We start from the raw sequence: 68,633 nt of genomic DNA, 5'->3' as shown, positions 1-68,633 counted from the left end.
CACAGACTGGGTTACAACTGCCCTTTCAATTCCCTTAGCCCACAGCCTGGTGCTTTCCCACCCTACGAGTGTGTGTGTGTGTGTGTGTGTGTGTGTGCACGAGTACACTCACACGGGCAGGAAAGAGAGAAGGAAGTGAAACCTCCCCTGCACAGGTTGTCCTGGACACCTGAGGGGACTGTCGACAGCTGCTGAGGTTAGGGATGGGGAGCTGCAAGACCAAGGGCTTCGAGCCCCACCTCTGTATGCTACAGACACGTTATTGGAGCCTCTGAAGCCTCAGTCACCTAATCTCTAGAATGGGCATAAGTACAAGGAAAGCAGTCAGCCCACAGAGGCTCCAGCATGGTTTGACATTATTATTCTGGCCTTGGGGGCTGGGGCCGGTGAGCAGGGCTATGAGAGAGGAAGTCCAAGGTCGAACGGGGCCCTCCGTAAAATGATGACAACTAATATCACTTAGTGTGTTCCAGCCACAGTGCTCATTCCTTCTGCCCTAACGAATGTCCGTTACTCTTGTCCTCATTGTACAGATGCGGAAAAGTCAAGCTGCCTGGAGGAGGAACCTGTTTGTCCAGCTGTGGGCCTAATTCCCATGCCCATGGCTCCTGCCACGCCCTGGCAGCTGCATGCTGGACCTGGGTAGGGCAGGGTCTGGATGATAGGAGGAGGGGGAACCTAAGGCCTTAGGAGGGAAAGAAGCACAGCCCATGAGACCAAGGCACCAGGGTCCTGCTCACGGGCAGAATTCGAAGTTCAAATAAAAGGTTGGGTTTTCTGAGTCATGGATTTAGGAGAAAAATGAGGGTTCAATTGTAGCTCCTTCTGCTGAGCATTAATTATGATCCAGGCACAGAACTAGAAGCCTCCACAGATTGACCTGTGAGGCAAATTCTGGTACTGTCCCATTTTACAGATTAGAAAAGTGAGGCTAAAGACCAGAGACTAGACAGACATGCGGGTGCCCTAGCTCCCAGGCTGGCGTCCCTTCCATGTCAGGGTTGTGGTTAGAGAGGGAGAGGGGCCTGTGGCCTGGCCGCAGCTGGGGATCTTCCCAGTGGGTCCCTGGCTTCTCCCCCAGGGGGCAGTCCCAATGACTTGGGCTGAATGCTGAGGCCGTGGCATCAGCCAGGGCGGGCTTCCCGGCCAGGCCCTCTCTCGAGGTAGGTACTGTGTGACCCTTCAAAAGACACTTTACCGCTCTGCGTCTGTTTCCTCGTCTGTGGAATAGGTTACTTCCTGGGGTTGTTGGATGGAAGGAGCAAATGTCGGCCCAGGCCAATGCACTGTGGCTTCAGCAAACCCTGGCAGTTGGTGCCTAGGGATGGTATGGTTCAGGCCAGCATCGGGCACATAGTGTGCGACCCCGGAGTCCCGGCCACCTCGAGGCTGTGTTGTGTGCTGGAGTCGCCTTGTCAGTGCTGGGGGCCCTGGTGCTGGCCCTGGCGCCAGGGCAATTGCAACATCTCTGGGAGAATGAATGGGGCTCAGTGTGGGGCTCTGCTGAGCTCAGAGCCGCCTTTGTGCCGCCTCGAGTGGCCGTTGGGAGTGCGGCTGGGGACCTGCCGGCGGGTGGCTGTCCCACAGGCCCTCCTCAGCGTGTGCTGGAGGCCAGCCACACTCTGCTCCGCAACCCTGAACACACAATGCTTTCCTTTCCTCCGGCCTTTGCTTGGGCTGGACCACACCTGGAATGCAGCTTCTGTTGAGTCGCTCAGATCTAGACTGAGCCACAGTGCCCCCAGGAACCCTGCTCCGATTCCTGTCCCCTCCTGCCTTGCCTGCTTCACCAGTTTATGACTCAGATGCCTGCAGTTGGGCTAGGTCAAAGGCATCTGACTCAGGCAAACCTGAGTTCAGACCCCACGTGCATGATCTTGGGCAAGTCCCATCATCTCTTCGAGCATCCTTTTTCCCACCATTAAAATGGGACAAATATAACGTCCCTCACATGATCCCATGGTCATGATATAAAACATTTATACTGAGAGTATCATCCATATTATATTTATTTGTCTTTATTTGCATGTTTCAAACAGACCTCGTGCTCCCCGAGAGGAACTGGCCTTACACATCCATATCGGCTCCATCCCTGCGGTACTGTGGGTCAGTGGATTCCTGTCCCCGGCTTGCCCCAGTTGCGCAGTATTGGGGGCAGTGTAGGATGCTGGTAAATGACCCCGGCCTTTGAAAGGAGACTGGCCTTGAATCCCAGCTCCGTAGCTTCCTGGCTGTGTGGCCTTGGGCAGGCCGCTTCACCACTCTGAGTCTCAATTTCCACTTCTATAACTTGGGCTCAAAAATAGCAACCTCCTAAGAGTGACCTCCTGTAAAGTTCCAGGGGGGTGACACACATCAACACAGGGCCAGGGACAGAGCCAGTAACCTGGCTGGTGGGGGCAGAATGTTCATGGTGGTACAAGGCTGTGGGTCTCACACAGCCGTTCTCTGTCCTGTACCCCCCTATCCAGGGACCCTTCTCTCCCAAGACATACCAGCAGCCAAGATCAGTCTACTCCATGAGCCTGTCTTCCCCTTCCCTCCATACACCCTCCAGCCTGTCCTTGGTTGAGGGAGGCAAACAGAGGGTCCAGGTCAGGGTCAAATAGCTGGCCAGTAGCTCCCTTTCTTTTTTTTATTGGTTTTAGTGAGAGAGGAAGGGAAAGGGGAAGGGAAAGAGAAAACATCGACTGGCCTCCTCCTACATGACCCCCGAAGGGGATCGGGCCCACGACCTGGCCACGTGCCCTGACTGGGAATTGAACCGGCGACCTCTTGGTGCATGGGTTGATGCTCAACCACTGAGCCACACCGTCCGGGACGTAGCTCCCTTTTCTATTCTGTGCCTCAGTTTTCCTGACTGTAAAACAGCAGCAGGACCAGAGCTTCTCTTGAGCCTGGTCAATCAGCAACATTTACTGAGTACTGGCCACAGGTCTGGCCTGGCTGGCTTAGCTGACCCATAGAAGCAGTAACAGTTCCCTCAAACCAGCAAATAGAAGTCAAAGTTAATGAAAAGTCATTTCTAGCTAAAACCTCATTTCTCCTCACTTCCACCTGGGTGATCTGGAGTCCCAGCCTTGGGCAGCCTGGGCAGCCTTCCGAAGGGCTTCTGACCCTGCCTGCCTACCCTCCTTCCACAGGGAAGGCTGGGGCACAAGGCCCCAAAGGGAAGTGACTGGTAATGTTGGGGTTCAGGCCAGGGATGGTGGGGTGGAGGTGATGACACAACCGGAACTTCTGCTAAGGCTTCTGCCCACAGGATGTGACTTAGGGAGGGTTTGTGGGGAGCAGGCAGGGGCCCCGGCCTGAGTCTGCTAGTGAAAGCCACCCAGCCCATGGCAGACCACTATGCTCCCATGCCCTCCCCCACCGCCCATTGGCACCCATGGCACCTATCAGCGGTGCTGTGCCATGACTGTGCCCTAGGTCCACCCTGAGCCCATACGGGCATGGTCCTGACATGGATAAGTGCTTGGGGTTTGTGCCAGATGAAACCATTTCAAATATCAGTGTGGCCACTGGCCAACTGTTTGATCCTGGCCAGGTGATGTCACCTCTGAGTTTCAATGTCCTTACATGTACAGTGGAGATGGTAAAAGTGCCCACTTCCTGTGGCTGGGTGAGAATTGAGATCATTCCCATAAAGAGCTAAGTGTACAGCTTGGACCATTTTATGTTCCCTCAATGAATTGTAATTACTACAATTATTATTTTCTCCCTTCTTGCCCTCACCACCTCCACTTTAGCAATGGCCTCTTTACTAATAGTGTATCCACGAAGCTGATCCCAGCTCACTCCGCCCCTCCACTGCCTAAAACCCTTGCTGGCTCCACAATGCCCGCAGGAGAGGGCCCCTTGCTCCTCACCCAACCCTCAAGGCCTCCCTGGAAGGGCCCTCCCCCAGAACAGCGTCTCTTGGAAACCTGGATCACCAGACCCTTCCCTGCTCCTCCTGCGAGGCCGCTTCAAGGTCAAATGTGTGGGTAAGAGCTCGAGGGTTGCCTGCAGGTAGAGGGTTCTGGGGTGCAGTCAAGGAGCACAGCCCTAAAGGCAGGAAGGCCCGGGAAGTTAGGAAACACAGGAGATTCGCAAGGCCACAGCCGAGAAGGGGAGCTGGAAAGGGCCTCAAATGTCACAATGATTTTTCCTGAAGACAGTGAGGGGAAATACATGCAAATGTACTTCAGAATGATTTGGTGGATGCTGGGAGGGGGACCGATGAAGAGGCCAAACTGGGGAGGCCGGGTCTCAGAATCCATGGACAGAGTACTGGAGGGAAGGGGCAGATCCAAAGGGTGCAGAGGAGGTAGCAGACAGATTTGCTGGGGGCTGGTTGTTAAGTAGAGCTGGAGGAAGAATCGGGGAGCCCCTGGAGCAGGATGGTATCAGAAAGGTGCTGGGGAAAGTCTGGGGCATAGGGTCAGAGAGGAAGACACTGGGTGAATGAAGGGTGGGCTTGGTGCCTAGCATAAGGACAGTAGGCCTCAAACAGAACCACTGTTATACTCCTGGCCAAACTGTAAATAGCCTGAGTCAGGATCTTCAGACAGACCAGATTCGAGTCTCAGTTTTGTCACTATGTGGTCTTGGTTAAGCAAATGACCTCACCTCTCTGAGCCTCAGCGTTCTCTTCTGTAAAATGGGTTAGTGATCCTGACTATGAGGCTGTTAATTCAGGATTCGCAGGAACGCCTAGCACTTCCTGAGCACACAGGGCTGCTGAGTGAATGCTATTTTTGTGATTACTGACCCAGGGCTGGACCAGCTCCGACCCAGCTCGGTGAGGACGCAGGTCCAGTGGGTTTCATCTCTGCCTCCCGGAGAACAGGGGGGTCCAAGGCTGGAAGACCCGGGCGTTGCTCGCTCGCCGCTTCCAGTGTCGCCGCGCCCCCTGGCGGTCATCGGTTGCCATGTCAACGGCGGGTGGCGGAGGCCCAGGGAGTCGGCGGCGGGGCCGTTCTCTCCTCCCAGGACCCGAGGCCGCTCCCTGGCTGCCTCCCGCCTTCACCAGTTAAGGGGGGGGGGGGCACTCCGAGCCGGGGAGGAAGGGGTTCCCCGCGGCAGCTGGCATGTGGCGGTAAACTGAGGCACACGGCAAGGAGCCCCGCAGCCAGGTGTCGAGTGCGGGCCCCACCTCCGAAGGCGGAGGAGGGGCCGCGGGCGGTGACGCGCTGAGGGCCGCCGGCGGACAGCGGGCGGGCGGCGGCGGCAGGTGCGGCCGCGAAGGGCGGGAGGGAGGAGGGAGGGGGCGGGTGAAGGGGGAGGGGAGGGAGAGGCCCGGGCACCTCCCCCTTTATAACGCGCCCCCTCCCGGGCTCTCGGGCCGCCTCCTCGTCGGCTCTTCCCGTCTCGCCCCCTCGCCCGGCCGCCCCGGGCCCGGGCCCGGTCAGGGAGCCCCCAGGCCGCGGCTTGGGGGCCGCCCCCCCGCCCGCCGCCCAGCGCAGCCCGGCGGAGGCGGCGCCGTCGGAGGAGGAGGAGCAGGGCACTGCGGCTGGCCCGGGATCGGGCGCCAGAGCGGCAGCGGATTCGGCAGCAGCGGCGGCCCGGGCCAATGCAGCGGGACGCACCACCCCGAGCCCCAGCCCCGGCGCCCCGGCTTCCCGCACCCCCGATCGGGGTCGCCGCCAGCAGTGGCGGCGGCGGAGGTGGGGGTAGCGGTGGCGGCGGAGGCGCTTCTGCAGCTCCGGTTCCTCCTGGCCTCCCGGGAACTACAAGTCCCAGGGGGCCTGGCGGCGGGCGACGAACGGAAGAGGCGGGGTCGGCGCCGCGAGGCCGGAAGTGGCCGTGGAGGCGGAAGTGGCGCGGCCGCGGAGGGGCCTGGAGCACGGCGACGGGACCCGGAGCGGGAGCGGCGGCGGCGGCTGGGGGCGGTGGTGGCGCTTTGGAGGTGGCCATGGCAAAGCAGTACGATTCAGTGGAGTGCCCCTTTTGTGATGAGGTGACCAAATATGAGAAGCTCGCTAAGATCGGCCAAGGCACCTTTGGGTAAGGCTGGGCCCGAGGGACCCGGTGACTTGGGCCTGCACCCTTCAGGACCGACGTCGGGACGCACGGGGCTGGGCCGGTGGTGGTCAGGGGGCCACCTAGCCCTAGACTTGTTCCCTGATCTCGCTAGGCCGCGCTGCATCCCGCCCGGGTCTGACGGAGCTGGTTGGCGGGGTGGAGCCTGAGGCCCGTGATGGGGGATGGGGAGGGGTTGCAGAGAGGAGCTTGTGAGGGAGCAGGATCTCTCCGAGAGACGCCTGGGTGGGAAGAAGAGCCTGAGGGGAGAAAGTAGGGATTCGAAGAGGGACCGCAAATAGCGCGTGGTGGGGTAGCCGAGTGCCCCAAGTACCAGGCCCAGCCCCGCCCTGGAGTCCCCTTTTTCCTGTCCTCCTCTTCTGGTGGGGGAGGGGGAGGCCCTGCAAAAATGGCCTGATGAGCTTTGAGTCCTCCTCTCCACCTGCAGGGAGGTGTTTAAAGCAAAGCATCGCTTGACTGGCCAGAAGGTGGCTTTGAAGAAGGTACTGATGGAGAACGAGAAGGAGGGGGTGAGTATGGTCAGGTAGCAGGCAGCCAACTCCCCTGGGCACTTGGGTTTCCACCCTGCTGCTTCTAGGATTCTCATGTTGAGATTTAATTTATGTATAGTAGTTTGGGAATTTCCAAGGCACCAGGGATTTGACTTCTAAATTAAATCTTCTAGTTCAACTGTTTTCAAGTATTTGATATTTCATTCTTAGGCAAATATGTTTAGGGCCAGGAGGGGGAGCTCATGCTTGCACTGAGTGCAAAGCGGTTTGTGAAGTTAGGAAGCCTTTAAATTTGTTTTCCTTAGTGTTTAATTTTGGTCAGTATTAAAGAAAAATACATACAATGGCTTTAAAAGAGTCTGGTGTCCTGGTCAGTTTGACTCAGCAGTTAGAGCGTCGGCCCGCGGGCCAAAGAGTCGTGGGTTCAATTCTGGCCAAGGGCACAGTACCTTGGTTGCGGTTTGTCCTCAGGTTAGTCCTCAGCCCAGCTTGGTTGTAGGGGAAGCAACCAGTCCATGTGTCTCTCTCATATCATGTCTCTCCCTCCCTCCCTCCCTGAAGATAAACAGAAAATATCCTCAGGTGAGGATTTAATAAGTAAGTAAATAAATAAAAGAGTATATGGTACTCAACTGAAAAGGAGTAGGCTCTCTCCCCACCCTATCTTAGTTCTAATCCAGTTTTCACTGGCCTACTTCTTAGCAAGGAAGTTTCTTAATAGCTATTTTTGTTATCACCCCACAAATGAAACAGGCAAAGAGCTAAAATTTTAAAGTTGAAGAAGCAATAGAGCATTTAGTATCTAATAGTGAAGTGGTTAAGTATCGCTATTTCGATTCATTGTTTCAAAACAACTCATTGAGGGGTGCGTACTGTTTTACACTTCTTTTTCAGATACTGCATCTGATAGCTGATTTCAGAGCCGGTGATTTTACTCTGTCTCCCAACCTGTGCACCTTAGTATAGACCCTGTGGCCAGTTCTTTGGTCTGTAGTGCGCTCACTCATTTTTGACCCCCTCTGTCTTTCTCCCACACAGTTCCCCATCACAGCCTTGCGGGAAATCAAGATTCTCCAGCTTCTAAAACATGAGAATGTGGTCAACTTGATTGAAATCTGTCGAACCAAAGGTAAGTCGTTTGTCTCTTGTTCCCATTTTTAGATGAAGTAAATGAGGCTTATAATTTAAGGCTTTGTTGGCAAAGTTAGAACTGGACACACTTAAATCACCTCTTCTTAACCCAGACGTACCTACTGTGACTGCTTTCTTGGTCCTTTCGTCGTAGCTGGTGCTTCCCCAGGGCCTGCCACAGCACCCGGCCCAGAGGAGGCACTCACGAAATACTTTACCAGTGAAGGGACACACAGACGGATGCCGGGTGCCCATGGGTTGGAGGGGTGTATGGACAACTGAGTTGTATATGGGATTTTCTTACTTTTTTCTTTTTGCTCCCCTCCCCCCATTCTCCCTGCCTCAGCTTCCCCTTATAACCGCTGCAAAGGCAGTATATACCTGGTGTTTGACTTCTGCGAGCATGACCTTGCTGGACTGCTGAGCAACGTGTTAGTCAAGTTCACACTGTCTGAGATCAAGAGGGTCATGCAGATGTTGCTGAATGGCCTCTACTACATCCACAGGAACAAGGTGAGGGGCGAGAGACCAGGGCTTGGTCTGACTGTTTCTCCCACTGCTGGGTGGGTGTGGCTGAAAAACCCGTGAGCCTGACTGAGCCCTCACTCTTGCCCTTCCTGCAGATTCTACACAGGGACATGAAGGCAGCCAACGTGCTCATCACCCGAGACGGGGTCCTGAAACTGGCAGACTTTGGGCTGGCCCGGGCCTTCAGTCTGGCCAAGAACAGCCAGCCTAATCGCTATACCAACCGTGTGGTGACACTCTGGTACCGGCCACCGGAGCTATTGCTCGGTGAGGACCCCCGACTGGGCAGAGGGGGCAGGGGCTAGGCACTTAACCTGGCCTCAGCCCCCGCTGCCAGGGCTTCTTGAGCCGCCCGCCCCAGGGCATCGCGTCTCAGGAGGCCCTCGGGCTCAAGGGGCCCTCCTGCTGCACTCTTCTTCCCAGGGGAGCGGGACTACGGCCCCCCCATTGACCTGTGGGGTGCTGGGTGCATCATGGCGGAGATGTGGACCCGCAGCCCTATCATGCAGGGCAACACGGAACAGCATCAGCTTGCCCTCATCAGCCAGCTCTGTGGCTCCATCACCCCTGAGGTGCGTGGCCAGGCTGCCTGGGCTCCTGGTCCCTGCAGGATGCAGAGATCCAGAAGTCTCCCTGGCAGGGGAGGAGTGGGGAGTGGAACAGAAGGAAAACTCCTCTCTGGAGAGGTGGCTGGTGGAGGGACAGGGCCTGCTCTTAGAGCCACACAGGCTGTCTCTGCTCCATGACCAGTTCTGTGGCCTTGGACGAGGCATTTGAACTTCTCACCTCAGAGTTGAGTTTCTCTTCTGTGAAACAACTGCCTGTATGCGTTGTGGCACATGTTTTCCAAGTGAGTTCTGTGAAAGGGCCTGGCACCTAGGGTGCCAAGTACATGGTCGCTGCTGCTTTCACCTAGGAGGGGTTGAGTTCATCCTCCACGGGTGGTCTGGAAGCATCTGAACGGAGAATTTTTAGTCCCTTCAGGTGCTTGACCAATGAACAAGCCACTCATCTGCTGAACTAACTCCATCCTCTCCATGCCCTGCCCCCAGGTGTGGCCAAATGTGGACAAGTACGAGCTGTTTGAGAAGCTGGACCTAGTCAAGGGCCAGAAGCGGAAGGTGAAGGACAGGCTGAAGGCCTATGTGCGTGACCCCTACGCCCTGGACCTCATCGACAAGTTGCTGGTGCTGGACCCCTCGCAGCGCATTGACAGTGACGACGCCCTCAACCATGACTTCTTCTGGTCTGACCCCATGCCCTCGGACCTCAAGGGCATGCTCTCCACCCACCTGACATCCATGTTCGAGTACCTGGCGCCGCCACGCCGGAAGGGCAGCCAGATCACCCAGCCTTCCACCAACCAGAGCCGCAATCCCACCACCACCAACCAGACGGAGTTTGAGCGTGTCTTCTGAGGGCCGGTCACCGCTGCGTTTCATTAGGGCTCTTGTTTTGTTTTTGTCCTGCTGCGTGACTCGCACTGTGGAGAAGATGGGGCATTGGAGCTTTCCTCTCGTGCATCTTTGATTTAATCCCCACCCGGACGCTGGGAAAGCCAGCCGAACGGACTGGATTAGAGCTTTGGCTCGAAGTCCAGGAGGGCACCGAGGCTGCCTCACCTGCTTCCCTGGGTCTCATTTACCTTAGGACAGGAGAGGGGTAGGAGGAGAGGTACACCCCACCAGTGACTTTCTAGGCTCCCAGCATGATGGGAGGAGGGGACTGGTCCCTCACCCATCCCCAGTTTTTCTCGGGATGAGAAACTGGGGTGGGGGGACAGCCAGCCTCCAGAATGGACTGCTCTTGGCCTGAGCCTCGGAAGCACGGGCTGGTGAAACTTGGTTTCTTCGGTAGGAGATTTTGGATCATGTTGTTTTTTATTCGGTTGTTCAGAGACATTCCTGGACACGGTTTGGCCAGTTACAATTAAAGTTGACTGTGGCTTTTTTTTTCCCCTCAGTAAGTGCCTGTCTGCTTTGTTCTGTGTTCAGACCCCCAGCTCCTTACCCTGCAGCCAACAGGGTGAGTCTCACTGTTGAGATTTTATTCGTCAGTTTGGCTCATCTTTGAGCGGGTTCAGGTCCCCTGATGTGATTATACAGGACTTTTGTCTTCCCCCCACCCTCCAGCACCTTCCCGAACCCTTGCCATCTTGCTCCCCAAAGGGCAGGTACCACAAAGCCCCCTGGCTTCTCTGTCAGGAAGAGCATGAGAAGGGGGTTCCCTGCTGGGGGAAACAGAGGGTCTGCTCTGAGCTGCGTCTGCAGTGATGGCCTAGCTGGGCACAGTCCACTGTGGCCAAAAAACCGCCGTGTTCAAACCTGACTCGTGAGCACAGGCGGCTGCAGAGGCTCTTGTCAGTGGCGCAACAGTCAGCTCTGTAGCCTGCAAAGTTCTTCAGCCTTGGGGGGTGCGAGGGAAAGGAGCGGAGGATCTGCAGGGGCTCGAGGAGGGGCAGGAGTTAGTGTGAAGGTTGGATCTCGGGGGCCCAGAGCTGGGACCCTTGGAGGAGCAGCGCGTCCTGAGTCTAAAGTTAGAGACAGGTGTTTGAAGTGTATTCTACACTCCGGCACAGGTGGAGGCCTCTTGAAGGGGCCCAGGAAGAAAGGTTGACAAAACCTTTGACCAAAACTGTCCTTGTGAAAATTGACCAGATCACAGCTTCACACCAGTGAAAGTAAAAAGGTTCTTGATTAGTGTCTTTGTTTCTTGGGGCCACCATGACCAATTACCACCAACTCGGTGGCTTATGAGTGCATCCATTTGGTTGGATCTGAAGGCTGTAAGTCCAGAATTAGGTGTGGGAAGAGTGCTCCCTGCCTCCTGGCTTCCACTGGCTTCCAGCAGTCCTTGTTCCTTGGCTTGTAGGCGTATCAATTTCCTGTCTTCGCCTGGTGTTCTTACTCTGTGTGCTGTCTCTTACGTGGACACTAGTCACTGGATTTAGAATTCACCATTGATCCAGTATGATCTCATCTTAACCAGTTATATCAACAAATAGCCTTTCAAGTAAGGTCACGTTCTGAGTTCCAGGTAGACATGAATTTTGGGAGGATGCTACTAGTAATCAGCTCCAGGAACAGCGGGGTGTCCGGCAATAAGGTCGCCAGTTTTTAAATGACATAACTTGTGGGAGAGCTCACAGGGCCAGTTTAATGTTCAAGGTACGATTTTCTCTCTGAAGGATAAGAAGTTTCAGGAAAAGGTTCATCTCCTTGGACCCGGTGATTCCACTTACAGAAACTTCTTACGAGCAGTTGTCCAGTCTCATCGAGGCCTCACTGGAGGAGGGGAGAAGTGGCCCACTCGGCCACTCCAGTGTTTGCCATCATCCAGGAACTGAGGGCAACAGATGAAGTGAGAAGTGAAGAGGGAGAGGGTTCTGGAAGCTAAGGGACTGTTTCGGGAGGAGGGAGTGATCACTTACACAAATTCTGCTGATGGATCCAAGAGCTAGTGCAGGCTGCCCATTGGGTGTACCCACGTCGTTAGTGGTGACCTTGGCAAGAGCCGTTGGGCGGGGCGCTCTCTCTGAAAGCCTGCTGGGAGCTGCAGGTCCCTGGAGAACAGGAGGGAGCAGGACGGTAAGTAGGAGCTTCTCCCATGAAGGAGGCTCAGGGATCAAGCTACTCTTGTATAGTCCACGATGGGAGCCATGACATGGAATGGCCCAGTAGTGAAGGCAGGAGTTGATTCTTGTCACCTAGAAGAGACATGTGGCCAAGTGTACAGTGGCCACAACACAGCTGTAACCTCAAAAGCCTCACCCCCAACCTGTTCCTGCTACTTCCGCCCAGTGCGTCCACGCTGTTCAGGGCCGCCCTGCATGTGGGAAAGCAAGCCTCCATTTGCTTAAATAAGTGAGAGCAGCCCTGGCCCATTTCGCTCCATGGTTAGAGCATTGGTCTGAGGACCAAAGGGTCACAGGTTTGATTCCCGGTCAAGGATACATACCTGGATTATAGGTTCAATCCCTGGCCCCAGTTGGGGTCATGCTGGAGGCAACCCATCAATATATATATCTCACATTGATGTTTCTCCCTTTCACTCGATCTGAAAATTAATGGAACATTATCCTCGGGTGAGGATTGACAAAAATGTTAGAGCATGCTTGAACTTCAGTGTGAGTCCAAATCCCCACTCGGTCTGAGGGGGCACCTCTAACAAGCTAACACCAATGAGTCTCCCTCCCTCCCTCCTTTCCATTCTATCTAAAAAAAATCAGTGGAAAAAGTGTCCTTGGGTGAGGATTAACCAAAGAAAAGAAAAACGGAAAGAATCATTAAAACTACCCATAGTTGCCCTGGCCGGTTTGGCTCAGCGGTTAGAGTGTCGACCTGTGGTCTAGAGAGACCCGGGTTCGGTTCCCGCTAAAGGCACGTACCTCGGTTGCAGTTTGTCCCCGGCCCTGGTCGGTCGTGCGGGTGGCAGCCACTCGATGTGTCCCTTTCACATCGATGTTTCTCTCTCTCTCTCTGTTCCTCTCTCTCCCTCCCACTCTACCTGAACAAAAAATGGAAAAATGTCCTCGGGTGAGGATAAAAAAAAACAAAACAAAACAAAAAAAAAAACTACCCATAGTTATTTGGAGTGGTTCTGTCCTTTATGCTTCTCTGTGTTTTCTCTTATTTCCAGAATTTATATTTGTATTCATGCAATTAAACCATATTTTAAAGCAACCAAAGCAGCTCAGCTGGTGTGGCTCAGTGGTTGAGCGTTGACCCATGCACCAAGAGGTCACCAGTTCGATTCCCCGTCAGGGCACATGCCCAGGTTGTGGGCCCGATCCCCAGTGGGGGGCATGCAGGAGGTGACCAGTTGATGTTCTCTCACATCGATGTTTTTATCTCTCTCCCTCTCTGTTCCCTTTCTCTAAAAAAATCAATAAAGAAAAAAAGCAACCAAAGCAGGCCCTAAACCCTGGAGCATCTGGCTCCAGGCTCCCCCATACCCCACTTCCCCACAGAACACCTCAGAGGGGAGGTCAGGACTAGAGGCTGGTGTGGGTCTGCTCCAGCCTCCAGCCCTGGTGTCATCCAGGCAGGTGTCATCCCAGTCTGGGGGGAGGGGTCCCAGAACAAAAGCTCCCAGAGGGCAGGGCCTGTGGGGGCATCACCTGAGGCACAGTAGTGTCTGGCACTTGTGAATCTCAAATATGACAGTCGGCCAGCAAAAGGTGTGTAAACAGGTGTGTTAACCAGAAAGGTCTCAACTAGCTTGTTTGGGTAGGTCCTTGGGCCCTGCAGCCCCGGAAATGGGTCTGTGTCCTGGGTCTTTTTTTTTTTTTATCCTTACCCGAGGACATTTTTCCATTTTTTGTACAGACAGAGTGGGAGGGAGAGAGAGGAAGAGAGAGAGAGGGAAACATCGATGTGAAAGGGAACACATCGAGTGCCTGCGACCCGCACGACCAACCAGGGGCCGGGTACAACTGCAACCGAGGTACATGCCCTTAGCGGGAACCGAACCCGGGTCTCTCCGGACTGCAGGCGGACACTAACCGCTGAGCCAAACCGGCCAGGGCTGTCCTGGGTCTTTTTGACCAAAAGATTTGGTGAAACAGCCGTTCGTCCCAGCAGGCTCAGACCTCTTATAGGCCAAGGGCACCCGTGAATTCTGCTCCTCCTACTCAGGGATCCCAGCCGGGCAGGGCAGGGCCAGGGCAAATGGGCACTAATGGTAAGGGGAGATGGACTGTGGTAAGAGGCCTGAAAAAGCCAGCCCCTAGGGCTCCAGCCTCCCATGTACCTCTCCCCACAGGGTTTCCACCTGCCTGCTCACCTTTAACCTCCAGCCAGTTGTTGTTTAACTCATGGAAATTCTGCGCCCTGGAAATCCCCAGGGAGGACAAGAGGTCCCTGGGCAGATCCCAGGATGAGACCAGGAACCTATCAGGGAAGACCTTCCTCCCTGCACACTGCGGAGGCCCTGGGCTTCTGGGTGGGGAGAAGGTGGGTCTTGGGTAACCTCTCAACTCCTGGTCTCCTCTCTGGCCCAGCTGAAGCCTGGGCAAAGTGAGTTTGGCTTGGCAGAGGTGGCCTGTGACCACTTTGTGCCCATCTGGTTGGGGAGAGCATGAAGGCCAGGGATGAAAGGTGCCAGGTCCCTGGTTACCTCCTGGCCATTGGCAGAGAAGCTGTGGTGGGAAGCAACCATGGAGCAGCCTTTCTCAGCTGAATCTGCCTCCTTCCAGGTAGGAGAGCCTGACCTTGGGCAGGTGGCCTGTCTCTCAGCCTCACTCCTTTCCCATGCACAGGTGGGTGTCAATATCCCGCAGGGGTCCCAGACCATCCGCAGTGATAGCCACCCCACACTTTGCGGAACCCCAAAGGAAAACCCTTGTCACTGATAAGCATGTTCCAAAGGCCTGGGGTGGTCAAGGCCTCTGAAAGCTTCGCAGCTCCGCTTTGACCTCTGGAGGCTCCACAGGAGCCCCCACCCTCGTGCTTGTGGGAGGCTCTGGAGGAGGATCTACAGCAGAACCCTTAGCAGGTGGGGCTGGTGGCAGAGGCTACCTGCAGGGTCCTCCTGTGCGCCAGGCCCGGTTCTGTGATCTGTAGCCTGGATTTCATGTGATTGGACTCTCAGGACTACACTGTGAGGAGGGAGGACTGTTAGTCTCACTTTAATAACAATCATACTGGCCACATTGATCAAGTGCTCACTACCTACTGGGCTCTGAGCCCATTTCTGCATTTTGCAGATCTGAAAGCAATATCGTCTGCATTTTATAGATCTGGTAAGTGCAGTTACGAGCTGTTAAGGACTGGGCTCGTTAAAGATTTCTAACCTTGGCACAGGAGTGGAGCCCTGGCGCTGTGCTCTGGGCCAGCACCCCCTCACTCAGCCTCAGCCAGTCCTCTGAGGTGGGTGCCGACTGACATCCGGCTTTATAGATGAAGCTGCAGGGCCGGGTGAGAGGAGGCTCCCCACGGCTGGCCGTGGAACCTTCCAGCCCGGTGCAGGTGGAGAGTGGCTGTAGCTGGGGATGGGAACCCTGGGCTTGGCTACAGGAGATGAGTGTGGAGATCTAGGTTCATGTCCTTCCTGCACGCCAGGCTGGGCCATGCCTCCCCAGTCCCTCCGGATAGAACCTTCCGCCCAGCAGCAGAGGAGGGGCAGCCCCTGATGTTAGGGTTTGTTTGTTTGTTTTTTAATCCTCATCCGAGGACATTTTTCCATTTTTTTGTTCAGGTAGAGTGGGAGGGAGAGAGAGGAAGAGAGAGAGAGGGAAACATCGATGCGAAAGGGACACATCGAGTGGCTGCCACCCGCACGACCAACCAGGGCCGGGGACAAACTGCAACCGAGGTACATGCCCTTAGCGGGAACCGAACCCGGGTCTCTCTGGACCGCAGGCGGACGCTCTAACCGCTGAGCCAAACCGGCCAGGGCTGATGTTAGGGTTTGGAAAGAGTGGCTCCTTCAAGGTCGCCCAGGCCCCCTGACTTTAGAGGCCAGGAGAAAGAACTGAGGGCAGCCCCGGGTCTGGGGAGTGTCAGCATTTCACAGGTCTCCTCACCAGCAGCAGGGCCTCCCTTTGAAGTAAGAACAAGCTTAAGGCAGAGCTCTGTTGACCAGATGACCAGGTCACCTCACGGGACACTGGGCAAGTGGGCAGGGTCCAGGGGTGGCCTGGGGGTGGAGTCTGGTGCCCTGTGAATAATTAATTCACTTCCCCAGTTAGGCCTTTGTTGCCACCCCTAAAAAAATGGGTCCTGGAACAGAACCTTCTTCTCAGGGTGGGTGAGGATCCAATGAGGCAGATGCATGTAAAGGTCTCCGCACAGTGTTGGTGTCTAGAAAGAACTCACATTAACTATTATTCAAGAAAATTTAAGTTACAAATGAAGAAAATTAGCCAGGGATTCCCCAGCTTGATCAGTGGGGTTAAATCAGCAGTCATGGGAATCCAGCAGAGCTGGGACTGAGCTGCACCCTTGCTAGCTGGCCCCCTTCGCAGGTGACACCTGTTTTCTCACCTGTAAAATGGGCTCAGCACAGCACCCGGCAAGGAGGAGGCTGCAGAAATCTTACCCCCCAGGGCCCGGCTGGTGTGGCTCAGAGGTGTGACCCATGCACCAAGAGGTCACCAGTTCAATTCCTGGTCAGTGCACATGCCCAGGTCGTGGGCCTGATTCCCAGTGGGGGGCATGCAGGAGGCGGCCAATTGATGTTCTCTCTCATCGATGTTTCTATCTGCCTCTCCCTTCTTCTCTCTCTAAAATCAATAAAGAATAAAAAATTAAGAAGAAATCTTACCCCCAGGGAGCAGGTGCCAGGGACAGTGGTGGACACAGAGGGTGAGATAACAACTGAAAAGCAATTCTGCGCATTTCCCTCTGCAAAGCAGTGAGAGCTGCTCTCAGTTCGAGCAGACAGGCTTTGAGCAGCTCAGAGGGGAGGCGGTCCTGAGCCAGCCGTCTGCGGCCCTGCTACCGGCGCCCTCCGAGGGCCGCTCTTGGCCAAGAGTGGGGACCCCAGGTACTTCTGGGGAGCCACGCCCGGTTCCAGGTCAGTTCTGCTCCTTGCTGGGCCTCAGTGTTCTGAACGGCTGATCAAGGAAATTGGTCAAGAAGAGCTGAGGTGCTGCCACCCAGCACGGTAGGAATCGTTCATTCTTTCCCCTAATTATGCGTGTTCTCGGGGAAATTTTACAAAATACACATAAGCAAAAGGAAGACAGAAGTTGCCTCTAGCCTGGCCACCTGGAGCTAATCACAGGTACCATTTAGGGAATAACTTCCAGACTGTTTCTAAATTATAATTATTTTAACAAGAATGAGATACCACTGCCCAAACTGTCTCACCCACAGGTTTGTTCTCTTAACAGTCTTCTTATATCACAATTCATAACACTCTTTTTAAAAAGTATTCATTCTGGACTTGCGGTCCAGAGGGCGGGTAGGTAAATGCGGTATCTGCCCTCCCACAACCACATCAAAGTTACAACTAAACTACAGAACCACCGTCATTCAGAACCTCCTGAAATCGAGCCGAATGGAAGCCCTACAGCTACGGAATTACAGCAGCAGCCACACTGGGACCGGTAGGAGGGCGGAGGCGGACAGGCTGGTCCCACACCCAAGTGTGGCGAATAAAATCAGGAGGACACCGCGGCTGGGAAGGTCCTCCCTGAGGACTGAGGGGTCCCCGTCCCACACCAGGTGCCCCGCTCAGGGTTGCAGTGCCAGGAAGAGAATCCCCATAACTTCTGGCTGGAAAACCAGCGGGAACTGAGGCTCAGGGAGGCTGAAGCGGCTGGAGCCCCAGGCAGCTCCTCTTAAAGGGCCCGCGCACGGACTTACCGGACTCTCTCCCTCTAAGCTTGGAGGGGAGGCAGCTCCAGGGGCGCCAGAGACATACAGGGAAGAACTGAGCTGTTTGGCACTGGAGCGAGGGCTGGAGAGGGGGCTTTCTATGGGACAAACGTGCTGTCAGAGGCCTTTGTTCCTCTGGTGAGCCCTTCCCTGGGGCGGCAGCCAGCCGCCATATCTGGGCCTCCAGCAGCCTGGCTCACACTGGTTGCCCCGCCCTGCTGACTCCCTGAGGCCCCGCCCCACCCAACTTTCAGGCCCACCCAAGCTGTGCCAGTTGCTTTACCATAGGATTGGCCTGTCTTGGATCCTGCTTCAGGTTTTCCTAAACTCTTTCAAACAAGCAGCATCTGGTCCCAGATAGCCCCATACCTCTCGTTAAGTAATACACAGAAACAAACACAGGGAGGCATCCAAAATGAGGAGACAAAGAAACAGGTCCCAAAGGGAAGAACAGAACAAAACCCCAGGGAAAGAACTAAGCGAAATGGAGATAAGCAACCTAACAGGTGCTGAGTTCAAAATACTGCTTATAAGGATGCTCAATGAACTTAGTGAGAACCTCAGTGAACTTAGTGAGGGCCTCAAGAGCATGAAAAAAGACCAGTCAGAAATGATGAATGCACAGTCAGAAATGAAGGAGGCACTAACTGAAATAAATAATAATTTACACAGATTCAATAGTAGAGTAGGTAAAGCCAAGAAGCAAACCATAGATTGGAATATAAGGTAGCAAAAAATACCCAATCAGAACAGCAAAAAGAAAAAAGAATCCAAAAAAATGAGGATAGTGTAAGGAGCCTCTGGGGCAACTTCAAGTGTGCCAACATTCGCATCTTGGGGATGCCAGGAGAAGAGAAAGAACAAGAAATTGAAAAACTATTTGAAACAATAATGGCAGAAAACTTCCCTAACTTGGTGAAGAAAACAGACATACAAGTCCAGGAAGCACAGAGAGTCCCAAACAAGGTGAACCCCAAGAGGCCCACACCAAGACACATCATCATCAAAATGCAAAAGGTTCAAGACAGAGAGAGAGAAACTTAAAAGCAGCAAGAGAAGAGCAGTTAGTTACCTACAAGGGAGTTCCCTTAAGACTGTCAGCTGATTTCTCAAAAGAAACTTGGCAGGCCAGAAGGGAGTGGCAAGAAATATTCAGAGTGATGAAAAGCAAGAACCTACAACCAAGATTACTCTATCCTGCAAAGCTGTCATTTAGAATTGATAGCCATATAAATAGTTTCCCAGACAAGAAAAAGCTAAAGGAGTTCATCACCACCAAACCATTATTATATGAAATGTTGAAGGGTCTTCTTGATGAAAAAGATTAAAAAATATAAACAAACAAAATGGTAATGAATACATATCTATCGACAATTGAATCTACAAACAAAATGAACAGGCAGAACAGAAGCACTCTCATAGATACAGAGAACATTTTGTTGGTTGCCAGATGGGAGGGGGTTGGGGGAATGGGTGAAAAAGGTGAAAGGATTAAGAAGTACAATTGGTTGTTAGACTGACAAACCTCAAAGGGAAGGGGAGTGGGGGCTTGGAAGAGATAAACCAAAGAATTTAAATGTATATATGCATAACCAGTGGACACAGACAACAGTGTGGGGAAAGGCAGGAGGGGGGCGGGAGTGGGAAGGAGGAGGTCAATAGGGGAAATATGAGGAACATCTGTAATACATTCAACAATAAAGATAACTTTAGCCCTGGCCGGTTTGGCTCAGCGGTTAGAGTGTCAGCCTGCGGTCCAGAGAGACCTGGGTTCGGTTCCTGCTAGGAGCGCGTACCTCGGTTGCAGTTTGTTCCTGGCCCTGGTTGGTCGTGCGGGTGGCAGCCACTCGATGTGTCCCTTTCACGTTGATGTTTCTCTCTCTCCCCTTCCCACTCTATATGAAAAAAAAATGGAAAAATGTCCTCAGGTGAGGATTAAAAAAATAAATAAATAAAGATAACTTAAAAAATATAAATTAAATAAAAATAAAAGCAGGGCAAAGTTTTTGTTGTTGTTGCTATCCCAAGGATAACCTTTCCATTGATTTTTAGAGAGAGCAAAGGGGAAGGAGAGGGAAACACAGAAACATTGGTGAGAAAGACACATCAATTGCCTGCCTCCAGGACATCAAACCTGCAACCCAGGCACATGCCCTTGACCAGGAATCAAACCCTCGACCCTTTGATGCTCGGGCTGATGCTCTATCCACTGAGCCACACCAACCAGGGTGAAAGTAAGGAAAAGTTTTAATAAGGAAAAAAAGATTAATTTATTCTATTCCCTCCCCCTTAAAATTTTGCCTATAAATTTCCCAGCATCACTGGCTATGAAAATTGTCCTTGGAGACCATGGAGTAAACACATCCAGGGAACAGGGGACCTGCCTAAGGCCACTGAGTGGCTTTGCCAAGGCCTCGGTCACCAAATATAATTTCCTGCACAACTGGGATGACACCAGATAGGATCCCTGGGATTTTCTGTGCCGTTTCTTGCCTTCTGTGCCTGTACATCTATTTTTGTTTTTGACTGGAGCTGAGGTCTGCAGCTCAACTCTCCAGAGCTATAAATCCTCCCCACTCTAGAGGTGGCCTGTCACAGGTCAGCAGGGAGGTTGGCATGGGACAGCTTTGCTCCGGGCAAAGGAAAAGAAATTAGTTAAGATTCAGAAACATAGGTAAGTGGGTTTTCCACTTTCCACCAGAGGAGGGAGTCTTCCTCCTGGGATGTCATTTTCCTTGGGATGGCATTCTTGGAGGAATAGTCCAGAGTCCCAATGCCCCCTGTTACATATGAATCAATAGAGGCCACCAATAGTCGATTCAGAAAAGGAAAACTTGCCGTATAGAGGACAGAACTAAGGAGTAATCTCTGTGATGCCCAACATGCTTTTACACTTGACAAGAAGGTGATAAACAGACACTGGAAAAATGGGTCAAGGATGAGTGAGGCAGTTTATTGAAGTCAATGCATGTGAAGATGCTCAAGTTCACTGCAGCCAAGGAAATGCAGAGTGACACCCAGCGGTCTGGGGGACATTCTGGGAAAGGGGTGCCTTACTGGTGGGATGCAAAGGCTACAGTGTTGGGGGAAAGGACTGTAAGCACCCTGCACCCACCCCTCCCACTCCCTGAAACCTCACTGCAGGAATGAAAGCCCCTGGTGTACACACTATCCATAGCAGCAAGACACTGCAGGTTATGTAAATGCCCTTCAGCAGGCAGGAGGGGGCGGCATTATGGTACTGCCACTGCCACTGAGTTAGCAGCCCCACCCTGGGGGTGGGGGAGAGGGAGGCAAGGACTCCCGGTGTCAGAGTTTAAATCTTGATTTTGTGACTTGGGCATATGCCTTTATTCCTTAGTGCCTTAGTTTCCTCGCCTATGAAACAAGGAAGATAATACTAGCACCTGTTTCATGGGATTGTGGTGATTAAATAAACAACCACATAGAAAGTATTTGGAGCAATGCCTGGCCAGAGAAGTGCTACTTAACTGTTCGCTAAGTTAATGTCTTAGAGGGATCCCTCTAAGCTTGTTGTTGAGGATGAAAGTTAAGACCCAGAAAATATCATCTGCTTTGACAAGGCCCTACAGACATCTAGGTATGCCTGTGATTTCATGAGCACAGTGAACTGGGACACATAATTGTTTGTCAACGATTTCCAAAGGAGGAAGGTCGTGGGGTAAGCAAAAGAAAAACAGTTAAAGCTTCTTTATGATCATATTAATGCAGTTACTAAATTATATATATGTATGTGTATAAAGTTTCAATGATTAAAAAAAGAAAGAAACCAAGAGAGGAAAGGACCTCTATCTCCCACGGGCCCAGCAGTGATGTGAAGAGCCAAAGTCCAGCTAGCCAAAATCGTTTGTTTATTTCAAAACCAATCTCTGATACTATCTACCCCAATGCCTGCAGGAAAGAGGGAGAGGGGTGACTTGGGCACTGAAATTCCATCAGTTCTTTTTGAAGGATTGCCTTTCCTCTGTGGGAACTTCCTAGATGCGTGTTTGCAGGTCCCCTGTCCTCTTTCTAGACCTTAGCTGTAAAAGGGGAATCTCCATACTACTTTTTCCATGCTAGCAGTTGGGGCCAAGAAGGTAACAAGAAAAAGTTCTGAAAAACTCCTTTAAAAAAAAAATTTAAGATCTATTCGGCTTCATCGAATGATTCATAAACCAGGTAGCATCCCAGCTAGTAAATAAAAAGGTGCTCCGCCCTAGCCAGTTTGGCTCAGCGATTGAGCATCGGCCTGCAGAACAGAGTCCTGGTTCGGTTCCCGCTAGGGGCAGGTATGTACCACTAAAAAAAAAAAAAAAAAAAAAAAAAAAAGGCCCTCCTCCACACAGCAAATCTTCAAGTGCAAATCTAATCTTGTCATCCCTTTTAAAACCATTTTATTCTCATCCAGATTTCTTACCAGGCTACACGGACCTGCTGGATCCTAGCATGCTGGCACTATGGGGCAACCAGCTTCAACCAGGTGGCGGTGCAGTTCTTGGTGGCTTAGTTCTCTCTCCAGTCCTTTGCCTTTCACACGTCGTTCCTTCCACTTGCCTGGAAACCTCTCTCCCAGCCCTACACCTCGCTGACGCCTCCATATCCCCAGTCCTCCCTCCGAGTGTTGCTTTCTTCCAGGAAGACTTCCCAGGCTGCCCAGGGCCGGATAGGGACCCCAGGAGCGTCGGTGCCTGGTTTTTGGTCTCTTGGCCCGCACTCGGGCTTTCAGATTCGCGAGGGCAGAGATCGCACCCTCGCAGCCTACGGTCTCTGCGTTGAGTTGGGACATTTGCATCTGGGGTTCAGTGACATCCGTAAGGTCATTTCATCGGGCTCTCGGAGCTGGTTCTGGCTCGAAGCAGAGGCTGAGGGCTGCTGACTACGAAGGGCTATTTTGGGGGGTGTGGCCTTGGGAGGAAGAGGACAAAAGGGAGTGCCGGCTCATCGAAGGCAGAGGCCGCCCAGGGAGCTTGCCCCTCATAAATATGGGTGAAGTCCTCCGCCTCGGAGACGGCCCCTCACAAGGATGGCATCGCGGATTCTTATTGGTGACGGTGACGCCTTGGGCGGCGCTGATTGGCGGAGGGCGTGCCGGGGCGGGGCGAAGTGCACCGGGGCGGGGCGTCCCCGGCTCCGGCCCAGCGTGAGGTCGCCCGCCCCGGGACCATGTCGCGGGCGCGCGGCCGCCTGCGCGCGGCGCTCTTCCTGGCCGCGTTTTCTCCGCGTGGTGTTAAGAGCAGGGTCCCGGGAAGGCGAGGATTGAGCGCGAGGCCCGCGCCGCAGGAGCCCGGCATGGAGTATCAGGTATCCTGCAGACGGGCCGGCGGTCCTTACGAGGACACGTGGGCCAGGCCTGAGCCACACAGCATCCGGGGCCACCGGCTGAGGAGGGTACCGAGAAACCAGAGACTGGGGAGCTCGGGGGCGGGGACATCCTGGATTTCGGGGGTGGGGACAGGGACCAGGAAGTTGGCCTGGGCCGCCGGATCTGGAAATTCCGAGGCTGAAGTGTCCCACGTTAGAGTTGGAAGGGGTGCCCGGTGATAGGACCAGTGGCTCAGCTGGGCTTCTGGTGCTCCAGAGTCTCTGGAGTCAGGAATTAGGGGCCAGGGGGTGGGGCAAGAATCTGGAAAATGCCGGGGGCCAGTTACAACCAGAGACCAGAAACTGATGCCAGCCAACCAACCACTGAGGTCCTGAGGGGAAATAAACAGCACCCCCACTCTTACCCCCAATGTGGACCCTCCTGAGGCTGATCTATCTGCCTTCCTGGCTGGGTGACCCTGGGCACACCCTTTCTCCCTCCCAGCCTCCTTCTCTTCCCTGTCTGGTGGCTTCCAACGGCTCTTTTGTGTGGGGGGGTCACAAGAATGCCAATTTATTATTTTTTGGACACATGAACACAAAATATCCCTGCAGGCCCCCAAAAAGTTTGCAAAATTTAAACCATCACCTTATCTCAACATGGGGATACCACCCTTCCCTTAATAGTTTGGAAAGTACCTCGTATTCAGGCAGCTCTACTCTTGGTCAAAATATGGGATCCCACCCTGGCCAGTTTGGCTCAGCGGTTAGAGCGTCGGCCCGCGGACCAGAGAGTCCGAGGTTCGGTTTCTGCTAAGGGGACGTACCTCAGTTGCAGTTGTCCACACTCCAGTTGGGGTCATGTGGGTGGCAACCACTCGATGTGTCTCTCTCACATCGATGTTTCTCTCCCTCTCTCTCTCTCTCTCTTCCTCCTTCTCTCCCTCCTGCTCTATCTGAAGATAAATGCAAAAATGTCCTCAGGTGAGGATAAAATATATAAAATATATATATATAATATATATAATGCCAATTATGAGGGTTAGGCATGGAACACTTTAGGAATTCTTTGTGCTAATTCCTGCAGTTCTAAGACCCCAGCCTTCTGTGGTTCTAGCCCCACCCCAGTAGGGGCCCATAGAGTGGTGAACCCCATTGGAGCGAATGAGGGCAAAGGCCCCAGGTGTGCAGCATGGGGAGCCTGAACCGAAGGCAATGCTATTCACATTAGTCATGCTGCCTGCTTAGTCTGGCCCTCCCTGGGTGGGGTTGAGCTGCCCCAGGCTCCCATTTCTGCCAGAGCTGGAATGATGCCACTTCTCTCACCAGTGTCTAAGCTGGCCAACAGGGCTGGCATGGCAGGCTGGTGCCCTGGCCTGGCCATAGGTGTGCTGGGTGCCTATCCCTATGGACCCTAGTAAACCTTAACCTGCTTTCTGGGGACTGTGGTTGCCAGGAAGCTGTGCGCACACTAAACACCCTGCAGACCAACGCCAGCTACCTGGAGCAGGCGAAGCGCCAGCGGGGCGACCTTCAGACACAGCTGGAAGTCATGAAGCTGTTCTTGGCACGGAGTGGGCTGCAGGTAAAGTGGGCAGGGCCTGTGACCACCCCCACTTCTGTTTGTCAGTGAGTCTTGTCGCTAAGTTGGGGACCTTGTTTTTCTGTCCCAGGTGGAGGACTTGGACCAGCTGAACGTCATCCACATCACTGGAACGAAGGGGAAGGTGAAGGACAGGACCCAGGGGAGCATATCCACTGGTGGGGTGGGGACCGCCCAGACAAGAACGTTTCTTTCTAGGGCTCCACCTGTGCCTTCACTGAACGCATTCTCCGAGGCTATGGTCTGAAGACGGGATTCTTTAGGTATGAGGTGTGGAGGGATGTAGTGTCTCCTAGCTCTCTGGGGGGCTTGCACCTCAGGGTCAGGGACACCCCCCAGGGCTGAGCCGCTGCTCTCTCTGCCTCATTCTTATTAATTCAACAAGTGTTTAATTAGCACTCACTACGTAGGCTCAAGTTTATGGCAGTCTAACCTTCATAATGAGAAACATTGGAGGAGGGTAGCAGTAACTTGAGTGTACAAACTAAATACAGCCAGCATAGTCACGTGTTTTTATTAACTTAAATTCCATATACAGTTTTTAGATCATATAGAAATATTTATCAGTAAGGAGCAGAAAACCTGGCCTGTAGGGGCTTAAACGGTGAGGGTAGTTTATGCCGTACATGCTGCCTCCTGAGTGGGCAGCAGAGGGGAGCCCTCCCCCTCTGCCAGCCTCAGCTGCTGCTTTATCCTCATGGCAGCGCCCCCTCTTGGTCGCAGGCATCTAGACTCAGACCAGAAGATGGGTGAAAGTGGGGGTGTGTGTGAAGACAGGGGTTCCCCTGCCCTAGGCTGTCCATGCCTCTTCTTAGCTCATCACCTGTAAAGCAGTGGGATTAACCTGGTGGTTAATTGCTCAGGATTCATTCCTTGGGGCTGGGACATTTAAGATTTTTGCCTCCTTTTTTGTAACCAGTTTCTTCAAGTGACCTCTGAGCACCTGAAACCAGCTCACCTGGTCATTCCAGGTCATCGTGTCTTTCCCTAACCAGTTGTTCAAAATAAAGAAATGGAGAGAAGGACTCATAATATGAGAGGGTTTTTCTTTGAGGATTCAAATATAAGCTAACAATCTCTGTTCTAACATAAGTTTTCGGGTAAAAACCCAGCCTTTGACTTGAGCCTGTGTAGCCTATGGGCCAACCCCGGGTGCACAGAAGACTGGGGCACAGGCGCTATCGAGGGACTCGGGAGAGGAGAGGCCAGTGCCATCAGCTCACCTGGGTCTGGGAGGCTGAGGTGAAGATCTGGGACCCTTGAGGGCAATGGGAAGCCACAGAAGGGTTCTCAGCGGGACAGTGCCAATATCAGATTTGAGTTTCCAAAAGACAGGTGTGATGGGGGCTTGGGGGAAGGCCTGGGGGGCTCAAGCAGGGAGTCGTGATGACCCTAGGTCTCCTGGCAGCTCTCCCCACCTGGTGCAGGTGCGCGAGCGGATCCGCATCAATGGGCAGCCCATTAGCCCCCAGCTCTTCACCAAGCACTTCTGGCGCCTCTATCATCGGCTGGAGGAGACCAAGGTTTCTATACAGGAGGGCTGGTTGGGCCGCAGAAGGGGGCACTGGAGTGGGTGGATGGACCCAGAAGATGCTGTATGTCCCCGGACCCCATCTCCCCAGGCTCTGACGTGTTCCGCTCCACAGGACAGCAGCAGCTGTGGCTCCATGCCCGGATACTTCCGCTTCCTCACGCTCATGGCTTTCCATGTCTTCCTCCAAGAGAAGGTGCATGCCCACTCCCTGGAATCCTGTGTCTAAGGCCTTGGGGAGGGGAATCTTAAGCAAGCTGGGGGCTCCCATGTGGCATCCAGGTGCCCCCATACCCCCTGCCATGCCCTCTGATCCTCTGCAGGTGGACCTGGCAGTGATGGAAGTGGGTATCGGTGGGGCTTACGACTGCACCAACATCATCAGGTGAGGGCGGCTGCATGGGGAGAGGGATGGTGGTCCCGAGTCCAGGTGGCCCAGGTGGCCCAGGGCAGGGGTATCATGGCCCTTTTGTTTTCCGCAGAAAGCCTGTGGTATGTGGGGTCTCCTCTCTTGGCATCGACCACACCAGCCTTCTGGGGGACACGATGGAGAAGATAGCATGGCAGAAAGGGGGCATCTTTAAGGTGACTAGGCAGCCCCAGGGAGGGGAGGTACATGGACAGCCTGGGCCTGGCCCTTAAGGCTCAGGGAAGTGGGGCTGGGCCGGGTCTTTTGTATCCCAACTCGGGAGAGGTCTTGGGCATCAGTGGGGTCTAGGTTCTTGTCTCAGCTCTACATGTGACTGGAGCAAGTTGAGCTCATCTTCAGCCTAGTCTCCCCCATCGAGGGGTTCCCATAGGCCTCATGGGGGAGGGGAGGCTAAATGGACCACCCAGACCCAGGGATGTGGGGCCAGAGATGAAGGTGGAGGACCGTCAGCAGCTCCTGTCTCGCTCTGTCCTCTGCAGAGTGGCGTCCCCGCCTTCACTGTGCCCCAGCCTGACGGTCCCCTGGCAGTGCTGAAGGAGCGTGCGGAGCAGGTCTCGGTGAGCGCCTGGAGTGCCGGGGAGCTGCTTTATTCTTCGGGGCTCGGGGCTCGGGGCTCAGCTGTGTGCTGAGGGCCAGCTGGGGCACAGCGTTCTTTTTTGTAATCCTCACCCGAGGATATTTTTCTACTTATCTTCAGATGGAGTGGGAGGGAGGGAGAGAGAGAGAAACATCGACATGAGAGGGACACATCGAGTGGTTGCCTCCCGCATGACCCCAACCAGGGCCAGAGACTGAACCACAACCGAGGTACTTGCCCTTGACCGGAATCGAACCTGCGACTCTGGTCTGCAGGCTGACACTCTAACCGCTGAGCCAAACTGGCCAGGGCTAGGGGCACATCTTGATTCGAGGAGCAGGGCTTGGTGGGGAAAGATGGAAAGGCTGGAGACATCAGGAAGGGCCTCCCAGGTGGCAGCAGCAGCTCCCTGACTCCTCTGTAGTGTCCCCTCTATCTGTGCCCGCCGCTGGAAGCCCTGGAGGAAGGGGGGCCACCACTGACCCTGAGCCTGCAGGGAGAGCACCAGCGGTCCAATGCCGCGTTGGCCTTGCAGCTGGCCCGCAGCTGGCTGCAGCAAAAGGACCACCAAGGTAAGTGGGCCGGCTGGTGGGCAGGGGACCTGTGGAGCCTGCCTCTGAGGGTCCACTCAGCCGCACACAGCCGTGCCTTGCCCCTAGGCACCGGGGAGCTGAAAGCGTCCAGGCCAGGCCTGCTGTGTCAGCTGCCTCTGGCACCCACGTTCCAGCCCACGTCCCACATGCGGCACGGTGAGTTAGAGGCGCCTGCCCAGCCAGGTCTCTTCAGATGTTTCTTTCACTTTCCCCTTTGAGAGGTGGAGTCAATTCAGTATAGTGCCCAAGAGAACGGACTCTGAAGTCAGTAATCTTCCCAGACTCTGAGTTCATGAACTCTCTGTGAGCCTCAGTTTCCCCACCTGCCAAATGAGATGAGTATAGGACCCACTGTGAGGTGACATCACCAAGGGACTGAGCCCAGAGCCTGGCAAGTGTGGGATAAAGTGACCAGCCGGTGGTAGCTGCTGCTACTGTCATCTTTGTCACCGTCATCATAAGACCATGAGGTTCTTGAGAGGGGTGATATTGTGAGCTTCTTGCTTCCCCCCAAACTTTCAGCACATAGTAGGTGCTCATGGCTGTTAAACCCCTCAGCAGATGCTTCCAGTGTGCTCAGTGTGTGCCAGGCCTCAAGCCAGGGCCATGACAGCCCTGGAGGCAGGTAGATCTTGAATCACATCCCAGTCCCAAGGCTCACGTGCTCTGTGACCCAATCTCTCTGAGCTAAGGGCTAAAATATATGAAAGGAGCCCCCTCTGAGGGCTGCCTAGAAGATCCCACCAGATGCGACCGCAGAATTGCTGGTCCTGCTCACTGCACCGGTCATAGGCTCCTGGGCTGATCAGCTCCTCCCAGCGCTGACCGGTGCTGCAGGCGGGTCATTTGTGCGAGTTGAAGACAGGTGGGGGAGAATGCGGGGAGGGCCTCAGGAGAGCTGCCATACCCCCTCCTCCAGGGCTTCAGGACACGGAGTGGCCGGGCCGCACGCAGATACTGCGTCGCGGGCCCCTCACCTGGTACCTGGACGGCGCGCACACCTGCGGCAGCATGCAGGCCTGCGTGCGCTGGTTCCTGCAGGCGCTGCGCCCCCAGAGGCCCAGCAGGTGAGCGCACTGGGGCGTGTGGGGGCGGGGTGCCCAGGAGGGGCGGGGCCTCGGGGAACACGGCGACCTGTCCAGTGAGGAGGAAGGAAGTTTCTGCTGGAAAGGTCGTGGGTGTGGCCGTTACCTGCCTCCTGGCCCCTCTCGCAGCGGGCCTGAGGTGCGCGTCTTGCTCTTCAACTCTACCGGTAACCGGGACTCCTCGGCCCTGCTGAAGCTGTTGCAGGTGAGAGGCTGGCTGGTGGTTGGGCAACAGTCAGACCAGCCCTGATCTTTGTGACACCCCCTCCCCGCCACCCAGTGGTGTGCTCATCCCTCAACCTCGGGCTTCCTCATTTGTACAATGGGACTAATTCCTGCTCAGTAGCTGGGTGACCTTAAGCTGTAACCCCGCCCCCAAGCCTGTTCCCCCACCTGTACAGTGGGCTGTGCTGCCCAGGCCAGGCAGGGCATACTGAGGTAGATGGGGGCACTGAGGTGCTGTGGCTGGCTTTATGCAGCATCACAGCATCGGCGGGTGTCTCCAGAGGTGGGCACGGGGATGTGGGCTCCCTGTGCTGTGTGGAAGATGGGGTGGGGTGGGCATCCTTCCGGGGCCCTGGAACCAAGCTTTACCCCTTGGCCTTCCAGCCCTGCCAGTTTGACTATGCTGTTTTCTGCCCTAACCTGACAGAGGTGTCATCCATGGACAATGCAGGTGAGAGGTGACAGGCGTGGTCACTTGAGGTGGGCAGGTGTGGAGGGCCCTGAGATGGACTGCCCTGTTGGTGGTAGTGGGGGGCTTCTGAACTGGAGGTCTGGGCTAGGAGCTTGATTTGATTTGTTGTATAAATATTCTTCGGTACGTTTTGACTTTTGCATGTGACTGTGATACTAAAAAAGAATTATTGGGGAAAACATTTTTCAAAATGTAGGTTAAAACCTACTGATGAGCCCTGGCCGGTTTGGCTCAGCAGTTAGAGCATCGTCTTGCGGTCCAGAGAGACCCGGGTTCATTTCCCGCTAAGGGCATGTACCTCGGTTGCAGTTTGTCCCCGGCTCTGATTGGTTGTATGGGTGGCAGCCACTCGATGTGTCCCTTTCACGTCGATGTTTCTCTCTCTGTTCCTCTCTCTCCTTCCCACTCTACCTGAACAAATAATGGAAAAGCATCCTCGGGTGAGGATTAAAAAAAAAACAACCTACTGATGATTCTTGAAATCAATTTAGTGGGCCTCACCCAGCATTTTCTATTTTTTTTTTTTTATTTCTTTAAATATGTTTTGATTTTTTTTTAGAGAGAGAGAGGAAGGGAGAGAGAGATAGAAACATTGATGGGAGAGAGAAACATCAATCAGCTGCCTCCCACATGCCCCCCACTGGGGATCAAGCACGAAACCTGGGCATGTGCCCCAGCTGGGAATCAAACTGGGGCCTCTCAGTCCATGGGACAATGCTCAAACCACTGAGCCACACTGGCCAGGCCATTTTCTGTCTTAAATGAAATAGAATAGAAAATATCTGTGTGTCTTGCATGAAGTAAGGGTAGGTATTAGGAAGATTCTGTTCCAGACATTTCTATACACGTATGAGTACTGGATGTCATTGTGAAATGTATTTTTTATTGTGGGTCCCATTCAAAAAAATCTGAAGTAATATTCTAGAAAAATATAGCTCCCCAGGCCCCACATCAGAGTCCAGGAATCTGCATTTCTAGGAATGCTTATGCACACCCAGTGATGGACCCTGTCCATTTTACAGATGAAGGCAATGAGGCTAGGGTGGGGAGATGTGTTCAGTGGGCAAAAGCCCCAGCTTTGAAGCTAAGCTGTCCAGCTTTGCTTGTCACCAGCTCTGAGACACTAGACAAGTCACTGAACTCTGAACCTGTTTCCTCACAGTGTCCACTATGAGGACGAGCGATACATGTAAAAGGCTTGAACTAGGCAGGTGTCCACAGCATGCTTGCCTTTACCCCTTCCGCCTCACTGATGTGCCTGTCCCTGTGTCCTGCAGACCAGCAGAACTTCTCAGTGACACTGGACCAGGTGTTGCTCCGTTGCTTGGAACACCAGCAGCAATGGAGCCGCCTGGATGAGGAGCAGGCCAGCCCAGACCTTTGGAGCACCAGCCCGGAGCCTGGTGGGCCCACATCTCTGCTGCTGGCACCCTGTCCGCCCCACACCCACAGCACCAGCTCCCTCGTCTTCAGCTGCATCTCCCATGCTTTGCAGTGGATCAGCCAGGGCCTGGACCCTGTCTTTCAGACATCCAGTTCCCCACAGAACCTTCTTGCCCACCCTGTGGCAGACAGCGGGGCCAGCATACTCCGTGAGGCTGCTGCCATACACGTCCTGGTCACAGGAAGCCTGCACTTGGTGGGCGGTGTCCTGAAGCTGCTAGAGCCCTCCCTGTCCCAGTAGCCGAGGTGGTAGGGTTGGAGGTGGGGCCTCCCACACCTGCCCTGCGTCTCTCCATGAACTATATTAGGTGCCTTTTGTTTTCTTCTTTCCTGATTTTGTCTAGACTGGCCCAGGGGCCTGGGCTCCGGGCAATGAAATAGATGGCTGGTGGGTGGGAGGTGGAGATCAGACATCCCGTCTCTGAGCCTGTGGTACCCTTGGCCTCTCCTTCCTCCCTGCTGAGACAGCCAGGGAGCTTCCCAGTCCTGTTGTAACAGGCCTGACAAATCAGCCTATCTCCCTCCCACCCAGACTGCTTCCTGGCCAGGCCTAGGGTCCTGCCACGTGAGGTCGATCGATTTTTCTCCCCTCAGTGGCCTTCTGGAAAAAGAGAGGGTCCCTGCTTGGGGCCCCCTGAGGACAGAGGGTGGCTAAATTAAATTAAAGTCTTTATCTTTAAAACAAATAGCAAAATGTTTGATTTAACTCTTGATCTCTGGCTCCCTCGGCAGACAATAGGGGGATGAGGATTGTGGTGTAGGAATTGGATTGTGTGGCCTGGGACAGGTCCCTTCTTCCTGAGCCTCAAGTGGCCTGTCTGTGAAGTGAGAAGACTGGCCTGTTTGTTGACCACACACCAGGCACTGCTTTGCAGACCTCCCCATAGAGACCTTGTGATTGAGAATCTTCTACCCATTTTACAGATGAGGGAATTGTGGCCAGCTTGAAGAAGCCATGGGACCTGCCCACAGTCACACAGCCAAAAGTGGCAGGTCTAAGATTTGAGCCCAGAGCTGCCCTCACCCCCATTTTAGGTGCCCCTTCCCTTCTCCCAGCCTAGCACTGATTTCATGGTCTGATTTATTGGTGGTGAGTATATAGGGGTGGGCCCAGGTCAGGCAGCCCGGCCACTCCTGTCTGCTGCCTGATGGGCTCAGAGGAAAGGGGTCTCCATGTGACAGTTGCAGGAAGGAGCTAGGCTCCCCCACTCTCAGGCTGGGCATCCTTAGGCTTCAGTCCTCCCCACCCCCAAAGTTGTGCCAGTCCAAGGTTGTGCTGCTGGGATCAGGTCTTGGTTCTGGGCTGGTCACTGAGGAGGCGCTTGAGGCCTGAGGAGGCTGGGCAGTCTTCCGAGTTCTCACCTCCTGTCCAGCCCAGGTCATTGAGTGCTGGATCCAGTTAAAATGACAGGGACTTGGTTTCTACAACAATGTGGACATGCAGGATAGTGTTCTGTCTCCCTGTGGTTCTGGGCAGCCATACCCCAGGCCCACTGAGTTTGAAGGTTCTGCAGGGTGAGGTGGGGGGACCCCAAGGTATTCCGAGCTGGTGTCCCCGCTGGCTGCAGGCCTCTGAGAAAGAGGCAGAGGGCATGGTCCATCCTTGGTTGAGTGGAAGGATTGGGGTCCTGGAGTGAGTTCATCACCAATGGTTCCCAGCTGGTGGCTGCTCAGTCTCTCCTGCTGGGCAAGGGCTGGCTGGGTGGCCCCCAGGGCTCCAGGCTGGGCACTACGCCATGCTGCTGGTGGAGCAGGGGGTGCTCTGGGTGCTCCCGATGCTGTGGTTGGTGCTACTGCTTTCTGAGGAGGCCGGGGCAGCCACTGCCACCACGGGGTCCCGCTTGCTGGGGGGACCTGGGGGCAGGGGCGGAGGTCAGGGCCCCGGCCAGGGCTCCCCCCGCCCCCAGAGGCTTCGTCGGGCTCCCCCAGGTGGTAGTAGAGGGGTCCTGAGCACTCATGGTGGGGGCCTGGGATACTCACGTGTGTGCGAGTAGATATACCAGAGCGCGGCAGTGAGCAGGGCCCCGATGAGGAAGGCGCCGAAGGTGATGCCCAGCACGGCGGGCAGGACGAGGGTCTTGCCTGTGCAGCCGAAGAAAGGACAGCTGCGGTCAGCGCGCCTGCCTCCTCCCGGCCCCGCCCTGGCTCCCTACCCTGGTGCTGGCCGGAGCGCGGGTTTGGGGGTGAGTCCCAGCTCACTGCCCTGACTTCTCTGAACTTGTCTTCTCATCTAGCAAGTGGGTTCATTACGCCCATGCCTGGCACTAAGCTGTGGTTGCTATGATCGCCTACCAAGAGGGCCTAACCAGGCCTTGTGGGCCATGCCTCTGCCTCCGCCCCCCAAGGCTGACGGAGATACATTTTAGGGAGGCTGGATGGTATAATCTGAGCAAAGAGTGCGTGAGGCCTGGGGGTCCAGAGCCTGTCCCTTCTCTCTGTGTGACCTTAGGTCAATCCCTGCCCGCTCGGGGCCCTACACCATGGCAGGGATGGGCAGAGCACCTCTGACGGCTCTCTAGCTCTGCCCTTGGGCTTTGCCAAGCCTCACTTCTTCCACACTCTGACTCGTGTGTGACCGTGGGCCAGCCAGCCTCCCCTTGGGCCGGAGTTCCTGTCCCCGCAATGGGGTTATTAGCCCTTGTCTCCTGGTTGGGAGCTGGGAGTGGGGCTCCATCCTGGCCCAGGTTGGGTGGCAAAGGGGAAGGTACCCTCCACCTCTGCCTCCAATGTCAGGGACTCTTCGGCCCGGGGGTGGGGGCCAGAGGGAACTAACAAAGGGGTTGGAGGGTGCTGGGCTGAAGGGGCGTCCTCCCCAGTGGAAGTCTTAAGGTGAGGCCAGCACCACTCCACGTGCCTTGTGTCCCATCCAGACCTGATTGTGAAGGCCCCATCCCCCCAGTGAGGTCAACCAGCCACCATGGGGATCAAGAAGAGCCAAAGGTGCCCTGGCCCAGCAGTGGTTTGGCTCAGCAGTTTGAGTGTCGGCCCACAGACTGAAGGGTCATGGGTTCGATTCCCGGTCAAGGGCACGTGACTGGGTTGCAGGTTCAATCTCAGGCCCCGGTTGGGGTCTTGCTGGAGGCAGCCAGTCAGTGTGTCTCTTTCACCTAGATGTTTCCCTTTCTTTCTTCCCTCCCGCTTCCCTTCCACCCTATCTCAAAATCAATGGAAAAAGATGTTCAGGTGAGGATTAACAACAACAAAAAAAGATGCCCGGCCAGTGTGGCTCAGTGGCTGAGTGTCGACCCATGCACGAAGAGGTTGCCGGTTCGATTCCTGGTCAGGGCACATGCCCAGGTGGTGGGCCGGATCCCCAGTTGGGGGCATGCAGGAGGCGGCCAGTCAATGTTCTCTCTCATCGATGTTTCTCTCTCTCCTTCCTTCTCCATTCCTCTCTCTCAATAAAGGGGGGAAAAAAAAGTAAAAGTAGCTTAAAAAAAAGAGGAAGGAAAGAGTCGAAGGCCTGGAATCACGGCCCACGGGGTGGTCCGGAGCGAAGGCTCTCCCTCTGGAAGACGCAGCTGTGGGCCCTACTCCAGGCAGCGGGGCCCCTTCCCGCCCTCCTCCCAGGGACGCTCTCTCGGGTCCTCCCTGCTGGGAACCTGGGCCCCATCCCTCTGGGCTGTCTGTGTGCCCCACTCTGACCTCAGCCACTGGGACCCCAGAGACACCTGGAGAGAGCTCACCAGGCATGTCAGGGCTGACGATGTTCAGACGCATGGAGACAGTCCTGCGGACATCCTGGGGAAGGAAGAGAGCCGTGTGTGGCGCAGCCGCCGAGAGGAAGCCTCCAGGTTTACTCCCTGCGCTGACGCAGGCACAGCCTATCCTAGCACCTGGGCCTTGCATCCCACCACGTTCCAGCTGGGCGCCTCAAGCACGTCGGAGATCTGTGCCTCGGGTGTTGGGGGGACAGTCCTTGGCTGCCACTGGAATGTTTCCTGAGCCCCTGACTCCCACGAGGACGGTGGGAGCACTCCGCACTGCATTCATTGCCCTCACCAGTGATTTGGAAAGATCAGCCAGGTTGGCCTGGAGGCCCAGGCTCATGGCTGGAGGCAGAGGGCCTGCCCGGAGTGGCCCCAGAGGCTTCTCTCGGTTCATCCAACCAGAGACCCTTCTGTGTGCAAGGGCTTGGAGACGGGTCCAGGCTGAGTGCCTGAGAGTGGAGAGCCCCCGCATGGTGACTGGTAAAGGCAGAAAATCAGAAAGGTGTCTCCTGTCTGAACCCTCTTCCCTGAGGTCCCTTGTTTACTGAGATTACACTGGTGAGTATACTTCATGGGTGGGTGGACGGATGACGGATGTGGAAGGACTATGGATGAAGAACTGGGTGGGATGTGGGATGGTGGACAGATGGATGGACAGATGGACGGTTGCAGCTGCATATCCTACCAATGTCCAAGACACAGCAAAGTCATCAGAGGCCATAGGGTGGCAGAAAGAGTACCCCTGGTAGCCAGAAACCACACACCTGACTGTGCCTCTGCCCCTGCCAACTGGTCTCACATCCTCCTGGTCTGTCGTGTCCCTTCCTGAAACCCCCAGACCGAAAAGCCACCCTTGACATTGGGCTTGGCTCAGGCCCCACTCACCAGAGACGACGTCCCAAGACGCAGGGCTACAGTGCAGCTGAGGGTGCCAGCCTTGGGTGTGGGCACCATGTAGCCACGGAGGAGGAAGCTGAAGCGCATGTCACCGTGAGGGCTTGAGGACAGCAGGCTCACGCAGCTACCCTTGGCCACACTGCTCTGGATGAGTTCCACGGTGTCTGCCTCAGGCCGCAAATCCAGCTGGCAGCTGTCCAGTTTGAGCGTGAGCTCGGGGATCCACGGGGACATGCTCACCTGCACAGGTAGGCAAGGGGGACAAGGCCTGAGCAGCTCCTCTTCACCCTTCACCCTGCCCGCGCTCGGGAAATGATCTGGATTCCTTCTCGAGCACCTGCCCCTGAGCCCGGAGGGCGGGACAGTCAAGGGCCTCCCAGGAGAAGGTGACATTACAATCAGAGCCTTTGAGCTCTGCCTTTTCTGTCTCTGCCCCCATCACGCACAATGTGGCTCTTTCCTTCCTCTGGACAGTTAAATTCTCATCTTCTCTGGACGAATGGTGGGAAGAAAGGTTCTGAGAAGTCCCAGGAGGTGGCAGTCCTGGGAGGTCAAGTCCAGTACCTGCACAAAGCCCTGTTGTCCCAGCTCAATGGCGTTGGAGGGCTGGAGGAACTGCGGGGTGAGGTAGAGGCCCAGCTGCAAGGAGAGGCTTTTCATGTCGATGCACTGCACCTGTTTCTGTGGGAGACGGAGGGACGGCGTCAGTCTGGGAGGGGCGGGGTGGGGACGGGAGCAGGGGTCATGGTCCAGAGGAGTTGCCTGACCCTCATCCTCATCTTTAAAAAATAACAAGTTCGGCCGGTGTGGCTCAGTGGTTGAGCGTCGACCCATGCACTAAGAGGTCGCCGGTTCGATTCCCGGTCAGGGCACATGCCCAGGTTGTGGGCCCGATCCCCAGTAGGGGGCATGCAGGAGGCGGCCAATCGATGTTCTCTCTCATCGACGTTTCTATCTCTCTCTCCCTATCTTTTCCTCTCTCTCTCAAATCAATACAGAAAAAATAAATAAATAAAAATAAGAACCAACAACGAAAAACTAATATTTATCAAGAACTCTGCACAGGCCTGTGGGAAGTGCTGTCCCGGGGTCATCTCTGACTGCTCTTAAGCACCCTCTCAGGGGATCCTTTTTATGCCTCTGCTCACAGACATGACCTTGGGGCCCAGAAAGCTTTCAGTGTTTGCCCAAGGCCACACAGACAGTATGTGCTAGAACCTGCTCACTTGAGAGGCTGAGAACAGAACCCTAAACAGTACTGGTCCCGTTGAACAGAAGGGGAGGCTGAGCCACTCTGAAGCCAGGGCTGGACCAGGCCTGAGACTGCCGAGGCCTGCGCCCTCCCAGGCCTGGAAGGGACCCCAGGCCCCTGGACCAGATGTGTTAGCACGGTGATCATCCATCTCACCCGCTGTGGTGATGAGCTTGACAGGAAGCTGACGACCACCTGCAAGAACAGAGCCAAAGAGCTGGTCAGAGTTGGGAATGACCCCAGAGGGGATCCCACCCAATACTCCCCTTTTATAGTTGGGGAGATGGAACCAACCATGGCTACCCTGCTCTTGTCTTCCTCCTGAGCACCCCTCCCCATCCTCCCCAAGGCCCCTCAGCCTAGAAGGTCAAGGAGGCACCTGAGGGGGCCACCAACTAGGCTGTTCCCTTTCCTGCCCCAGCTCTTACCTCATTATGGACCACATTGTCCATCACTTTCATGCCACAGTTGGAGTAGGTGCTGTGTAAGACCAACTGGTCACCTCTGTCCTCAGCCTGGCAGCTGGGGTCCAAGAAGGTCAGGCTCGTGATGGTGCACTTCAAAGGCTAGGCCGGGATTGGGGGACACCGTCAGGAGGCGCCAGGCTCCCTGGGGTCTGTCCCTCACAACCCAGCACCAAGGACTGAGCATAACCCAGGGGTCACAGGCGTCCTTCCGCCCCCCTCTTCATTTTTGTTAGATTCGGTCATCCTACACCATTTAAGACAATGCTTTTCCTGAACTTGATTCGCTTTCTACTTAACCTTGTCCTAAGCAATGAAATGTGTGACATCATGAGTTCGATTTACTACTTACTATTTTTCTTCTAATATATATTAAAACAAATGCAGAACTATTAAAATTTTTAAATTCATTTGAGCCCTGGACAGTTTTGGTCAGCGGTCAGAGCAGCGGTTCTCAACCTGTGGGTCGCGACCCCTTTGGGGGTCGAACGACCCTTTCACAGGGGTTGCCTGAGACCATCGGAAAATGATCCAATGATCTTAGGAACCGAGACACGGCTCCTCTATCCGTCTCCAGGCGGGTCCGCCCAGGTGCAGATGCGCCCACACACAACATGAGGACCTGTATTAAAGGGTTGTGGCAGCCCTGGCCGGTTTGGCTCAGCGGTTAGAGCGTCCGCCTGCGGTCCGGAGAGACCCGGGTTCGGTTCCCGCTAAGGGCACGTACTTCGGTTGCAGTTTGTCCCCGGCCCTGGTTGGTCGTGCGGGTGGCAGCCACTCGATGTGTCCCTTCACGTCGATGTTTCTCTCTCTCCCTTCCTCTCTCTCCCTCCCACTCTATCTGTACAAAAAATGGAAAAATGTCCTCGGGTGAGGATAAAAAAATAAAAAAATAAATAAATAAAAATAAAGGGTCGTGGCATTAGGAAGGTTGAGAACCACTAGGTTAGAGCGTCGGCCTGGGACCTATGATTTGCGGGTTCGATTCTGGTCAAGGGCACATACCTCAGTTGTGGTTCGTCCCTGGCCCTGGTTGGGGTTGTGTGAGAGGCAACCAGTTGATGTGTCTCTCTCACATCAATGTTTCTCTCTCTCTCCCCCTCCCACTCTATCTGAAGATATTTGGAAAAAATGTCCTCGGGTGAGGATTAAAAAAATAAAAATAAATTAAAAAAATAAAAATTCATTTGAGTTCTACATACAACCACTGCTCACAGCCCCAGGTGCATGCAGACCCCGCCAGCATAATCCAGTCTCAGAGCCTAGACTCCTGGACCTGCGGTCAGCAAACTTCCTTTGAAGGGCCAGAGAGCAAATGCTGTGTTAGGCTGTGCTGACCATGTGGTCTCTGTTGTAATGACCCAACTTTGCCTTTATCGCCTGAAAGCAGCCACAGACAATACGTCCTTGTGGGTGTGGCTAAGTGCCATTAAAACTTTATTTACAGAAACAGGAAGCGGGCCCTAGTTTGCCATCTCCTGTTTTAGAAGAATCAGATCTTCGAATTTCTCAGTCACACTCTTAGGATCAAAGAATCTCAGTCTTAGAGATGAGTGGGCTGTTGGAGGTCCCACTTGAGTTCAGCAAACTCACATCCACTCCCAGAATGCTGTCCCTGCCTGCCGCTGCCCTGGCTGCCCGCGGCCACCCTAGGAGACAGCCCACCAAACAGAAATGGCTCTGCACTGGGTGAAGCCCCAGCGAGCGCGGGCCTGAAATTCAAACCACACACACACTCACCACTTTTCATAAACCCTTGAGAGGTTGCATGCCCCGTGTTTGGCAGCCAATCTGTTCAGGCCCTTTGCTTTGTGTTTTCTTCTACACTGACATATGTACTCAGAGGAACTGTGTGGGGTTTTTTTTTTCTTTCTTTTTTTGGTATTTTTAACAAATGGCACCATACTGTCCTTCATGCTGCAGCTTAGTTTTCTCACTGAACAATAAATCATATATAACTTTCTGTGTCTACATTTATAGATCTAACACATTCTTTTTAGTGCAGTGTAATGTTCCAAAGACTGATGGGTGATAACGTACTCATCCAGGCCCCTTAGGACCAGGTAACAGTAATGCCAGCTGTCACTGGTCACTGCACCCCCACCCCCACCCCAGACATCTGTTGGGCCACGTGCAGGCAGGGGAGCAGGGGGAGATGGGCAGAGACAGATGGAGCTTCAGATAGGCTCCTATACCTCACACCCCAAATAACTCCCACACGGGCTTAACCATAGACTATTATTCTAAAAATCCTTGAGAACATGGGTGATTTGTTGAGGCTCTAGCAGCAAGATTTCTTGCCTCAGAAAGCTCAGAAGAAATCACAGAGGGGAAGATGGGCAGCTAGAATGGCCCAGTGTTTTCAAATATGCAAAAAGTTAAAAACTACTGTAGCAAAAATGTAAAGAACTATAAAAAACTGGGAGAAATTATTTCGATAAGAAGGAAGGACAAGGGGCCCCAAATTGTTTTCTTTATGTAAAAAGCTTATAAAAATTATCAAGAAAAATACCAAGCCCTGGCCGGTTTGGCTCAGCGGTTAGAGCGTCGGCCTGCGGTACAGAGAGACCCGGGTTCGGTTCCCGCTAAGGGCACGTACCTCGGTTGCAGTTTGTCCCCGGCCCTGGTTGGTCGTGCGGGTGGCAGCCACTCGATGTGTTCCTTCACATCGATCTTTCTCTCTCTCTCTCTTCCTCTCTCTCCCTCCCGCTCTATCTGAACAAAAAATGGAAAAATGTCCTTGGGTGAGGAAAAAAAAAGAAAAATACCAAGCCACAGTGATAAAGAGCCTTAGGTTATTATCAGTCATATGGAGCCATGCCCACACTCACTACTCAGCAAGGAAGTATGAATTAGAACTAGAATGGAGCTCAGCCGGTGTGGTTCAGTGGCTGAGTGTTGACCTATGCACCAAGAGGTCACCGGTTCAATTCCCAGTCAGAGCACATGCCCAGGTTGTGGGCCATATCCCCAGCGGGGGGCATGCAGGAGGCGGCCAATCGATGTTCTTGCTCATCGATGTTTTTATCTCTCGCCCTTTCCCTTCCTCTCTCTCTAAAAATCAATTTTAAAAAAACACAAAAACTAGAATAGAACGCCACATTCCACCTCCCACATTGGCAAAGGTTTTTTTAAAACAACAATAATAGTCTAGAAAGAGAGAAAGAATCACAGTGCTCTCATAAAACAGCAGTAAGAATTAGAATCATCTTTTAAAAAGTGGGTTGCCAACATGAATCAAAACTTCCAGAACGTTCACTCATTTTCACCCAGCAATCTCACTAATGTGAAAATCTATCCCAAGAAAATAATCCCATATTTTTAAAAGTTTCATACACAATGACATTTTCTGCATATTTATAATATTACAGAATTGGAAACAAGCTAAAGGTCTAACAAGGGAGGAGGAGTTAATTATGGCCTGTCAATACGATGGAATAATATGTGCTCGTTAAACGTGATATTAAGTACCTATGTCAAAGCTCTAAAAATACGTTAAGTGTGAAAAAAAAAAAAAAAAGCCCTGGCCGGTTTGGCTCAGCGGTTAGAGCGTCGGCCTGCGGTCCAGAGAGACCTGGGTTCGGTTCCCACTAAGGGCGTGTACCTCGGTTGCAGTTTGTCCCCAGCCCTGGTTGGTCGTGTGGGTGGCAGCCACTCCATGTGTCCTTTTCATGTCGGTGTTTCTCTCTCTCTCTCTCTCTCCCTCTCTCCCTCCCACTCTGTCTGAACAAAAAATGGAAAAATGTCCTCAAGTGAGGATAAAAAAAATAAATAAAAATACGTTAAGTGAATATAGCTTCAGACACAAGTGCATCTGATATGATTCTACCATATAAAAAATACACAGAGCATACATTCTAGAAAGAAACAAACCAAAATGTTGGTAGCCATTGTCTTTTGGTAAAGATTGAGTTTTTCTTCTTTTCTAATTTTTCCACACTTTTTAAAAAAATTTTATTTTTTTATCCTCACTCGAGGACATTTTTTCATTTCTTTGTTCAGATAGAGTGGAAGGGACAGAGAGGAGGAGAGAGCGAAACACGACATAAAAGGGACACATTGAGTGGCTGCCACCCGCACGACCAACCAGGGCCGGGGACAAACTGCAACAGAGGTACATGCGCTTAGCGGGAACTGAACCCAGGTCTCTCTGGACCGCAGGCTGACGCTCTAACTGCTGGGCCAAACCAGCCAGGGCTTTCCACATTTTTTTAGAAGCCTGTGTTCTGCCCTGCTGCTTTGGCCCAGCAGTTAGAGCGTAGGCCCACAGACCAAAGAGTCGCAGGTTCAATTCTGGTCAAGGGCACGTATCTCGGTTGCAGTTCCATCCCAGGCCCTGGTCGGGTTCATGTGGGAGGCAACCAGTCAATGTGTCTCTCTCACATCAATGTTTCTCTCTCTCTCTCCTCCTCCCACTCTGTCTGAAAATAGGAAAAATATCCTCGGATGAGCATTAAAAAAAAAAGCCTGTGTTCTTTTTATAATAAATATCCTTGCTCTTCAATTAGGCAGAGATCATATTGTGGAGGTCTTCTAAGTGAGCACACAGCTCGGCCTGCATTTCAGATTAATATTGTCAACTACATAGTAGCTATTTTTTTTTCTTTATTGTTTGTTTGTTTGTTTGTTTGTTTTTATCCTCACCCGAGGACATTTTTCCATTTTTTTGTTCAGGTAGAGTGGGAGGGAGAGAGAGGAACAGAGAGAGAGAGAGAAACATCGATGTGAAAGGAACACATCGAGTGGCTGCCACCCGCACAACCGACCAGGGCCGGGGACAAACTGAAACCGAGGTACGCGCCCTTAGTGGGAACCGAACCCGGGTCTCTCAGGACCGCAGGCCGACGCTCTAACCGCTGAGCCAAACCGGCCAGGGCTTTTTTTTCTTTATTGATTTTAGAGAGAGAGGAAGAAAGAGGGAGAAAGATAGAAACATCGATGAGAGAGAACAGTGATTGGCTGCCTCCTGCATGCCCCTCACTGGGGATTTAGATTCCTGGGCATGTGCCCTGACTGGGAATCAAACCGGTGACCTCTTGGTGCATGGGTCGACACTCGACCACTGAGCCACACCGGCTGGGCCCTAGTAGCTATTTATTGAGCACTTACTGTGCACCACATCTGGCTCAGCATGTCAGACCTCACTTAATTCTCACCACATGGTAGGTACCATTTTCAATTCCATTTTACAAGTGGGAAAACAAGCTTGTAGAGGGATGTGACTTATTCCTCCACCAGGGTTAGGACCCCAAGATTCTTAGGCTAGAGGAGGGCTGCCCATGTCAGCCAGGTACGACAGGCAGGGATTCCCTTACCAAGATGAGATTTTTCTTGAGTTCCAAAGTCATGGTGTCATCAGAGCAGTTTGGCTGGAGCAGACTCATGAGCAGCACCTCACTGCAGGTCTCCTTGGCAGGGGTGGTCTGGACAGGTGTGGGTGAGGTCTGCAGCCCACCGCCTACGGGGTAGCAGAGGTGGGCAGGTGGACAGTCACTGAGGGCTTGCTGTGCACCGGGCACTAAGTATGTCTATAGTTAGCTACTCTCATCGTCCCCATATTCCGAGGAGGAAAATAGGGCTCTCCCGACCTGGCACACTCACACAGCTGTGAGGTGGTATCACCGCACTGTGGCAACTGACCCAATGGCAGGGCAAAGGAAGGCAGGAGGGCCAGGGAAGGGGGCCGGGTGCTCACCACAACTGCTGGCCTGAAGAGAGATGACACTGGTCAGAGGGAATTCCACAAAGGACGCTACCACACTGGCGTTGAGCTTCCGGGCCTCCCCCAGCAGGCCTTGGGGTGTATCTGGGAGCACGAGGCCACTGATGTTTTCCTTTGGAAAGATCTTGAAGGAGTATTTACCAGTGGCCTAATGACAGGGACAGAGGCAGAGCAGGGAGCCACAGTCAGGGGCACACAGCCTGGCTGGCCTCAGTGCTTCCTTTGCTCCTGCTGTTTCCTCTGCCTGGGCCACCCCCCCTCATCTACTGGCCCCATTTGCCCTTCGATTTAGCATGGAGTTCGCCTCTCTAGGAATTTGCAGGACCCATGGGTTGGATTAAGGGCCTCCCAAAGAGATGATGGAAAGCTTCCTGGAGGAGGTGGCATCTGGATCCCAAGGAACAATAGGTAGTGAACAGAGGAACAGGGTAGGGTGGGAAATATCATCATCACGTGTAAGGGCTCAGGGCTGGGATGCTGGTGCAGGGCCCCTGGGTTCTCTCTTTCGGGAACCTCAGCCAGGCCTGCGGCGGCGGGCTGTCTGGGGCACGGAGCTAGACTCACCCAGATCTGCATATTGTGGTTGGCGTCGATGAGCCAGGACACGTAGGGTGGACCCTGCAGGATGAGCACGGCGTCAGGATCCCCTGAAGTGCAGCTCAGCTCCACCTTCACATTCACTGTCTGGGGCCTGAGGGGAGACAGACCCCGTCAGCGCCGGCGGGAAGGTGGGTTGGGTGGGGCCTGGCGGGGACTGGCCAGGCGGGTCCAAGGCCTGAGACCCGGGTGCAGTGGCGGCCCCACTACCTGGTGGGATGTGGGTGTGCCGAAAGCACGTGGAAACCATCGGGGCTGGGGCTCGTGGGGGCGGGGCCTAGAGATAGGTGGGGCGACTATACTCTCACCTGGCCAGGGGCGGGGCTGAGACGTGAACAGGGAGGGGCTTAATCGGGGAAGGGCGCCGACGGGGCGGGGCCTGGGGCGAGGGCGGACACCTTACCTGGGCTCAGGGCCGGGCAAGATCCTCAGAATGTGCGCCACCTTGTGGCCCGCCACACCTTCCAAGCGGCAGCCTTGGACCGAAGCCCGCGGCTGCCACTCGAGCGTGCGGCCCATGTCCATGTGGGGTTCGGGACTGCAGGAGGACGGTGACCTCGGGGCTGCAGAGACAAGCGCAGCTCAGTCCCCTCCCCGAGCAGCCTGGCGCCTAACACAGAGGCCCACCCTTACCCACTGTGAAGGTGGGTCAGGCAGGATGAAGCAGCCAGGAAGTAGGGGGCATGAGAGGACCTGGGTTCAAATCTCCCCTCTGCCACTTACTGCTGAGTGACTCATGGTAAGTCCCTTGGCCTCTGTTTCCTTATCATCAACACAGGGCTCATACAAGGTATGAACCATGGCACATGTTAGGGGTGAAGCCCTGCAACCACCAACACCTCACCCCATTTGTATCTTTTTTGTAGCATTTTCCATGACCTGAAATGATGTCATTTATTTATCTGTGTACATGTTTATAGTCATCGCCCCACCACAGTGTCAGCTCTAGAAGAGCAGGATCTGGGTCTGTTCCCAGAGTCCCCAAATGCCTAGCGTAGGGCTTGGCACACAGTAGGTGCACAATAAAGAATATGAATGTGCTGTTTTTCTGGGTCAAAAAACTGACAAGTAATAATTTCAAACTAATATTTGGTGAAGAGGTAATTACTGTACCAATAAAGCATTGCCTTGCTCTATGTGGCCTGGGGCAAATCACGTCCCTGCTTGGAGGTCTGGTGCCCACGTCTGAGGAAAGGACCAGAGGAACTCAAATTCCTCCAGTCTTGAGCCCAGAGTGGCTGCTGGAGAAGCTGACCTTGGTCCAGGCGGAGGAGGATGTTTTGGGGGTCGCTCAGCTCAGCGACAGAGGCGATGGCACCCTTTGTATCTGCCCAGTCGAGGAGCTGGCTCTTGGTTAAGCCTGGGAGATGCACGACGTTGACTCCTTGGAGCTCTTGAAAGACATGTTTGGGGTTCTGGGGAGACACAGGGAGGCCTGAGTCCCCTGTCCCAGGCAGGAGGTAATTTGGGGAGGCAGCTGGTTGCCTGAGCGGAGGCAGCCAGGGCTGGGAATGCTGAGGCTGGTGGATCTGAAGTCAGCCCGGGGTCCCCTAACTAGGGTCTCCCCCATCAGAGCCAGATCTGCCCCTTCTCCCTTCCACACCTGGGGGGCTGGACAGACACACATCCATGTTTCTTCACCTGTCCAAAACCATACTCCCCACCCTTCCACTGTCATACTCATTCAACCCACACTTATGACCTCTGTCTGTTTCCCTCACACTCTAAGAGTCTGTGAGGGACAATGTCTGCCTTGCCCATTCCCACATGGTGCTCAACATATAGTAGGCACTGAGGAATATTTGTCTGACTTTGCACCAGGTTCTAGGCCCAGCACTCAGGATCCTGGCATGTCAGCTTCACCCTAATGCCTGGTATATGGAAAAGGAGGAAGGGAGGAGAGAAGAAATGGATGCACAAATGAATGAATGAAAAACAAATAGAGATGGTCTATGTCCTGGGGAATCTTACCATTCAGGCACTAGTCACATATCAAGTCATTTGAAATAAGAGAAGACAGAGGATATTATTTAATAAAAAAAGACAAAGGAGCCCTGGCCAGTTTGGCTCAGAGGTTAGAGTGTCGGCCTGCGGTCCGGAGAGACCCGGGTTCGGTTCCCGCTAAGGGCACATACTTCGGTTGTAGTTTGTCCCCGGCCCTGGTTGGTCGTGCGGGTGGCAGCTACTCGATGTGTCCCTTTCACGTCGATGTTTCTCACTCTCTCTCCCTTCCTCTCTCTCCCTCCCACTCTATCTGTACAAAAAATGGAAAAATATCCTCGGGTGAGGATAAAAAAACAAACAAACAAACAAAAAAAATCAAAGGAGTGCCCTGACCAATGCACAGGTTTGATTCCTGGCACATCCCTGGGTTGCAGGTTCGATGCCCGACCCCAGTTGGGGTGCATGCAGGAGGCAACCAACTGATGTGTTTCTCTCACACGGATATTTCTCTCTCTCTCTCCCTCACCCCTTTCTTCCCTTCCATGCTTTCTAAAAATAATCAATAAAAAAATATCCTTGGCTGAGGTTAAACAAAAAAGGAGCGAGCAGCCCTGGCCGGTTTGGCTCAGCGGTTAGAGCATCGGCCTGCGGTCCGGAGAGACCTGGGTTCGGTTCCCGCTAAGGGCACGTACTTCGGTTGCAGTTTGTCCCCGGCCCTGGTTGGTCGTGCGGTGGCAGCCACTCGATGTGTCCCTTTCACGTCGATGTTTCTCTCTCTCTCTGTCTCTTCCTCTCTCTCCCTCCCACTCTATCTGTACAAATAATGGAAAAATGTCCTCGGGTGAGGATTTAAAAAAAAAAAAAAAAAGGAGCGAGCAAGACAGGTCCTCTGGATGGACAGGAATAGTGGGTGGCTCTAGCACCTCACTGCCCCTACTGCCCATTCCTCAGAGGAGACCCTGGTGGCCCAGGGGGGAGGAAACAGGGAAGACTTCATGGTGGAGGTGCTTTGTTGAAGCCAAAGGATCCAGAGGAAGCTGTTGGAGCCTTGGACTGAGTTCCTGTGCATTCCATCTCCAAAGCCAGGGGCAATGGTGCTGAAGCAGCATAAGGGCTTCAGGCAAGATACTAAGGGGGACTTTCTGACAGTGGAAATAGGCAAGACCCCACAGAATGGTCTGCCTTGAGTGGAGCAGGACTTAAACAAGGCGGCAAAGTGATGAGAACCTGGGTGAGGAGCCAGCCCCGTGAGGGAAGGGCTGGGGCAGTGGTTTAGATCTAGAGGAGGTAGGAGGACCTTTACCTCGCCTGACCCTCGAGTCATGGTCTGCAAAATGGGGATGTAATAGGGATTAAATGCAGGTGTTTGCCATTCACCTGGCACTGGGTCTGGCCCAGTGAGCCCGAGCCCCCAGCCAGGCTGAGGCCCCTCCAGTCACATCTAGGAAGCTGCAGGCCCAGGCTGAGAGAGGCTCTGATGGTGCCCACCCCACCTGGGGTAGTCTTAGCTGCAGGAGGAAGGCATGGCCGAAGCCATAGCCTTTAGTTGCTATGATCTTCCAACTTTCCTGCCGGAGGATACATTTGATGTTCCCTGGGCCCCTAGGGCTCCTGCTGGGCTCAGATTCCCTGCCTGGGCCATCTCCAGAGAGCTTGGAGTGGGAAAGGAGGAGGAGGAGAAGCCATGGCAAGGCCTGGCCCTCCACGGGGCCTCGATCTCCCACGCTGGGAGCAGAGAGATGTATCGAACCGGGTTGGTCCAGCCCCACCCTCCCGAGCTTCTGCCCTCCGGGTCTTTCATGCTACCCCTCTCTGTCTGTCTCTGGGCTGCCAGTCTGGCTTCTTCACCCCTGACCCCCCACAAGTTCTCTGTCTCTGGGCCTGTCCCCAGTCAGCCTGGGTCTGGTTCCATCTTCAGGTCTCCGGCTCCCCTCCCCCAACTCTGCCTCTGGTCTTTCAGTGTCTGTCTGTCCCCCCCACCCGGGCCCTCCTGTTTCCATTTCCATTTTTCTTTCTGTGTCTCTCCCCCTAGTTATCTTTGCTGTCCTCCGTTCCCCCACCCCCACCCTGCTGTCTCTGGCTGTAAACAACAGCTGCTCACATCTGGGGTCACCTCCTAGGGCCTCCCATGTGGAGGAGGCGGCCCCTCGCCCCCTCGGTGAGTCCCCGCCAGTTATCTCCTCTCTTTAAAACTTGAGTTTTTAAAATATAAATGTTCTCCAACGTAGGCCATGTTAATTAGAGCAAGACTTGCAAATTCAACCAAGTGCAAAGAACAAAATAAATGTCTCTCCTAATCCCACTTTCCAGCCATAACTACTGTTAATACATAGTTAGGTTTCCTCCTGACCCTTTTTATCTATACTTAAATATTTTCAGATACATGTCTCGTAACTTTTTCAAAGACAGTGACAAGATTATTTTATGGGATGTCACTGAGTCCTAACAGGTGGGGAAACTGAGGCTATGTGAGAAGATGGCGTCGTTAGCCAGGGTTGGCCACCTTCCTGAATCCCATGTCTGAATTTGAACTCTTTACCCCAGACCCTGAAGCCTTTTGGGTTCTTTGTCAGGGCCCCACGGGATTCAGCAGGCAGGGCCCTTCCAAGGCCTGTGCCTCAGCCTGGGGTTGGAGGCAGCACACTCACGTAGGCCAGGAGGAGTGGGATTCCGGGGGCCTGCAGTCGCAGGAAGACCATCTTGTCTACGCTGAGCACCAGGAGCACCTCTCGGGGCCAGGTGCCATTTTGCTTGGACATCTGGACAGTCAACTTCAGCTCTGACATTTCCTGGGGAGGGGCAAGGAAAGACACACACACACACAGACCAATCAGACTTACATAGACTGTGCCGCTCCCATCATGGATATGACCACCCATATCCCACAGGCTTTCACTCTGCTCTCCCTGCCCGGCCTGTCCACTCCCGCCTCGCAGGGCCCAGCACAGTGTCTGGCCCTCAGGGAGCGCTCAGAGCATATTTGCTGCGTGAATGGAGGAGATTTGTCTCAGCAAGTCCAAAGACATAAAGAAAAAATGTGATGAGCCTGAACTTTATCCAGTGGCCGATCAAGGTTTCTTATTTCTATTGAGCACCTGCTGTGTCCCAGGCCTGCAAGCATCTGTGTGACTCAGAGGGTCCCTTGTGCCTTTTCTCTGTCCAGTAGCGAGGCATCAGCCCCTCCCCAGTTTGCAGTATTCCTGTTGGCCTTACTATTTTAAAGTACTAAAATGCTCGTATTTGGGTTGATATACTACCATTGTTGATATTTTATAAGAATGTGAAGTTGAGATCTTTATATCCTGAGAGATATCTACTGCATTAAAATTTTTAATTGATCACAGTATACATATTTAGAATGCTTCAACAACAACAACAAATAATAATAATAATAATAATAATAATAATGCCTAACACTTATATAGTGCTTACTATGTGCCAGGAATGTTTTAAGGTTTTTATCTATTAGTTCATTTAATCCTCACAACAACCCTAAGAGGTAGGTACTATTATGCTTCTCACTTACAGATGAGGAAACAAGGCACAGAGAGGTGCAATAGTTTGCCCATGAACACACAGCAAATAAGTATGGAGCTTAGGATGTGGACCTTGACAGGCGTCTCCTCTCAATCACTATACTGCCCAGCCACGTTTTTCTATGCCTCCTCATTCTCAAGAAGAAAAAGGAACACAGCGATCCACAAAAGCAAAGCTTCTATTGAGAGAATATCTGCTCTACTCGAGTCTTTCTGAACCAGACGGATGAAAACAGCGGACTGGGACCCGCACTGCAGCCGTCCTCGAGAGCTGGTCCATCTCTACAGGGACAACCTGACCCCAAACGTCTCCTCCGATTTATCAAGGACAAGAGAGAGATTTCAAGATGAAGAGATCAGTGGAAAATTTTTTATTTAACTTCGAATTATCTGTTGGCCATTTCCCCAACTGATGTCACAGAGCCAGACAGAGTATTTCAGCTGCTGGAAAAATCTGCTCAGAAATATTTCCGTTACTCAGTAATGACACCATGACCACTCTTTGTTTGTGAGTTTGCTCTTTAAACAAAAGAGCAAATAATATTCCATCTTCAATGATTCACAAATAACTTTTTTTTTTTATTTTAGTGAGTGATTTTAGGTAGCTTATTTTTGAAGAATTATTTTTATGAGAATTTATAGTAGAATGAGTATTTGAAATTTACGTTTGTCTAAATTCACATTTTTTTGTTAATTAATGTTATCTGATGGGTTTATAACTTTTGGGTTTTGAAATCTCCTTTCATCAATTTTAAAAAATAGCATGCAGTCTAAACACTTTAAAAATTAAATATTGGATTGAATGTCATAGTTCGGTAAAACATGAAATCAAATCTAAGTATCAGTACTGACACTTTGTTCCAGGATTGTGATCATTACTTGAAATGAACAGAAGTGAAGGGAGACTCTCCTCCTTCAGGTCAAGAAAGGCCCGGGCACAGCCAACCGGCCAGAGCCTTTGACGGGGGACGCTCCCAGCTTCCTTACCCTGATTGCCTACGTACCGTCAGCCTGAACAACCGAACACGATTGCAAACTGTCTGCATAGTAACAACCACTCAGCTGCACATGTTAAATGGGCACATTTTATCTCAATAAAGCTGTTGAATACAGAATTGAATATCAGTAATTTCCCGTGGTTCCACCTGTCCCATGCCTGGCCCTGGGCTGAGCATGTGGCTGACGGAAGCAGGGCCAGATGTTCTCCCATTTTTCAGATGCAGTAAGTGAGGCTCGGGGAACTGCCGGTGAGCGGCGAAGTCAGGCACCATACAGGTCAGCCGGCTGCCAGAGTGGCGCCCACAGCCCCCGGACCTTCAGACAGCTCGCCTCGTCTTCTCTATCAAATCTGCCCCATCTGCCTGTCCTCACCCAGAGGAATGAACACTGAGACCCCACACCCCGCAAACAGATGGGCCCCGTGGTTTGGAGATCCAGCCTTTGCCCCTAGGTGGACACCCCCAGGCCGAGAGCAGCTGAGAGCACAGCCCCTGAGATGGGAGGAAAACGCTTGTAAACATCCATTCTCGCTGCTGTTCTTCAAATGTCCCTGTTCCTCGGTTTTTCCATCTGTGAAATGGGTAGGATGGGGTTAGGAACCAATACCAGGTGGGGCTCTGGATAAAGGAAGTCAAAACAGAGAAGTGGAGGTCAGGATCGGGTCATGCTGAGGGAGCGGGGACTAGGAGATGGGAAGCTTTGTCATCACGCTCAGCTCTTTCCCCAGAGCTCACACACCAAACCCTCCACTCGGCTGTACAGGTTCCTCCCTGTAGGTTTGGGGGCTGGAGGGCAGTGGGGGCTGAGACCCAAAGAGGGGCAGTCATGGGCCAGGGCCACACAGCAAGCGAGCAGTGTGGACACGCAGGGACCTGGGAAGTGGGGCTCTCGGAGGCCTCTGAGCTCCTGGGCCTGGCTCAGTCCAGCCGATTACGAGAAAAACCCAGTTCGGGTTTCCACAGCAAACATTCCACCCATGGCCTGACTCATCGACGCAGTCACTCACACGCACGCTGACTTCCCTCATCCCTCCCAGCGGGGAGCCCAAAGGCAAAGAAGGGGGCCTGCTTTGCCTCACCCCCAAGCTCCTAGTCTTCCTCAGGCACCTGGGAATGCTGAGAGCCCAGCGGAGGCGGGCAGGCCAGCCACCCCTTAGCCCCGGCCCTGCAACCTGGGCCAGCCTGGGTCTGCCCGGCCCCCTCCCTGAATGGGTGGGCGGGAGACCGTTTCTATTTTTGTGCCAGTGTCCCACAGATGCCATTGTTGGCCCAGCGGTTGGTGGCGGGAAGGGGGGATTTTGGTGAGGAGGCCCTGAGTACTAGTAGCCACTTATAGAAAGTTGCTTCCAGCAATTCTTCTAGGAGTGGAGCCTCGGGGCAGCCTGCAGCTCCCACCCTCCCAGGGCCAGACTGGAGCCGGCCAGATTGGAGCCAGCCGTCCCTCTGTCCACCCAGCAGATTCACATGGTGCATACAGGCAGGGTGGCCGGGGACGGGGTCAAAGCCAGGCTGACCTGGATTTCAGTGCGGCCTTGGTCATCAGCCCGTGACCCTGGGCAGTCATGTCTCTCTGGGCCTCAGTTTCCTGATCTGAAAAATGGGCTGAACAATATGTCCACATCATAGACTTTTGAGGATTTGGTGAGATTCTGCTTACAAAGTGGGTTGTAGCCCTGGCCGGTTTGGCTCAGCGGTTAGAGTGTCGGCCTGCGGTCCAGAGAGACCCGGGTTCGGTTCCCACTAAGGGCACGTACCTCGGTTGCAGTTTGTCCCCGGCCCTGGTTGGGTCGTGCGGGAGGCAGCCACTCGATGTGTCCCTTTCACGTCGATGTTTCTCTCTCTCTGTCTCTTCCTCTCTCTCCCTCCCACTCTAGCTGAACAAAAAATAGAAAATTGTCCTCGGGTGAGGATAAAAAACAAAACAAAACAAACAAACAAACAAAAAACAAAGTGGGTTGTCCAGTGCCCAGCTAAACACAGAGTGGTAGCCTGCTGCCACCAGCTGATACCCTCCTTGCCCACTCATCCAGAGATGCCATGGTTCTCGGCCTGCGAAGGTCGGCATTAGCGGTGGGCAGCAGGTGGCTGGAACTGGGACATGCCTCAGTCATACCTCACCGTGGCATCTTCTCTCTGAGCCTCAGTCTCCCCATCTGGGGAGGTAGGAGTTGGGATCAGTGCGGCCCTGCATTCCATCCTGCCTCCTGGGGGTTCCAGTGTTTGACATCTGCGGGTGGAAATCTCCAGCCAAGTGGCCAGAAGAGTGAGCTTCCAGCACCCCCAGGAGAGAGATGCTTCTTTCCCTGCTGAGGGCTCCTGGGCAGCCCATGCCCTCCCCACCCCCCACTTCATTTGCCATCCAAGAGGCCAGAACTGGGCCCAGAGAGAAGGACAGAAAGAAGGCACAACTCTGTCCTTCAGGACCTTGGCAGAGAACAAGACTAACGATCCCAAACAACCAATAATGAGCAAGTGACACCACTAACCCCCTGGGAATGGCCAACCAGCAAATGCTGATATGTATGTATATTCTCCTTTCCTTCTTTCCATTATTCCCTCATCCATCCATCCACCCATCCACCCACCCATCCACTATTTACCCCCAGACTGACCTGAGCTGGACATGGACAGGGCAGCGCGAGCAGACCCCATCCCTGCCCAGCCTGTCTGACCCCAAACCACGCCTCTCCACCAAGCCTGTCCTGATATCTGCAAGGGCTGGAACAAGGGTACGAAGGGCAGCCTCCGGCCCCCAGGCCACCCCCTTCTCTTCACACGCACGCATGTGATAGCCCAGCCCAACGCTCAGGCTCTGCCATGCCCACCCCGACAGTCACCTTGACATCCTTCAGGTTGCGGGGAGCTTATGCCAGCCATGCAGTGCCCCCTCTAGAGGATGGAACAAGAAAGAGCCTGATGCCATTCTGGGAGTAGGCTCAGTGCATTTGAGCGGGGATGTCTGGAGTCCCCGGTACCCACAGCTGGAAGAGGGCTAGGGAGGGCCACTAATTGTGGGGCACGGGCAGATCCTCGTTGCCCAGGTCAGGGCACCACTGCCTTCCACAGCCCTTCACAGCCCCCCAGGACATTCTGGGGAACCCAGGCCCCTCCTGCTCGCCCTCTGCTTGAGCGGCCTTGCCGGCTCTCTGGCCAGGAGTAAGTCAGCAAAAGAGCCCAGCAGGGAGGGGTTTGCCCAGAAGTGGGGTGAATCAGTGGCTGCCCCAGCTCTGGCCTGGCTGCCGGGGGTGGTAAGGAGGACAGCAGATCAGTAGTCAGCCTGACAGGAATCGCTGAGACACCAGGCTGGTTTCCTGTCTCTGCGGGTCAGGATGTGACCCTGGGCCCCCTCCCGGAATCCAGGCTCCGGTCTGCCCTTGGGGGACCTAGCAAGATAGAGCCCCAGCCCAGTGGCCCCCTTGTCTGTCTGCAAACCTCCCCAACACACACACACACACACACCCTAAATTCTCTCCCCCGAGGTTCTTGGCTGCCACAGTTCATCTGCCGCCCACGCACAGGAAATCTGAGGATTCAGAGGCCACGCAGGGATGGACGGGAAAGTGTGTCTCTGTGCCAAGGCTTGAAGAAGGGGACCATAGGTTGGAAGTAATTGACTGGTTGCTGAGATGACCGCTACCCACACTACCGCTGTCAGTTCATGCTTCTTGCCTTTAGGACTCGGCTCATGCAGTGCCCTCTGCCTGGAATGCCCCTGACCTCCCTCTCTATCTGGCTGGACACGGGGAGCCGTTTCTCTAAGCCCCTTCCCTCCATATTCAGCGCTTGTCTTCCCGGGTCCACAGCCCCCTCCACTGCGGTCCCCCATTGCCGATTCCATCCCTCAGTACCAGGGCTGCTGACACCCACCTCGGCCTCCCTGGCCTGGGAGTGGCCAAGGGCAGGGGCTGGGTCTGCTTTCTCAGGCTGAGCACAGAGCAGGCACCTGGCGAGGACTGGTTGGGGGGCTGTGGAGCCGGGGACTACATTCTTGGATGCTGTCCGGGGGGAAGGTGCTGCCCAGGGAAACCGCAGGTCCTTTGGTGTCACCGCACTAGGATCTGATGAAATCATGGATCTGACCTTGGGGCAGGGAGGCCAGGAGCACCAGGGGGGCAGAGGGGCTCCATCAGGCTGGACCTCGGTTGCCCCTCTGAAAGCAGATTCACAGCCCTGGCCGGTTTGGCTCAGCCGTTAGAGCGTCGGCCTGAGGACCAGAGAATCCCAGGTTCGGTTCCCGCTAAGGGCATGTACCTCGGTTGCAGTGTGTCCCCGGCCCCGGTTGGGGTCGTGCAGGTGGCGACCACTCGATGTGTCTCTCTCACATTGATGTTTCTCTCTCTCTTCCTCCCTCTCTCCCTCCTGCTGTACCTGAAGATAAATGCAAAAATGTCCTTGGGTGAGGATTAAAAAAACAATGAAAATGGATTCACAGCCCCTGCCTCAGCTACCTGATAGCAATAACCTTTGGGAATCAGATTAATTCACTGATGTGAGGACCTTCTGTAAACTGCAGCATGTCCGGCAAAATGAGGGTGTTTACGGGTGACACCTGGAGCCCAGAGAGGAGCCGTTATAATAACACCAAGCATGGCTCCTGGGTGTCAAGCAGCGGCTCGGGAAGGCCGGCACGCACTGTCCCAGGGGATTCTCACAGCCCCTGAGAGGTGGGGACTGCCGTCTCCAGATTTCCCACGGGAACATCAAGGCTTGGACAGGCGGCCCAAGGTCGTGCAGCCAAGTTGAAGTCAAAGGCTGTCTGGCTCCAGAGCCCATGTTCTTAACCCCTGCATCAAGGTCACATAGCAGTGCAGTTATTTCTTCATTCATTCATTTACTCATACATTCATTCATTCATTGACTCACTAATACATTCAACAGTTATTTGGCATATGCCAGGGCCCGGCCCAGATTCTGAAACTCTGTAGTTCTTCAGCGAATCCCTGAGCACAGAAATGTGTGTCTATTGGGGAGTGGGGAGAAGGAGCCCCCTCCACATGCCAGGCACTGTATGAGGTGCTGGCCAGGGACAGACCCAGGGCTGGAGCCCCGGCCTCTTGAATCCCAGCTCTCTCCTCCACCCCCTCGAACAAACATGCCTGGCGGCCCTGGAGCCTGCAGCCTGGCTCCTTGAATCAAAAACCAGATGCTAAAAACAAAAGCCAGATGCTCCATGCACTGGGTTCTCTGGAAGAGGCAGAAAGTGACAGGGAGATTCTGTTGTCATGAGCTGTAGGATGACATGAGTTACCGCAGCACCCTGCTATTCCCCTGAAGCCCCTCAATGACTGTCACTGCCCACAGGATGAAGACCAGACTCCTTAATATGACAACAGGTCCTTTTCCATCTGCCCAGCCCTGCCCCGAGGTGAACGACAGCTACTGCCCCGGGGAACCCCACGCTGACCCAGCCACGGCCACCTCCCTGCCAAGCATGCCCCCTCCACCGCCTGCACACAGTGAGCTCCAGCACGTCACTGTTGTTGCTTCCTCCAGGAAGCCCTGTCCAATCCCACAGCCCTGCGCTGACCAAGGAAGCATCCGTCACCTGGACCCTGGCTGTCTGTCCAGACACCTGCCTCCACAGACCTGGCTGCCTGGCAGGGGGCCTGTGGCTCACTGGCTCACTGTGGAGGATTAGGGTGGGGGGCCCGGTCACAGCGGAGGCACAGCGACCTGAACGTCAGAACAACCAACGTGGACGTACAGAGGCCAATCGTAGTTTCCACATCATCACCAAACTTGAAAAAATTACAATGGCTTTGAAAACCACATGACGTTTGTTCGGCACTATCTGCGGTTTGGGGGTTATCGAGGCCCACAGTCCTCGTGGCGGGCAGGGTGGTGGGGAGCAGGCCCCTCGATATTGGTGGTCCGGGCACTGTCTTATCTCTGCACAAACACGGGACAACCTAACAGCTTCGGGGGCAAGTTGGCCACAAGTTTACCCTGAGCTGACACCATTAAATCGCTATCAGGACCTGGGGCCGCATCAGCCAGGTGTGGTCACCAGCCGAAGCGGGCCAGACGACGCCTGAACACTGCGGTCCTCTGGGGAACCAGGTGACAGCCTGGCTTGGAGTTCCTGGGGATCCGGTGTGAACTCTGGCCTTGGACATGTTGCTTCACCTTTCTAGGCCTGCCTCAGCTTCCTCCTCTGAAAAGTGGGGTTAATAACAGGCCCTGCCAGATGGGCCCTTGGGAGGCTTGCTACATGCTAAGATCTTAAACTCACTTCCTGGTGCATAGCAGGCCTAGCACAGCACCTAACACAGAGTAAGCACCTGCTACATGTGTTAGAAAGAGGGACATAGAAAAACTAACTGGTGGACCTTAGGGGGCCTCGGGGTCGGCGGGGCAGGGAGAAGTCTCTGAGGCTGGCATTGCTGGCTCCCAGTCTTCAAGCGGCTGCTTGCCAGGCCACAGAAGGGCACCAGTGAGGGAGATTTGGCTCCCTCAGGGAAGAACTTTTTCGAAGTCAAGGCTGCCTACCACAGGACCGTGTTTGCTGAGAAGCTCCCTGTCACTGGCGACACGTGAACAGCGGCTCCCCTGGCCCGCTCCACCGCCTGCCCGGCTCTTCTCCACTCGGCCGCTGGCCGACCCAGCCCTTCCCGCCTGGGTCTGGTGGTGACACCCAAAGGATGGCCCCCGCGCTGGCCCCAGAATGCCATCCTTTACAGGCCCTGGGAGATGCTCAGGTCACCCTCCTGGCAGGCTCCCTGATGCAGACTCAGCCCACTGCTCCAGGGACAGCCGCAAAGACTGCCCTCATCCCACAGGCCCTCGCCCTACCTCTGAGTCCCTCCCGGCCCGACCCTGCCATCGAGCACTTACCCTCGAGAACTCCAGGAAGAGGATGTGAACTTCGACGGTGGCATTGGAGACCTGAGCCACGCAGCCCTTAGAAACCTGGTTTATGCTGTATGTCACCTCGAGGTCCACAGGCTGTAGATCACAATGGACTGTTTCTGCAAGGCCTGTTAGGGAAGCACAGCCAGAGGGCCAGGTAAGGACAAGGCGGTGCCATTTGCTCCCACTCTGAATGCCTGCTGGGTGCTTGGCACTGGCTGAGGGCTTTATTGTATCTTCACAGCTACCCTCCAAGGTGGATATCATTCTACCCACTCCACTGGGGCTCAGAAAGGAATCTGCCTGAAGTCACAGTGCTGCTAGGTATAAGGTTGATAGAGAAAATGTGGGGCACCCAGTTAAATTTGAGTAAGTATGTCCGGCCGGTGTGGCTCAGTGGTTGAGCATCAGCCCATGCACCAAGAGGTTGCTGGTTCGATTCCCTGTCAGGGCACATGCCCACGTTGTGGGCCCATCCCCAGTGAGGGGCATGCGGGAGGCGGCCAATCGATGTTCTCTCTCATGGATGTTTCTATCTCTCTCTTCCTCTCTCTCTAAAAATCAATAAAGAAAAAAAATTTGAGTAAGTAAACAATGAATAATGTTTAAAGTATAAGTATATTCCAACTATTGCATGGGACATACTTATACTAATTTTTTTTTTCATTGTTTATCTGAAATTCAAATTGAACTGGACATCCTATATTTGACAACTGGCGACCCTGACGGTGTGACCGGGCCCACGCGTTCAGACACCCAAGCCCGGGGGCTGCTTCGCTCCAAAGGAGGGTGAGAGCTGAGATCAGAAGACGAAACTGCCCCTCTTGGGCCTCAAGCAGGCCAGGCCGGCCGGCCGAGGAGAGCTGAGTCTCCTGGTCCCCAGGGGCAGAGCGAGCGGAGGGCCCAGGTCTGCAGGGCTGTCGTGGCTGGAGCCGGAAGTGCGGGTCCCCAGGGAAGGGACTGGAATTTCACCCTGACCCAGCCAGGAGGAAGAGGAAATGAGGCCCCTACACCTCGACCTCAGGAATGTGCCGGGAGGAAGGGGGGCTCCGGAGGAGGGAAGGACGACCGAGAAGGGGAGACTGTTTGGAAGTTTGTGTCTCCATCTTGTCGCGCTCACTTCCTGTTTTCTTGGAGATCAAAGTTGGGCGAGGAGGGCCTGGTCGCACGTCCAGCCGACGCCAGCTCGGAGCAGGGGGGTAGGAAGGCTTCTTCTGAATCTCGGGCTATTGGGCCGCCTCTGGCCTACCCCGGCCTTCTTCCCACCTACCCGCCGCCCTGTTGGGCTCAGGTCCACTGGAGGTCAGGGAAGGACGTCAGATGGCTGTCCCAGCCGCGAAACAACATCTACCCGCAGCGTCTTGGGAGGGATAAGTCCAGGACAAGGACGTTGGCCACCGTGGGGGCCTCGGCCTTACGAGTCCTTGCCCTGGACCTGTCCTGTGTGCTAGAGACTCCAGAATGTCTGGGCAATATGGCATTTTGGTTAAAAGCCGAGTCCCTGAAACCTGGGTTTGAATCTCAGGCCCAACACTTACTAGCTGTGTGGCTTTGGTGAACGGTGTCACCAGCTCGGGCTTTCATTTCCTTGTCTGTAAGAGGACAGTAAAAGCAGGACACACACCGCAGGGTGTGAAGAGGGTTCCCTGAGTTCTTTCGATCACATTTATTTGATGGACCTCAGTCATTGGAGAAGAATTGGCCGGTGAGGGGCAGTGAAGTGTGGGATGGGCAGCCTGCAGGTGAGGGACCCTGAGAGGGTCTGATGTCTTAGGCCAGTCAAGTCCCTCACCCCAGTAGACTCAACGGCCGGCAATGTCTCCTCCTGTCCACCCCCTAGTGACCCACCAAGCCCCTCAGAGCTCCCCACCTTCTCCCTTTCCCTGTCAGTGAACACACACTTCTTGGCTGTTACCTAGTCCAAGCACCCCCTCTACAGATGGGGAGACTGAGGCCCGGAGAGGCTAAAAGTGCCAGATCGCACTGCACCAGGCTCACCGGGCTGGGCTCGGACCCACCTCTCCCCGTATGACCCAGGGTCTGGCCTGCAGATTAGCACAACGCCTTCCTCCTTCCTTTCGGACTTCCCCTGCCCCCTCCCCAGACTTCCAGGAACCCCAGTTCCTCTCAGATTGCCTGTTGCGATGGCTGGGGCCGGGCCACCTCCTCCATGCCCTCAGATGCATGACCATTATGTAATGATCAGATAACAGGCCAGGCTGGGAGATCAGATAAGAGGCCCATTTATTTTGGGGCCGTTTCGAGTCGCGGCCGCCCCACGCTGCAGACGAGAATGGGGAGACAGGAGGGAGTGTGACGCCCCAGCCTGTCTCCTGGAGCCGGAGGCGGGCCCAGACAGAGCTGAAAACAATCCCTGGCACCAAGGGAAACTCCAGGGCCTCCTGGGACCTGAGCTGGAGGCGACGTCACTGGGGTCTGGGTGACCAGGAGCTGCCTTCCCACCTCTGTGCCTCTTCTTCCTCCTCCCGGACCGACAAGCATGGATATCTGTGGTCCCTGACCCACAGGCTTTCCAGAGGGCCACTCCTAGAACCGTGCAAGGCCACAGATGATAATGGTCAAGAAAAGTACCTCTGGAGTCAAATCCCAGTTCTGACTCTTTTTCAAAAATTTTCTTTCTTTCTTTCTTTCTTTCTTTCTTTCTTTCTTTCTTTCTTTCTTTCTTTCTTTCTTTCTTATCCTCATCCGAGGATATTTTTGCATTTATCTTCAGACAGAGTGGGAAGGAGAGAGAGGAGAGAGAGACACATTGATTGGTTGCCACCGGCACGACCCCAACCGGGGCGGAGATGAACCGAAACCAAGGTACACGCCCTTAGCAGGAACCGAACCCAGGACTCTCTGGTCTACGGGCCGACACTCTAAATGCTGAGCCAAACCAGCCAGGGCATTCTTTACTGATTTGAGAGAGAGAGAAAGAGAGAGATAGAAACATCAATTGGCTGCCTCCTGCATGCTTCCCACCAAGGATTTGGCCCACAACCTGGGCATGTGTCCTGACCGGGAATCAAACCAGCGACCTCTTGGTGCATGGGTCGATGCTCAACCACTGAGCCACACCGACCAGGCCCAGTTCTGACTCTTAAAAAGCTGGTCACCTTGAGCAAAAGTCTAACTGCTCCGAGCCTCGGTTTCCCCATTTGCAAACTATTTCCATCATGCTCACTGGGATCAGGTGCTGTTCGAGGCTGTACATGAGCTCATTCATTTGATCCTCGCAGCAACCTACGAAGTGGGTACTGTTAATATAACCATTTGACACATGAATAAGCTGAAGTTCAGGAAGGTGCAAGAATTAGCCTGAGGTTACCCAGTTCTAAGTGGCAGGGCCTGTCTTTGAACCCAGACAGTCCAGCTCCAGCACCCAGCAGCTCCTTCGCAGGCTGGGTGTCAGCCTGGTGAGGTAACCCATGTAAAGCGCCCATGGTAAGTGTTCTGTGATTATTTTATATTAACCAGGGCAGATCCTGACAGGTTTCCCAGCTCCTAGCCCAACCACTCGCCCTGGACCTGGCCACCAGCAAGGCCTCAGCTCTCCTTTCCCCGGTCTTTTTCATAATTCCCCAATGCCTTCAGGGTCACCACACTCCCCAGCCTAGAGTGGAGTTAAAAAGTACGGGGATCTGCCCGGCTGGTGTGGCTCAGTGGTTGAGCGTCACTGGTTCGATTCCTGGAAAGGGCACATGCCCAGGTTGTGGGCCTGATCCTCAGTGAGAGACATGCAGGAGGTGGCCAACCGATGTTCTCTCTCATCGATGTTTCTATCTCTCTCTCCCTGTCCCTTCCTCTCTCCCTAAGATCAATAAAGAAAATAAAAGTACAGGGATCTGATAGATGCCAAAGGTTCAAATCCTGATTCTGCCACCTTCCAGCTTCCCTTCCATGGCTCAGTGTTGTTATCTGTAAAATGAGGACGATGACCAACATAATACCTTCCTCATGGAGTTGGTGAGAATGCTGGTAAGATGATACGTGCACAGTGCTAACTAAGCAGGTTTCTGATTCATGAGGGTCGCTCAGGAACTGGCAACTGCTGTCACAATTATTTATGCCCAGTCAGTGGGGAGACTGAGCTTTGCCTTCAAACAGACCTTGTTCATTGCTTCTGCCATGCCCTTTCCCAGAGCAATGGTCTTCCTTCATTTGACCACTTAGTCAACTTCTATTCATCCTTCAAAACCTTGTTGTGGCCCTGGCTGGTTCGGTTCAGCAGTTAGAGCCTCAGCCCATGGACCAAGAGTCCTGGGTTCAATACTGGCCAAGGGCACGTACCTCAGTTGCGGTTCGTCCCCAGCTCTGGTCGGGGTCGTACAGGAGGCAACCAGTCGATGTGTCCCTCTCATGTCAATGTTTCTCTCTCCCTTCCTTCCTCCCACTCTATCTGAAGATAAAATAGAAAAATATCCTCCGATGAGGATTAAAAAAACCCAAAAAACCTTGTTTGAAAATCTTCTCATCAGAACTGATCCAGTTGTGTCCTAGGTGGGAGGGCCACTGTCGGCGCAGGAAAGGGACCAAATGCCCAGGGTGAGATCTGACAGCAGGGAGATCCTCGTCCCCTGCCCTGGGGCAGTATGGTGCAGTGGTTAGGCCCAGGCCTCAGGCCCAGCTGCTCATATCTGGGCTGGCAAATACCTTCACCGGCCTGTGCCCCAGGCTCCTCATCTGTAAAATGAGGGTGACAGGAGTGTCTGCTTCATCAGGCTTTTGTGAACTTGAGTCTGAGAGCACATGGGACCTGTCTAGGGCAGCGTCTGGCACACAGTAAGCACTGAATCGGTGTTAGCTGTTACATTTGTCTCCTCCCCCACCCTTATCCCAGGTACTGAAGTCAGCTCAGCCCTGGATGAGGGTCCTTTGCAGCCTCCAGGGTTGATGCCCCCAAGCCTGGGCTGGAGCTAGGAAGAGATGGCCCAGTGCCAGGGCAGTCAGCTCTCCAGGCCACCAAAGGTGCAGAGAAAAGGGAGCAGACAGTCTGGCACTGAAATCTAGACCTGTCACTTGTCCTGAGCCTCTATTTCCTCATCTGTAAACTGGGTCTGATTCCCACTCAGGCCCTTGAGCAAAAAGACGAGACCTATCCTCAGAGGGCCCAGCACTGACCCACGAGGGGTGCTCAGGAACTGGCAACTGCTGTCACGATTAGTTACTGTGGCCTTGAGGGGTGGGTCTCTCCGTCCGTCTGGGTCTTAGTGTCACTCTCTGGCTGAGATGAGAGAATCATTTTTCTTTCTTTCTTTTTTGTTTTTGTCTTAGAAAGTCTATTTCTCCTCTTTGTCCCCCCAATTTTTATTAATTTATTTTTATTTCTCAACCTCCCGCCCTCGCCTTTTCTTCTTTTCTTTTTTTTTGTTAATCCTCAACCAAGGATATTTTTCCATTGATTTTTAGATAGAGTAGAAGGGAGAGAGGGAGAGACAGAGAAAAAAACATGTGAGAAAGACACCTCAATTGGTTGCCTCCCGCACAACCCTGATCAGGGCAGAAGAATCAAACCTGTAACCCGCTATGTGACCCTTTGGTCCTCGGACCAATGTTCAATTGCTGAGCCAAACCAGCCAGGGCTGAGAATCTTCAAGGCCATATCCCCACTGGCTCCAGGGACCCAACTTCTCACTCACACAGCTCCTGCTCCAACCTCTTTTTCCTCCTGGCAAATTGAACCTGTCTGCCCTGGCCCACCCTGGTCAGTGTGGCTCAGTTGGCTGGAGCATCATCCTGTGCACCAAACGGTCTCAGGTTAGATTCCTGGTCAGGGCACATACCCACGTAGCGGGGTCTATCCCAGGTCAGGGCACGTACAGGAGGCAACCGATCAATGCGTCTCACGTCTCACTCACGCCTATGTTCTCTCTCTCTCTCTTCCTCTCTCTCTCATCTCAATAAAAAAAAAATCCTCAGGCGAGGATAAAAAATAAATTAATAAATAAATAAAAAGGGAAGCTGCCCAGAATGCAGCCTCTAGGACACTGATGTTTGGGGTCTCAGTCTTGTGTCTCTGCTGAGAGTCCCAGGCCCCACACGGGTGGCCAGCAGCACAGGGACTCCTCACGCGTCTGGCCCGTCCTCCAGTGACCGCTCATCCACGCTTAGGAAACTCTTTGATCCCAGCCACCCAACACGGGCCATGAATTCCAGCACCCCCACTTCTGGGACTCTATCCAAGTGAAATACTACAAAACACAGGAAAAGGTGCATGTACCAAAAATGCGCACGGAGGTGGTATTTATAATTAGCCCCAAAGGGGAAACCACCGAAATATTCAACAATAGGGAATGTATTAAGCACATGATGGAGGGCACATCTAAGGGAGAGAATATTCCAGAACCACAACGGGATGGTTATGGAGTCCACTTGACAATATAGAAACCTCTGGGCCATAGAAGTTTACACAAGGCACCCACATGGTAGTCCACCTGCATTAAAATGACCTTGAAAAGCTAGAGAAAGACTAGTAAGCAATCCGCCGGCATGCTACACATTTTTTCCCATTATTTATTTTCTCTGAGGAGCGAACTGCAGTGAACATATAATCAAATTGCTTTTAAAAAATCTCTGCATGTTTGTCCTTTCAAAAAATTCCAACATGACAAAAACACATGTCTTAGAAAATCCTGATGCTAGAGAGCAGCGCAGTGACCTCAGGATTTTTTTTTTTTTGGTGTGTGCCCCTAGCGGGAGCCGAACCCGGAACTCTCTGGTCTACAGGCCGACACTCCAACCGCTGAGCCAAACCAGCTGGGGACTCAGGATTTTCTGTGCATATTGTGCATTATCACTGCGTTAGTCTTTTTTTTTTTTTTTTTTTTTTAACATATTTGTGTTGATTTCTTTTAGTGAAAGAGAAATATCAAGGTGAGCAGAAACATAGATCGGCTGCCTCCTGCACGCCCCCCACAAGTGGGGATCGAGCCGGGGCATGTTCCCTGACAGCGAATCAAACCGGCGACCTCTTGGTGCGTGGGCTGATACTCAGCCACTGAGCCACACCAGCTGGGCCTGCTTTATTCTTAGAGAAAGGAATCATTGCTGTTTGGGCACCTAACAGTGTGTTCCAGATGTCTGCCCATAGCAGTGTAGACATAGATCTAGCTTTTTCTCCATAACGTCTGCATGATATTCCACTGCATAAGAATTCATTTAATGAGGCCCCGGCTGATGGACAGTTGGATGGTCTCCAGTTGTTGGGCGTTTTTTATTTTTTATCCTCACCAGAGGACATTTTCCCATTTTTTGTTCAGACAGGGGTGGGGGGGGAGAAACATCGACATGAAAGGTACACATCAAGTGGCTGCCACCCGCACGACCCAACCAGGGCCGGGGACAAACTGCAACCGAAGCACGTGCCCTTAGCGGGAATCGAACCCGGGTCTCTCTGGACTGCAGGCCGACACTCTAACCAAACCGGCGAGGGACAGTTGTTGGGTTTTTGTTACAGCTACCTGGGCACTGTACATCTTTATAGAGCTGGGAAAGTAACTCTCTAGGTCTGACTTACACATTATAGTTGTTTAAAAAAAAAATTTTTTTTCTTTATTGATTTTAGAGAGAGGAAGGGAGAAGGAGAGATAGAAATATCGATGAGAGAGAACATTGACTAGCTGCCTCCTGCATGCCCCCCCCCCCAACTGGGGATCGAGCCCACAACCTGGGCATGTGCCCTGACTGGGAATTGAACCAGAGACCTCTTGGTGCATGGATTGATGCTCAACCACCGAGCACACCAGCCAGGCACATTATAATTTTTGAGAGATTCTGCCAAGCTGTGTTCCCAGAAGGCTGGACCTGGCTCTAGACCCATTTACACGACTCCAGCCTGAATGAGAATGCTTGGCCCCAGCCCAGCATGGAGACCTGGGTTCCGGCCCTTGGCCAGGTCCCCATCTGCCCTCCACAGGCCTCAGTTTCCCAGACTATAAGTGAGTTGGGCTGGAAGGTTAGGGTTGCCCTGGAAGCTTATGAGCACGAAGTGCTAGTACCTGCTCGAGGGAGCAGATTGATAAATCATCAGTTTTCCAACTGGTTGTTAAACAAAGCCATTATTAAAAATCAAACTTTATAAGCTTACAACGAAATGTATTGTATTTTTTAAAAGGTAATACATATTGCCCGGCTGGTGTGGCTCAGTGGTTGAGCATCGACCCATGTACCAAGAGGTCACCGGTTCGATTCCCAGTCAGGGCACATGCCTGGGTTGCAGGCTCGAGCGTGCGGGAGGCAGCTGATCAATGTTTCTCTCCCATCGATGTTCTATCTCTCTCTCCCTCTCCCTTCCTCACTCTCTAAAAATCAATAAAATCATATAAAAAAAAAAGGTAATACATACCAAATTTCTTCCTTCCTAATTATTTTACTCCATTTCACTGTTCCCTGTGCTTTGGGGTCATCTACATCTGTCGTATGTGTGTGATGGAAATACAAGTGTGGCGAGCTGGGTAGCTCAACAGCCATGTGGGAACGTTTACACCCCGAAAGTTAACAAACGCTACCCCTACTCCTGACCCCTATTGTTAATTATTTGCCAGCACACCACTGCCTTTGATCCTATTAAACCAGACCTAAAGATCTGCACGGATCTTTCTCTGACAACCAAGAGCAAGAGAGTGTTACGAAGCTTGAAATGTGGGGGCTGCGGGAGAAAGGCGGGGCAGCTCAGGTAGGGCTCCTATGGAGCTGTGTGAACCTGGTGGGCCACCGCCTCCACTTCCCTCCTGTAAAATGGGGCGACCGGGGCAGCCATCTTGCAGGGTGATCAGGAGCTGTATTAAGAGAGGTTGCTGTATCGCCCTGGTTAGGAGCAAGGGCTCCAGGGAGCCACAGGCCTGGGGTCAAATCACTGCGGAGTCACTCCGGTTCCTGTCTATCAGTGAGGCAGAGGTAAGAACTCTAATCCTCACCCAAGGCTATGTTTTTATTGACTTTAGAGAGAGAGGAAGGGAGAGGGAGAGAGAGAGAGTCGATGTGAGAGAGAAACATGGATCGGTTGCCTCCTGTACATGCCCCAACCGGAGATCAAACCCACAACCTGCATATGTGCCCTGACCGGGAATCAAACCCGTGATGCATGGGACGACGCTCCAACCAACAGAGCCGCACAGGCCAGGGCAGTCGGGCCAGGGCAGTCGTAAGTACTTTACAGACCAAGGATTAGGGACTTAAATGCTGTGGGGTGGGGCAGGCGGGTGGGGACGCGGCTGCTCCATCTCGCCACCCAGGTTCTGTAGGCAGTTGCACGGGTGCGCCACGGCTGCAGGGGTGTCCACAGCGAGGCCACAGGAAGTGGGATGAGGAGCTGCGAGTCCTCGGCTCCCATGGCCCCTCCTCTGGTCAGCTTTCGGAGGCCATGACCCCCTGGAAAAGCCCCCAGAAGCCCTAGCCTGGCACTGCGCCCCCATCCAGCAGGCTTCTTGGGGAGTAGAGCAGGGGTAGCGGCCTAGGAGAGCCCTCTGTTCAGAAGGGGTCTGAGAGCCCGGCCAGTGTGGCTCCGCGGTTGAGCGTCGTCCTATGGCCAGAAGGGGTCTGGGGGCCACTCACAGGCCCCAGGAAAGTGAGGGTGGAGGATTTAAGACTAATCATGTAACAACACAGAGGCAGCCGGCCTGCCTGAGAGATCTCTCTGCAGCACTGCCTCAACACGGACCTCCCCAGCAGCACGAGATGTCTGTCACCATCCCTGCTTCGCTCAGAGGCCAGAGGTCGCTCCCCAAGATCACACCCCAAGGAAGTAACACCGCCTAAGCCCATTCCAAACATGAAGTCTTGTGCCCTGCTTCCCACACATTCCTCAGATGGGAAACTTAAGGCCCAGAGAGGGCAGGAGACTCTCAGAGGGCTGCACAGCATTCTGGGACCTGGGCTTCCTGGGGAGAGCTGGGAGGCCAGAGGCCAGAGACCAGGGTTAGGGCAAATAACTCATCTCTGTTTGCCTGAGACTCTAGAGTTGAAAGTTATTGGTCCTGCCAAACGGGGATGGTTGCTCACCCTATGGCATCTGCCTTGGGCTGTCCAAACCTCTCCCCCCCTCGCCCCCCGCCGGACAGCTTCACTGTACATGAGCTCAGGACACAAGGAGCCCGGTCTTCCCACCCTGGGTCCCTGGACACCTACTTGCGGGGCTGAGGCAGCAGACGGCCAGCAGCAGGGCCACGACCGGGTAGAGTGTGCTGTGGTCCATGCTGTCCACCCGGGAGTCTGTTCGCTGGGCCTTATCCGGTGTCCAGAGGCAGGGCTGCGGGCAGGAGCAGGGGCCGGCGTGGGCTCAAGTGGAGACCCAAGGGGAGCAGGCGGCCGGAACGGCGGCGTCCCTGCTCCAGCCTTCTAAGGTGGCGGCCAAGTTGGTCAGGAGAAGTGGGCACAGGGCACAGGGCACAGGGCCCGGCTGGGGATCTCTGGCTGAGGGATGAGCGGGCAGGGGGTGCTGGGCTTCTGTGGACGGCGGCAATCCGGGCTGCCGATGGAGGTCCGGGTATGACCGTCAGCGGTGGGGAGCTCCTGGCTCATCCAGCCAGGCCAGGGAGGCAGGAAATGCGCTTCCTTAGAGAAGGGGCTGGGCCAGGCGGCCTGCCAGGCGGGAGAGGAAGTGCCACTGAGCTTTGTCGCTGGGTGGGGGGCCCTGGGGAGGGGGGAGGCAGTGCAGTGGGGAGGGCCTAGGCTCCAGGCTTGTCTCCCTATGCACCCCACCCTCCCATCCCACCCTTTGCAGGGCTGGCTGGCAGCCCCTGGGGGCAGATGAAAACAATCAACCTAACAGCCCACCAAGGGGCCCTTTCAGGAGTCAGGCCCTGGCCAAGGCCGGCAATGTGAAGCTCACAACCCCGTGAAGTCAGTGTTCCCATTTTGCAGATGAAGAAGCAGAGGTCTGGTGAAGTGAGCTAACTGGCCCAAAAAGACAGTGGAGTTGGGATTTGAACACGTCTCATTGGGTACCAAAGCTGGCTCACATAGCATGACACTGGCTTGAGTCATTTCCTTGTTTTTCAGAAAGAGAAACTGAGGCCCAGCATGGCACATGGCACAGCATGGCAGCTGGGACTGAAGTTTTAGGGCCCAGAGAGAACAGGGAACCTGCCCCCAGATATACACTTTGTATCTGCCCCCTCATGGGCGGAAAATCCTTCAGAGACATAAGACAGGCCCAAATGAAAGGAGGGGACACTTTAATGGCATTTCTGAAGTCAGATGGCCCTGGGTTCAAAACCCTGCCCTGCTTAGCCTGAGCTATGAGACGTTGAACAAGTCCTCTCAACTCTCAGTCACCTGTTTGTAAAGTGGGCACAATGCACGGTGCCTTCCCAGGTTCAGGGAGCCCTGATGGGCGAGCACTTCCTGTGAGCTTTCCCGAGGCCCCGGCACTACATCGCTGAGCCTTAGGCCCAGCACACAGGAAGTGCTCACCCATCAGGGCTCCCTGAACCTGGGAGACAATCCCAGAATGCCCCTTGTTCGTTCTGCAAACAGTACGTGCCAATTATGTGTCCATCATGATACTGGCTATGGGTAGCAGCTAGGGTCAGACCCAAGGGAGCTCAGAGGAGGAAGCCTGGGCTGCCTGGAGGAGGTGGCATTTAGGCCTGGACTTTGAAAGACTGGGTGAGTGGAGGTGGGGTGGAAGGAAGAGGTGAGGAGGACAAGCAGGTGTGTGGTGGGGACAGGAAGCCTGGAGGGGCAGACTCTGGCCCTGCTTTGGGAGGTGGGCCTTGGGGACTTTACCCTGATAGGCCACTGGGAGTCATGGAGGGTAATGGAGCAGATGGTACTGGCAGAGCTGGGCTTTGAGAAGACAAATTTTGAGGTGTGCTGGCAGGACCCACAGAGGGGATGGAGCCAGGGGGCTTTCTCTTTCTACTTGTCCTGAGTCACAGCTGGAGAGATGGAGGCCCAGGG

At 53.9% G+C, this 68,633-nt stretch overlaps 3 protein-coding genes across 4 annotated transcripts; 2 read left to right on the top strand and 1 right to left on the bottom strand.

Moving 5' to 3' along the window:
- The first annotated feature begins 5,839 nt into the window (after positions 1 to 5,839).
- CDK9 (cyclin dependent kinase 9) lies at positions 5,840 to 10,973 on the top strand. The gene is made up of 7 exons (XM_036261779.1): positions 5,840 to 5,988; positions 6,452 to 6,533; positions 7,554 to 7,644; positions 7,993 to 8,159; positions 8,270 to 8,441; positions 8,598 to 8,746; positions 9,227 to 10,973. The coding sequence occupies exons 1-7, from the start codon at positions 5,897 to 5,899 to the stop codon at positions 9,590 to 9,592; spliced, it is 1,119 nt and encodes a 372-aa protein (XP_036117672.1). The 5' UTR covers positions 5,840 to 5,896; the 3' UTR covers positions 9,593 to 10,973.
- Positions 10,974 to 22,663: 11,690 nt separating this feature from the next.
- On the top strand, positions 22,664 to 31,411 carry FPGS (folylpolyglutamate synthase). Of its 2 annotated transcripts, none has more exons than XM_036261398.1 (15): positions 22,664 to 22,801; positions 24,258 to 24,386; positions 24,475 to 24,528; positions 24,603 to 24,667; positions 25,813 to 25,927; positions 26,051 to 26,131; positions 26,259 to 26,320; positions 26,418 to 26,520; positions 26,845 to 26,922; positions 27,367 to 27,514; positions 27,602 to 27,691; positions 28,455 to 28,602; positions 28,750 to 28,825; positions 29,230 to 29,296; positions 30,595 to 31,411. In XM_036261398.1, exons 1-15 carry the CDS (start codon positions 22,664 to 22,666, stop codon positions 30,999 to 31,001), a joined length of 1,761 nt encoding a protein of 586 aa, XP_036117291.1. In that variant the 3' UTR covers positions 31,002 to 31,411. The 2 variants fall into 2 exon arrangements, with proteins under 2 accessions (XP_036117291.1, XP_036117290.1); XM_036261397.1 differs by having other exon boundaries at positions 26,027 to 26,131.
- Positions 31,412 to 31,824: 413 nt separating this feature from the next.
- On the bottom strand, positions 31,825 to 67,248 carry ENG (endoglin). Its single transcript, XM_036261396.1, has 15 exons — positions 66,858 to 67,248; positions 56,715 to 56,857; positions 47,995 to 48,135; positions 44,658 to 44,817; positions 43,806 to 43,965; positions 43,370 to 43,496; positions 42,779 to 42,953; positions 42,399 to 42,541; positions 37,048 to 37,185; positions 36,776 to 36,814; positions 35,932 to 36,048; positions 35,356 to 35,607; positions 34,447 to 34,501; positions 32,741 to 32,842; positions 31,825 to 32,614 (listed from the first exon to the last, which is right to left on the bottom strand). The coding sequence occupies exons 1-15, from the start codon at positions 66,922 to 66,924 to the stop codon at positions 32,490 to 32,492; spliced, it is 1,944 nt and encodes a 647-aa protein (XP_036117289.1). The 5' UTR covers positions 66,925 to 67,248; the 3' UTR covers positions 31,825 to 32,489.
- Positions 67,249 to 68,633: the final 1,385 nt, after the last annotated feature.

This window comes from Molossus molossus, unplaced genomic scaffold (assembly GCF_014108415.1).
Source record: "Molossus molossus isolate mMolMol1 unplaced genomic scaffold, mMolMol1.p scaffold_m16_p_14, whole genome shotgun sequence".
NCBI classification, from domain to species: domain Eukaryota; kingdom Metazoa; phylum Chordata; class Mammalia; order Chiroptera; family Molossidae; genus Molossus; species Molossus molossus.
Note: the sequence above shows the minus strand (reverse complement) of the source record. Positions and strands in the feature narration are given on the sequence as shown.

Excerpts from the sequence above, each read along its gene's own strand:
- CDK9 (XM_036261779.1), top strand. The coding sequence starts at position 5,897 with ATGGCAAAGCAGTACGATTCAGTGGAGTGCCCCTTTTGTGATGAGGTG. Across the intron at positions 5,989-6,451 it reads ATCGGCCAAGGCACCTTTGG|GGAGGTGTTTAAAGCAAAGC; the intron begins GTAAGGCTGGGC and ends CTCCACCTGCAG. Across the intron at positions 8,442-8,597 it reads GCCACCGGAGCTATTGCTCG|GGGAGCGGGACTACGGCCCC; the intron begins GTGAGGACCCCC and ends TCTTCTTCCCAG.
- ENG (XM_036261396.1), bottom strand. The coding sequence starts at position 66,924 with ATGGACCACAGCACACTCTACCCGGTCGTGGCCCTGCTGCTGGCCGTC. Across the intron at positions 42,954-43,369 it reads ACCACAATATGCAGATCTGG|GCCACTGGTAAATACTCCTT; the intron begins GTGAGTCTAGCT and ends CCCTGTCATTAG. Across the intron at positions 32,615-32,740 it reads GTATATCTACTCGCACACAC|GTCCCCCCAGCAAGCGGGAC; the intron begins GTGAGTATCCCA and ends CCCTGCCCCCAG.
- FPGS (XM_036261397.1), top strand. The coding sequence starts at position 22,664 with ATGTCGCGGGCGCGCGGCCGCCTGCGCGCGGCGCTCTTCCTGGCCGCG. Across the intron at positions 26,132-26,258 it reads ATGTCTTCCTCCAAGAGAAG|GTGGACCTGGCAGTGATGGA; the intron begins GTGCATGCCCAC and ends GATCCTCTGCAG. Across the intron at positions 28,603-28,749 it reads CGCCCCCAGAGGCCCAGCAG|CGGGCCTGAGGTGCGCGTCT; the intron begins GTGAGCGCACTG and ends CCCCTCTCGCAG.